This window comes from Bombina bombina, chromosome 6 (genome assembly GCF_027579735.1).
Source record: "Bombina bombina isolate aBomBom1 chromosome 6, aBomBom1.pri, whole genome shotgun sequence".
Taxonomy (NCBI): domain Eukaryota; kingdom Metazoa; phylum Chordata; class Amphibia; order Anura; family Bombinatoridae; genus Bombina; species Bombina bombina.
The window spans coordinates 192,990,986-193,063,074 of record NC_069504.1 but is presented as its reverse complement, the minus strand read 5'-3'; positions in this window follow the sequence as shown (position 1 = coordinate 193,063,074).

The following is a 72,089-nucleotide window of genomic DNA, read 5'->3' as shown; positions in this document are numbered from 1 at the left end:
TTCTGATATCCACAAACATTCCTTCTATTACCCCTCTCTGATTCCTGCCTGTGAATATTCAGATTATTCTCCATAGACTGCTTCACTGCAGAATTTGCCTTAATGGTGTATGGGTGATAATTCCACCACTTCTCAGCTCTAGTGAGCACCATATGTAGGTTTGTGGAGTTTGGATCATACAGCTTTACAAACTCCTGACATTTTCTGGGGAGAGCTTCAAGTACCCTCTGTATGTGAGCTGGTGACCCCCAGACCATTTGGGTCTGTGGCTGGCGCAGCACACACCAGAATAAAACTCTTTTTGCTACTTCAAATGGCCCATCTAGTGGTCTCATGGTAATTTCACTAATCTCTTTTTCTAGACTAGTAAAATTGAAAAAGGTTTTAGCCATCCTGCCAGCCTGATCACATATACTTGAATTAAATCCTAATAACCTGTTGGCATAGGGGCCCATGGCATCTTGAAGCAATTCTGTCCATTCCGGCATGCTCATACCTAATTTTATGGCTTTTTCAGTTCCCTTGTGAAACCAATGTGAAAAGTTATTAAAGCTGTTTGTGGGGATTGTGCCCCACCATTTCTTAAAAATGTCTTTATCTGCTACAGTCATTGGCCTGGTCTGATTTGAAAAACCTGTAGGAACTTTCAGGTTGTTAAAATTCTCAGAAATTATGACAGGGGCAATTGGAACAGAACTTGGGTTTTTAGTGGGGCCCATTTGCATTTTATCTTGTTTTACTACTTGTTTTGGCTCTTTCCTTTGTGGCAGTAAGTTATCACTATCTGCATTGTTCCCAGAAATATCACTAATTATTTTTTCTTTTTGTTCAATTTTCATCTGTAACTCAGTAATTTTGTTTGAGTATTCGTTACTGCTGTGTTCTGTTAATTTTAATTGACGTTGTAATTTACTGATCTGTATGGTGTTAGTTAAAGCAGAAAGCTTAATACAATCTCTGTCAGTCTGTGTGTTATCTAATTTTAATTTAAGGTCTTTATTTTGCTCTGTCAGGTCTCCAATAATGTCCGTTAATCTCTTTATTGTTGAAATCACTGCCTGTGCTATCATACATTTTCTTTTATTATTATTAATCTTTTTAAGAGTTAATACCTGTGTTAGTATATCTAAAACACTTTCACACTTGTTGTTTTTAGCTTCTGGGATGAGGAATGGACCATTGTATTCATGAATGTAATTGTTAAAGTAATCACAGATTTCCTGTGAAATATAGTTTTTTCCAGACATTTTTAACAGATAGCCGTTAGAACTAAAACTAAAAACAAATCTAACTATCTATCTATCTATCTATCTATCTATCTATCTATCTATCTATATATATATATATATATATATATATATATATATATATATATATATACTAGAATAGTGCGTCTCTCACAGCATAGTAGTTTTTTTTTTTTTTTTTTTAAATGTTAACACAGGATGTACAAGATACCATTGAGATGCTAATTTTACACAACAAAGGACATAGCAGTTAAGCCATCTAGAAGGGGTAGTACTAGTAATTAGATCTGTTTATAAGCAGGTCAGCATTCCAGCAGAGGTGGTAATATAGTTAAGTTTTTCTAACCACTGCTCATTATTCTTTATTTTAAATCTGGGGAACAGACTTAGAATAGTGTGTCTCTCACAGCATAGTTTGCCAGACTATTTTACCTGCCCCAAATGCAAGGAATTATCATATCTTTAGGGCAATGAAACACCAGACTAAACAGAAATTAAGCAGAACAAAATTAAAAAATTAAATATTGTTCTCTTTTAAAAGGTGTAAACCATCAATAATACTAACCTAAATAAAATAAATGAACAAAGCAAAGCAAGGAATCCTTTTTACTGATATTTTCCCAAATTGAGGAAAAATTATAAAAATATTTTAAGTACAGGAAGATTCTATAGAACTTCTGAAATGCTAATTTCAACTGTAGTTTTGGTTCCAGGATCTGCTCCAAACACAGGAAATGCAAATTTTTAACTTTGTTACCAAAACAAAGGTTACACCTTTTTTTATTCCATACAAACTTAATTAAAAATCTGAACAAAGAAATGGAAGAAGGAGGGAAAAACAAAATATGCTTTAAACTGCTTATGGCTTAGCATATTCCCAAAATTAAACTGTAATTTCTTAACTTTAAATTCTACACAATTTCCCATACAATTCAGAATGAAATTTATGTATAGGGCAAGATACAGCTCTGGGTGTAACACATTCACAGAAATGAATCCTTTGTAAAAAGAAATAAATGAAAATGTGCAAGAAAATTCCCAATTTACTTCCATCATCAAACTTCTCTTGGTATTCTAAGTTTAAGCCAAACATAGGTAGGCTCATATGATAATTTCTAAGCCTTTTAGGTTTGCCTCTTATCACATGCTTTTTTAAAATCTCTTTTCAACACAAAGAGACAGAAAGTACACATGGGCCATATAGATAACACTGTGGGGGTTATTTAAGATTTAGCAGGCTACAAAACAACAGGCCTGCTGAAACCAACCATTATGTGCTTCCCCCATGTAACTATACAAATGCAAATTTATACAGACCAGAAATACAGGTTTTTAAAACCATGCTTTTCTTGAGAAACATTTAAAAGATATATATATATACTGCAATAATATTCTAAAATTAAATCAACATTTACTGTATTTAGGTCCACTCAGCAACCAACCATCTTCTTTGTAAGAAAACAAGGTACTGTATGGGAACAAGACAACAAGTAAATTTGTCTCTAAAATTCATTAGATTTTTACAGAAAACAAAATTCAAAAATATTTACTCACAAATAAAATGCAGGTCAAATGTAAACTCTAATATCTTATACAACAGGCCTGCTGAAACCAACCATTATGTGCTTAACTCTATGCAAATTTATACAGACCAGAAATACAGGTTTTTTAAAGCCATGCTTTTCTTGAGAAACATACAACAGGCCTTCTGAAACCAACCATTATGTGCGCTTTTTAAATGAAGTACTACATACAAAAACTTTGCTATAAAACACCAAATCTACATTTACTGCAGTTAAATTTAAAATAAATCAACATTCATTTGATTCCTGCAAAACTAAATGGCATATGGATTCGTCTACAACTTCATGGCCGCCAAAATAGTTATCTATTAATTTAAAATATCTTTACTTTCTACTAAATATAATATACTAAATCTCTATGGTGAAACCACTAAAACCAACACAAATAAATTGTGAAATAAACTCTATGAGAGGGCCTCCATTATTTGCCAAACAGTTTATTTAGGAATCAATATATGTTAATAATAAGATAAATATTTACAGGTATATAAATCTATTTTACAGATACAGTCCACATTTTAAGATACAGGGCAACTTTACTACACTAACCCCAATTTGTGCAATACTGCTACACAGAATATTATCCCAGAAATACTTAGCCAGATTCTCTGTGTCCAACATCATCCATCTTTTAGCAGGAGCAGGATAAAAAAGAGACAGAGGTTCTGGTGTTACAGTATTTTATACCCCAATTCAAAAGGAAGTGGCTTATCAAATGCCACTCAAAAAGACCATTGGGTGTGTTTTTAGTTCAGAGAGAAAAGTGTACGTGGGGGAAAGGATTTTAATAACAGCTAGGTAAATAAAATGTCACCACATAAACTGCATTGTTATGCAATTGTTATCAGTTAAAGAGAGGACTGTCCACCAGTATTTAAGATGGTGGTGACCAGTGGGGGGTAAGGGAGGTAAGAGAGCTGTTTTGGAGAGATCGGGTAAGGAAAAGGGGTAGGAGGTGTCAGTTAGGAGGGTAATCTCTACACTGCAGCTAAAATTAACCTTACAATCTTACTGATTAACCCCTTCACTGCCAGGAATTTCAGAAGTGTAGTATGCAGCTGTAATTAGCGGCCTTCTAATTGCCAAAAACAATGGCAAACCAGGCATGTCTGCTGTTTCTGAACAAAGGTGACCCCAGTGAAGCTTTTAAAACCATTTGTTTTATGACTGCAGTAGTTGTGTGTAAATAATTTCAGAGAGAAAGCTGTCAGTACTCAAGATGGTGGCAAATAAGTAGAGGGGGGAAGGTTAGAGAGCTGTATGGGGGGATCACGGAGGTTGGGGGGTAAGGGGGGATCCATTTTATTTGAACACATTTGGTGGTGAAATGGTGGCATGAAATATACCAAAATGGGACTAGATCAATACTTTGGGTTGTCTACTACACTACACTTAAGCTAAAATTTACCCTACAAACTCAATACAACCTACCTAATTAACCCCTTTACTGCTAGGCATAATACAAGTGTGGTGCACAGCGGCATTTAGTGGCCTACTAATTACCAAAAAACAATGCCAAAGCCATATATGTCTGCTATTTCTGAACAAAGGGGATTCCAGAGAAGCATTTACAACCATGTATGCCATAATTGCACAAGCTGTTTGAAAATAATTTCAATGAGAAACCTACAGTTTGTGAATAAGTTAACGTTTTTTTTTTTTTTTTTTATCACATTTGGAAGTGAAATGGTGGCATTAAGTATACCAAAATATGCCTAGGTCAATACTTTGGCCTCTAATTAACAAGGTCTGGCGGACCTGATCCGACAGTGCGGATCAGGTCCGCCAGACCTAGCTGAATACGGAGAGCAATACGCTCTCCGTATTCAGCATTGCACCAGCCGCTCACAATAGCGGCTGGTGCAATGCCGCCCCCTGCAGACTCGCGGACAATGGTCCGCCAGCAGTGGGGTGTCAATCAACCCAATCGTACTCGATCGGGTTGATTTCCGGCGATGTCTGTCCGCCTGCTCAGAGAAGGCGGACAGGTTATGGAGCAGCGGTCTTTGTGACGACTCGCCAGAAACACGGGCCATCAAGCTCCTTTTGGAGCTTGATAGATAGGCCCCTTTGGGTTTTCTACTAAAAAAAATATGTATATGTGAATGGTTATTCAGGGATTCCTGACAGATATCAGGGATACAATGTAACTATCGCTAATTTTGAAAAAAAAATGGTTTGGAAATAGCAAAATGCTTCTTGTACTTATTGCCCTATAACTTGCAAAAATATCAAAGAACATGCAAACATTGTAGATGTGTAACAGATTTTGGGGTCAAAGTTAGAAAAAGTGTGTTTTTCCATTTTTTCGTCATATTTTATCAAAATTGTCATAGTACATTATAAGATATGATGAAAATAATGATATCTTTAGAAAGTCCATTCAATGGCGAGAAAATGGTATATAATATGTGTGGGTACAGTAAATGAGTAAGAGGAAAATTACAGCTAAACACAAACACCGCAGAAATGTAAAAATAGCCCTGGTCCCAAATGGTAAGAAAATTGAAAAATGCTGTGAGCACTAAGGGGTTAAAGGGATACTAAACCAAAAATTTTTCTTTCATGATTCAGATAGAGCATGCAATTTTAAGCAACTTTCTAATTTACTCCTTTTATTAATTTTTCTTTATTATCTTGCTATCTTTATTTGAAAAGCAAGAATGTAAGCTTAGAAGCCGGCCCATTTTTGGTTCAGAACTTGGGTTGTGCTTGCTGATTGGTGGCTAAATGTAGCCAGGCAGGAAAACAGGGCTTAAAGGATGGAGGGAGGTTAGGTATTCAAACCCCTTGATCTCAGATCTAGAAACCCACTGTTTGCTTGCTCTTTCAAATGGTGTATGTCTTGGCGGTATTAAGTAAACGCAAATTATATAAAATGGTATAATAGTGCGCCAAGGCTCAAGATATTATACACCTCACAAAAAACAATTCCTTCTGATTGTTTAGTTAAAATGGCAATAAAATCTGTTCAGTGAGGGCACTATGCAGCTAAAGATATTATAAATCACTTAAAAAATTTCTGTTTAAAACCTAAAATTGCATTTATTAAGCAGCCAAAATATGGTAAAATTGCTTATTTGTAAAATAGGGACGTCTTCCTTTAATATGCCTTGTATACATTGTATACAAGGCATAATAAAGGTAGACGTCCCTATTTTACAAATAAGCAATTTTACCATATTTCGACTGCTAAATAAATGCAATTTTATGTTTAAAAACAGAAATTTCTGAAGTGATTTATGATATCTGTAGCTGTATAGTGCCCTCACCAAACAGATTTTATTGGTATTAAAGGGACACTGAACCCACATTTTTTCTTTTGTGATTCAGATAGAGCATGCAATTTTAAGCAACTTTCTAATTTACTCCTATTATCAAATTTTCTTCATTCTCTTGGTATGTTTATTTGAAAAACAAGAATTTAAGTTTAGATGCCGGCCCATTTTTGGTGAACAACCTGGGTTGTCCTTGCTGATTGGACAGCACCAATAAAAAAGTGCTGTCCATTGCCTGAACCAAAAATTTGCTGGCTCCTTAGCTTATATGCCTTCTTTTTCAAATAAATATAGCAAGAAAAAGAAGAAAAATTGATAATAGCAGTAAATTAGAAAGTTGCTTAAAATCGTCTGCTCTTCTGAATCACGAAAGAAAAAATTTGGGTTCAGTGTCCCTTTAAGTAAACGCACACATTATAAAAAAAAAAATAAAGTTTAAAATACACTTTTTTTAAATTAGGGGATCTCATGGCACTTGTAATAGGTCATCAAAAAAATACATAGACACCCTCAAAACCCTTTGTTTAAAGCTCAGAAGCCCCTCTTTAAAATAAAGCACATATATAATTTTTAATAGTGATCACCTGGGGGTCGATCCGATATAAAGCGTCGCCCGCAAAAGCCGGCGACGCCAATAATTGCACGGATTTGGTATCCTATATACGGCGTAAGCTAGAAGTTACGCGCGTATATTTCTGCCGTCGCTCGCAGTTTTTTGGGCCATAGGCAGGTATACCAAACCCGCGCAGTTTGGTATCCAATATGCAGCGTAAGGACTTACGTGGCGAAAATGGAGAAAACTTACTCCATTTTCACCTCGCCACAAAAAGCAGCCGTAAGAAGCCTTACGCTGACTATTGGAGCCCCGTAACTCCCTAAACTAGCTGCTAAAATAAACCTAACACCTAACGCATGCGCAATGTCTATCTCCCTGTCAACCGCGATCTTCTAAAATAAACCTAACACCTAACGCATGCGCAATGTCTATCTCCCTGTCAACCGCGATCCCCCCCCCCCAAATCCCTAATAAAGTTATTACCCCCTAAAACGCCGCTCCCGGACCCCGCCGCCATCTACATAAACTAACCCCCTACTGTGAGCCCCTAAAACCGCCGCCATCTACCTTATCTATCCCGTAATCTGACCCCTTACACCGCCGCCACCTATATAAAAATTATTAACCCCTAATTTAATCTACCTACCCCGCCGCCAGCTATGTTATCTATATTAACCCTAAGTATATTATAGTTAATATAGTTATTACATTATATATATTAACTATATTAACCCTAATTATATTAGGGTTAATATAGTTAATATAGTTACTATAGTATTTATATTAACTATATTAACTCTATCTAACCCTAACACCCCTAACTAAATTTATATTAAATTAATCTAATTAATTTATAAACTAAAATATTCCTATTTAAATCTAAATACTTACCTATAAAATAAACCCTAAGATAGCTACAATATAATTAATAATTACATTATAGCTATGTTAGGGTTAATATTTATTTTACAGGTAAATAGTTAATTATTTTAACTAGGTATAATAGATATTAAATAGTTATTAACTATTTAATATCTACCTAGTTAAAATAATTACCCAATTACCTGTAAAATAAATCCTAACCTAAGTTACAAATACACCTACACTATCAATAAATTTAATAAACTACAAACATCTATCTAAAAATACAATTAAATTAACTAAACTAAATTACAAAAACAAACAAACACTAAATTACAAAAAATAAAAAAAAGATTACAAGATTTTTAAGCTAATTACACCTATTCTAAGCCCCCTAATAAAATAATAAACCCCCAAAATAACAAAAATTCCCTGCCCTATTCTAAATTAAACAAATTTCAAAGCTCTTTACCTTACCAGCCCTTAAAAGGGCCTTTTGTGGGGCATGCCCCAAAGAATTCAGCTCTTTTGCATTCAACAAATACAATCCCCCCCCCCCCCCCCATTACAACCCACCACCCACATACCCCTATTCTAAACCCACCCAAACCCCCCTTAAAAAATCCTAACACTACCCCCCTGAAGATCTCCCTACCTTGTCTTCACCACACCGGGCCGAACTCCTGATCCGATCCGGGCGATGTCGTCCTCCAAGCGGCAAAGAAGAAATCTTCCTCCGGCGATGTCATCCTCCAAGCGGCAAAGAAGAATTCTTCCTCCGGCGACGTCTTCCTCCAAGCGGCAGCAAAGTCTTCATTCTTCCGGCGGCATCTTCAATCTTCTTTCTTCGCTCCGCCGCCGCGGAGCATCCATCCCGGCCGACTGCTAAACTTGGAATGAGGTACCTTTAAATGACGTCATCCAAGATGGCGTCCGCCGAATTCCGATTGGCTGATAGGATTCTATCAGCCAATCGGAATTAAGTTAAAAAAATCTGATTGGCTGATTGAATCAGCCAATCAGATTCAAGTTCAATCCGATTGGCTGATCCAATCAGCCAATCAGATTGAGCTTGCATTCTATTGGCTGTTCCGATCAGCCAATAGAATGCGAGCTCAATCTGATTGGCTGATTGGATCAGCCAATCGGATTGAACTTGAATCTGATTGGCTGATTCAATCAGCCAATCAGATTTTTTTAACTTAATTCCGATTGGCTGATAGAATCCTATCAGCCAATCGGAATTCGGCGGACGCCATCTTGGATGACGTCATTTAAAGGTACCTCATTCCAAGTTTAGCAGTCGGCCGGGATGGATGCTCCGCGGCGGCGGAGCGAAGAAAGAAGATTGAAGATGCCGCCGGAAGAATGAAGACTTTGCTGCCGCTTGGAGGAAGACGTCGCCGGAGGAAGAATTCTTCTTTGCCGCTTGGAGGATGACATCGCCGGAGGAAGATTTCTTCTTTGCCGCTTGGAGGACGACATCGCCCGGATCGGATCAGGAGTTCGGCCGGTGTGGTGAAGACAAGGTAGGGAGATCTTCAGGGGGGTAGTGTTAGGATTTTTTAAGGGGGGTTTGGGTGGGTTTAGAATAGGGGTATGTGGGTGGTGGGTTGTAATGGGGGGGGGGGGGGATTGTATTTGTTGAATGCAAAAGAGCTGAATTCTTTGGGGCATGCCCCACAAAAGGCCCTTTTAAGGGCTGGTAAGGTAAAGAGCTTTGAAATTTGTTTAATTTAGAATAGGGCAGGGAATTTTTGTTATTTTGGGGGTTTATTATTTTATTAGGGGGCTTAGAATAGGTGTAATTAGCTTAAAAATCTTGTAATCTTTTTTTTATTTTTTGTAATTTAGTGTTTGTTTTTTTTGTAGTTTAGTTTAGTTAATTTAATTGTATTTTTAGATAGATGTTTGTAGTTTATTAAATTTATTGATAGTGTAGGTGTATTTGTAACTTAGGTTAGGATTTATTTTACAGGTAATTGGGTAATTATTTTAACTAGGTAGATATTAAATAGTTAATAACTATTTAATATCTATTATACCTAGTTAAAATAATTAACTATTTACCTGTAAAATAAATATTAACCCTAACATAGCTATAATGTAATTATTAATTATATTGTAGCTATCTTAGGGTTTATTTTATAGGTAAGTATTTAGATTTAAATAGGAATATTTTAGTTTATAAATGAATTAGATTAATTTAATATAAATTTAGTTAGGGGTGTTAGGGTTAGATAGAGTTAATATAGTTAATATAAATACTATAGTAACTATATTAACTATATTAACCCTAATATAATTAGGGTTAATATAGTTAATATATATAATGTAATACCTATATTAACTATAATATACTTAGGGTTAATATAGATAATATAGCTGGCGGCAGGGTAGGTAGATTAAATTAGGGGTTAATCATTTTAATAGAGATGGCGGCGGTGTAAGGGGCTTAGATTAGGGGTTAATAATTTTAATATAGATGGCGGCGGTGTTAGGGGCTCACTTTAGGGGGTTATAGATATAATATAGCTGGCGGCGGGGTACGGGAGCGGCGGTTTAGGGGTTAATAATTTTATTAGGTTGCGGCGGGGTAAAGGAGCGGCGGTTTAGGGGTTAATAGCATTTTTATTGTTAGGCTAGTGAGGGGGGATAGCGGATAGAGGGTTAGACAGTGCGGGCTATGTTAGGGAGGCGTGTTAGACAGTGCGGGCTATGTTAGGGAGGCGTGTTAGACTTGTCGGGCTATGTTAGGGAGGCGTGTTAGACAGTGCGGGTGTTTTAGACTTTAGTCAGGTTTTATAGGCGCCGGCAGATTCTAACGTGCCGCAAGTCACTGGCGACGCCAGAAATTTGTACTTACGCAGATTTCTGGACATCGCTGGTTTGTGAGACTTACGGCACGTTAGCATCTGACGGCGACCTATATGGGATGGCTCGAGTTGCGAGCTGAAACTGCAGGCGACGCCGGTTCCCTCGCTTGCGCCGCAAACTGCGATCGATATCGGATCGCGCCCCTGGTGTAAATAAATGAGCATTTCTTTGAATAGCAGCTTATGGGAGCCTTATGTACAGATAAAAGTTACAGTACATAACTGTAACAAAAGGTCTTTATTTATATGGGGATAACTCCTTTTTACTATAGAGTTTAGGAGAAAAACACACACACACTATTGTTTATAATCTTGTTTATTAAAATATTAATTAAAAATATTTTTTTCCACACTTTTTTTGTTGCAGGTTTCTTACAAGTCATGATAAAAACATAACATAATGTTATAGTTTGAATGTGCTATAGTAAGATATAATTATATGTGTGTTTCTCAATGAAAAATGGCCTACAAATAGCGCTTGACTCATAATGTAACCTAGTATAGGGCCCACTAAAAAGTTGATTAACTGCACTCCACTTGCTATCTAGCCCAAAATACCTATATTTTCTAAATGTTGGATCTTTGCAATTCACCTTCAAGTTTTACAAAATCCATTTCCATCCACTTGAATAAGGCATACAGTATAAATGGCTTCCAGTATCAGCAACTGTGTTATGAGTTTGTGTTACCATTAAAGGGACATGAAACCAAATTTTTTTTTCACCATTCAAATAAATGATACATTTTTAAATTAGTTTTCAATTTACTTTTGTTATCAACTTTGCTTCATTCTCTTGTTGTGTTTTTTTATTTATTTATTTTCTTTTTATTACATTTCAAATAAACAGGAGTTACAACTAAAGTTTTACAGATTCACATATGACCATTAGTCATTGCACATTTGATAATACATGGCGCAAACGCTAATTACTTCTTGTTAAATAACTGTTAGTCCATATCTCATGAATAACCTGTTTCAAAATGTATTTCTTATTTGCTTTTTTACAAAACGACTAAAACAAAAACAGAAACAAAAATTATTCCAGGGAATCTGACAACATGAAAAAAATAGAAGCCAATATTATAATATCACGATGGATTATACTGTTAGTACCCTAAGGGAGATCTGTTTGTCTAGAAATTTAAAGGTTTATTTGACATAAATGAACTGCTCCCACAAAAACAACATGTCATGATAAAAACTAATTTGTCCTGTTTTAAAATAGTGAAATCTTTCTAAGATTAAAGTATTGTTACCTAACGGCTAGATTACGAGTTTTGCGTTAGGAGCTATGCGGTGCTAACGAGCAGTTTTTTTCTTACCGCTCACTTACCTGCAGCGCTGGTATTACGGGTTTTTACAAACCCGGTATTAAAAGGCAAGAAGTGAGCAGAGAGCAAAATTGTGCTCCTTACCGCACTTCAATACCAGCGCTGCTTAAGTCAGCAGTGAGCTGGTCGTATGTGCTCGTGCACGATTTCCCCATAGACATCAATGGGGAGAGCCGGTTTGAGAAAAAGTCTAACACCTGCCAAAAAGCAGCATAAAACTCAGTAACGCAGCCCCATTGATTCCTATGGGGAAACACATTTTATGTTTACACCTAACACCCTAACATGAACCCCGAGTCTAAACACCCCTAATCTTCCACTTATTAACCCCTAATCCTTACCACACTTCAATACCAGCGCTGCTTAAGTCAGCGGTGAGCTGGTTGTATGTGCTCGTGCACGATTTCCCCATAGACATCAATGGGGAGAGCCGGTTTGAGAAAAAGTCTAACACCTGCCAAAAAGCAGCGTAAAACTCAGTAACGCAGCCCCATTGATTCCTATGGGGAAACACATTTTATGTTTACACCTAACACCCTAACATGAACCCTGAGTCTAAACACCCCTAATCTTACACTTATTAACCCCTAATCTGTCGCCCCGACATCGCCGACACCTGCATTATATCTATTAACCCCTAATCTGCCGCTCTGGACATCGCCGCCACCTACATTATACTTATTAACCCCTAATCTGCTCCCCCCAACATCGCCGACACCTACATTATATTTATTAACCCCTAATCCCCCACCCCCAATGTCGTTGCAACCTACCTACACTTATTAACCCCTATTCTGCTGCCCCCAACGTTGCCGCCACTATATTAAATGTATTAACCCCTAAATCTAAGTCTAACCCTAACCCTAACACCCCCTAACTTAAATATAATTTAAATAAATCTAAATAAAATTACTATCATTAACTACATTATTCCTATTTAAAACTAAATAATTACCTATAAAATAAACCCTAAACTAGCTACAATATAACTAATAGTTACATTGTAGCTAGCTTAGGCTTTATAGGCTTTAATTTTATTTTACAGGCAAGTTTGTATTTATTTTAACTAGGTAGAATAGTTATTAAATAGTTATTAACTGTTTAATAACTACCTAGATGAAATAAATACAAATTTACCTGTAAAATAAAACCTAACCTAAGTAACAATAACACCTAACACTACACTATAATTAAATTAATTCCCTAAATTAAATACAATTAAATAAATTAAATTATATGAGTTAAATCACAAAAAAACGAACACTAAATTACAGAAAGAAAAAAAAAAAATGAAAGATCTTTAAACTAATTACACCTAATCTAATAGCCCTATCAAAATAAAAAAAGCCCCCCAAAATAAAAGATAAACCCTAGCCTAAACTAAACTACCAATAGCCCTTAAAAGGGCCTTTTGCGGGGCATTGCCCCAAAGAAATCAGCTCTTTTACCTGTAAAAAAACAATACAAACACTTATTAACTTACCGGGAGAAGTCTTCATCCAAGTGGCAAGATGTCCTCAATGAAGCCGGAAGAAGTGGTCCTCCAGACGGGCAGAAGTCTTCATCCAGACTGCATCTTCCATCTTCATCCTTCCGGCGCGGAGCGGGTCCATCTTCAAGACATCCGACGCGGAGCATCCTCTTCAAACGACGTCTTCTTCGTAATGAATATCACTTTAAGTGACGTCATCCAAGATGGCGTCCCTTAAATTCCGATTGGCTGATAGAATTCTATAAACCAAGGATGCTCCGCGTCGGATGTCTTGAAGATGGACCCGCTCCTCGCCGGAAGGATGAAGATAGAAAATGCCGTCTGGATGAAGACTTCTGCCCGTCTGGAGGAACACTTCTGCCCATCTGGAGGACCCCTTCTGCCGGCTTCATTGAGGACATCTTGCGCTTGGATGAAGACTTCTCCCGTTAAGTGAATCTTCGGGGGTTAGTGTTAGGATTTTTTTAAGGGTGTATTGGGTGGGTTTATTATTAGAATAGGGACTTTGGGCCACAATAGAGCTAAATGCCCTTTTAAGGGCAATGCCCATCCAAATGCCCTTTTCAGGGCAATGGGAAGCTTATGTTTTTTTAGTTAGTATTTTATTTGGGGGGTTGGTTGTGTGGGTGGTGGGTTTTACTGTTGTGGGGTGTTTTTTTTTTTTTTTTAAAAAAAAGCCTTTTAAGGAGGGGATGCAATAGGGAGGGAAACATATGTCACATCTGGTGAGATTGTGATATTCTGCGCCCTTTTTGAGATCAAGTACACAACCAAGCCTGTAAAAAAAAAATGATGTCTGGCCTGGTGATAAAACAGCCAAGAGGTGAATTGAAAGCATCCTTTATCTATTAATGTCTGCGTTTGGGCTATACGTCCTAGTTCTGATAAAGTATATATAAAGAGGTCAGTTATCGATATGGGTTTAGAGACAGAAAGGACCCTTTAACTAGTTTCTAAGTGTAGTTCTTTGTTAAGCAATAGGGTTGTTAGTGAAGAACAAGGTGTTGAAATAAGTTGGTGCTTGTTACGTATGGCTATCCAGTCAGACCAAGTAACCCTAATCTCCCGCCCCCAATGTCGCCGCAACCTACCTACACTTATTAACCCCTAATCTGCCACTCCGGACATCTCCGCCACTATAACAAACATATTAACCCCTAAACCGCCGCACTCCTGCATCACAAACACTAGTTAAATATTATTAACCCCTAATCTGCCGCCCCTAACCTTGCTGCAACCTACATTACAGTTATTAACCCCTAATCTGCAGCCCCCAACGTCACCACCACTATACTAAAGTTATTAATGCCTAAACCTAACCCTAAGTCTAACCCTAACCCTAACACCCCCTAACTTAAATATAATTAAAATAAATCTAAAGAAAACCTACTATTAATAACTAAATAATTCCTTTTTAAAACTAAATACTTACCTGTAAAATAAACCCTAAGCTAGCTACAATATAACTAATAGTTACATTGTAGCTAGCTTAGGTTTTATTTTTATTTTACAGGCAAGTTTGTATTTATTTTAACTAGGTAGAATAGTTACTAAATAGTTATTTACTATTTACTAACTACCTAGCTAAAATAAATACAAATTAACCTATAAAATAAAACCTAACCTTACACTACAATTAAATACATTACCTAAATTAAATACAATTAACTAAGTTAAATACAAATACATAAATTAAAAAAAAAAAAAAACATTAACCCCTGAAGATCCACTTACAGTTTTGAAGACCGGACATTCATTGTCAACGAAGCCGGGAGAAGCCCTCAACGAAGCCGGGAGAAGTCTTCATCCAGATGGGCAGAAGTCTTGATCCAGACGGCATCTTCGGCATCTTCTATCTTCATCTATCCGGCGTGGAGCGGCTCCATCTTCAAGACATCCGGCGTGGAGCATCCTCTTCTTCCAACGACTCCCAACGATTGAAGGTTCCTTTAAGTGACATTATCTAAGATGGCGTCCCTTAGATTCCTATTGGCTGATTGGAACTTCTCCCGGCTTCGTTGAGGACTTCTTGCCGCTTTGTTGAGGACTTCTCCCGGGTTCGTTGATGATGGATGTCCGGTCTTCAAAATTGTAAGTGGATCTTCAGGGGTTAGTGTTAGGTTTTTTTAAGGGTTTATTGGGAGGGTTTTAGTTTTAGATTAGGGATTCGGGCAGTAATTGAGCTAAATGCCCTTTTAAGGACAATGGGGAGCTTAGGTTTTTTTTAGTTAGGGGTTTATTTGGGGGGTTGGTTGTGTGGGTGGTGGGTTTTAGTGTTGGGGGGTTGTTTGTATTTTTTTTTTACATGTAAAAGAGCTGATTTCTTTGGCGCAATGCCCCGCAAAAGGCCCTTTTAAGGGCTATTGGTAGTTTAGTTTAGGCTAGGGTTTTTTTTTTATTTTGGCTGGGCTTTTTTATTTTGATAGGAGTATTAGATTAGGTGTAATTAGTTTAAATATCTTGTAATTTGTTTTTTATTTTGTGTAATTTAGTGTTTGTTTTTTTGTAATATATGTATTTGTATTTAACTTAGTTAATTGTATTTAATTTAGGTAATTTATTTAATTGTAGTGTAAGGTTAGGTGTTAGTGTAAGACACTGTTATATTTTACAGGTAAATTTGTATTTGTTTTAGCTAGGTAGTTAAACTATTAGTTATATTGTAGCTAGCTTAGGGTTTATTTTATAGGTAAGTATTTAGTTTTAAATAGGAATTATTTAGTTATTAATAGTAGGTTTTCTTTAGATTTATTTTAATTATATTTGTTAGGGGGTGCTAGGGTTAGGGTTAGACTTAGGGTTAGGTTTAGCGTTAATAACTTTAGTATAGTGGTGGTGACGTTGGGGGCTGCAGATTAGGGGTTAATAATATTTAACTAGTGTTTGCTATGCGAGAGTGAGGCAGTTTAGGGGTTAATAAATTTAGTATAGTGGTGGCGATGTTGGGGGTGGCAGATTAGGGTTTAATAAATGTAGGTAGGTGGCGGCAATGTTAGGGACGGCAGATTAGGGGTTAATAATATTTAACTAGTGTTTACGATGCGGGAGTGCGGCAGTTTAGGGGTTAATATGTTTATTCTAGTGGTGGCGATATCCAGAGCGGCAGATTAGGGGTTAATAATTTTATTTTAGTTTTTGCGATGCGGGAGGGCCTCAGTTTAGGGGTTAAAAGGTAGTTTATGGGTGTAAGTGTACTTTTTAGCACTTTAGTTATGTGTTTTATGCTACGGCTTTGTAGTGTAAAACTCATAACTACTGACTTTAGAATGCGTTACGAATCTTGCGGGAAAGGCTGTACCGCTCACTTTTTGGCCTTCAAAAAAAAGTTTGTAATATCGGCGTTATGGAAGTCCTATTGAAAAAAGACTTTATGAAAATTGCGTAAGTTAATTTGCGGTACAGCCAAAAAAGTGTGCGGGACAGCTGTACCTACAAGACTCGTAATAGCAGCGGTAGTAAAAAAGCAGCGTTAACCCATAACGCTGCTTTTTTACTCATAACACAAAACTCATAATCTAGCCGATTGTCTTTAGCTTCTCTCTGTGGCACAAAACCAACTTAGTCATGGGGAATTAAATTTGGTAAAAATTGGTTTATTCGATGCGCTATAATTTTTGCATATAATTTCAAATCGACATTTAATAAGGCTATAAGTCTAAAATTTGCCGGAACCTCTGGTGGCCTGCCAGGCTTGGGAAGCACCCGAAATATGAGCATGTCAGGGAAAATGTTTGTTTCTGAAATGTGATTGAACATTATTGTGAGATGTGGGATAAGTAGGGAAGCGAAAGTTTTGTAGTATCGGTTGGAGAACCCGTCTGGGCCTGGTGTCTTGTCCGGTTTCATATCTTTGATTGCCTCTAATATTTCTTTGCTGGTGATAGGGGATTCCACTATCTTAATATCGTTCGAATTTAATTTGGGTAGTGATATATTATTCAAATATGTTTCACAGCATTTATTATGTAAATCTATCGATCTTTATGGAAAAAGATTGTACAGTTTATGGTGAAATGATTGAAAGGATTTACCAATATTTTTTGTGACTTCTATTTTAGTTCCTTGACTTGTATTAAGAGAATGAACATAAGATTTTAATTTTTGTTTTTTTTAAGGCTCTGGCCAGCATTTTGCCTGCTTTGTTTCAGTCTCTATAATATTTTTGTTTTAGGAATAATTATTGTTTTTGGGATTCAATTTATATATACTCATTTAACTTGTTTTGTTTTTCTTTTAGATTAATCACTAGGATGTCGTCTTTCAGATTTGATTTCAGTAAATGATCTGCCTCTGCTACCTCCTGGGATAAAGTTGTATATGTTATTATGGATTGCTTTCGTTTAAAGGCCTTCATTTTTTTTTATTTTTTTTTTTTAAATCAGCTTTATTTGTTATTCAAAACATTACAAAATTGGAGACACAGCTCCTAGTTACCGATACATGCTGATTAATTTTCAACTGTTTAACATATTAAAACCATTGCACAATCCACAACAATATATATTCATTTAAACCTAAACTTGCAGAGTATTCACCTATTCTAGTTTAGTTGCGGTCCTTAGTTGCGTGTAGTATATGCTCCCAAGTTTCCCATCTTTGCCGTGTGTCCTATCCTATGCAATTATTACAATGTCCAAATGTGGTATGGTCATGAGTTATTCAGTGCATCAATGTATTTTTCCCATAGTATTCTGATTTCAGCGTATATATCCACTTGGTCGTGCTTTATGTAATGATATTCTTCTAATTCTAATATCTCAGAAACCTTGTACCGCCACATTGAGATCTCGGGAGTTTCCCTACTATTCCAGTTTTTTGCTATCAGGAATTTTATACTATTTATCATAATAAAGAAGAGCTTTCGTCGGTTTGTGTTTCAGTTTTGGTAGTTTGTTTAAGAGCCAAATTATGGGGTCTAAAAGTAATTGTGTCTCAATGATCTGCTCTATTTCTGTAATAATTTGTCTCCATAGGTTCTGAATAGAAAAGCACCACCACCATAAGTGGGCCATGTCACTTCCCACATGTCCACATCTCCAGCATCTATTTTCCGTTGTTTGAAACAAACAGTGAAGTCTACGGGGTGTATAGTACCACCTGTGCAGTATTTTGAGGTTAAGTTCAGTAAGGATAGAAGATGCTAATGTTTTTAATGTAGTTTGGAATATTTGTGAGCAAGTCTGTGGTAGTATGATAACTCCTAAATCTCTTTTCCAATTTTCCATATATCTATGTACATGTCTCGGTTGAGTGTGAGTCAGTATCTTATAAATTTTTGATATGAGTAAGTATGCAGGGAGGTCTTGCTGCTCTGGCGTTAAGTAGGATAAATCTAATACCCCATTTTTGATCATCGAGGTTAAGGGAGAGGGCCTAGAAGAAATTGAGGGGAATTGCTTAAGAGTTATTTCCCAGTTGTCAATGGTCTCTAGAATTATGGGGTTAGTAGTTTTCAGGACCCTTTGTTTAGTGTTAAATGACCAACAAAGTTCACTGATACGCAAGATCTGAATACAATCTAGCTCTGTTTGTACCCATCTTTTATGGGATGGGCGCGTATACAGATCTAAGATTCTTTGTAGAAATATTGATGTTCTATATGCCTGTAAGTTAGGCATGCCTAATCCACCTTGGGTTTTGTTTAGCATCATTATCTGTCTATTTAATCTAGGGTGTTTTTTGTTCCATGTGAAGTCTGCAAAGTTTTTTTGTAGAGATATGATGTAGTTATTAGGGAGGGTAATAGGGAGAGTTTGTAAAAGGTATAGAATCCTAAGGAATACGTTAATTTTTATTAAGTTGATTCTACCTGTCCACGATATGTTCTTATTTCTCCATCTGGATAGATAATTTATTAGCTTTTCTTTCATGGGTATGTAATTACTGACAAATATATTATCTAAAGTTGGTGTAAGGTTAACTCCCAAATATGTAAGAGATGAAGAGCACCATTTAAAGGGTGTAATTTTTTTAACAAATTTTGACATTTTCTCATCCAGAGATACATTTAGGATTTCTGATTTAGATAAATTGATTGCGATATTTGAGTAATTCTGAAAATACTGCTCTAGATCCACAGCTGCAATTGTTTCTAGGTCTCCCCGTATTCTAATGTTATTGCGGTGGCCCCTGTTCTCCAAGTCGTCAAGTTTATTTTCCATCTGTGAGATCATCTTATCTTGTTGTGAAACTCTCGTATGGAGAAAGACAAGTTAGAGCTAACTAGATCCGAATTTCCTTCTAGCTTTTCAACCCTTTGACCCGCATCAGAAAGTTCTTTTTTAATTTCTGAAATTTCCTCCCGAATACACTGCTTGACTTGGCATATAAGTGTTGAAAAGTCCTTTTTAGATGGTAGGGAGTCTAGTAGGGCTCTGGGAATCAAAATAGCTGTATCAGGATGTTCTTCCTCTGAGGATGGGGAAGAGGCCCTAGAGCGTGTATCTGTGTTGTGGGTCAAAACTTTAGAAGGAGTTTCTAAATTCTTGAAGAAATTATTCACAGAGGGCGTTGAGGGTGATTGTTTCTTTGTTGATTTTTCAGCTCTGCTCCCATGGCGGTTGTGGGTAAATTGTATAGCAAATATGTGGAGTCTACAAGCATAAATTTCTATACCTCTATATATTCCGCAGAGATGGATTTGCTGTCTTGACACTATAGTGTAGGAAATGGGCCTACAAGCATCTGAGGTTTCAACTAGTTTTCTCGTCCCATATGTTGTATGCCTGCAAAGGTTAGTTTGGGGCAGATAAATGATAGTTTCCTGGCTGTACGCCAATTGCACTGTCTGAGGTTTTTGATGAGGCCTTTGTGATTCAAATAGATTTGCAAACTTTATTTTCATATGTTTTAATCCATACGTTATGAGGATATTTTCTTTTAAAGTCAAATCACTGGCATAACAAAGAGATGCGTCCATAAGCTGGATTATGCCAGATTTAAAAGTAGAATATCACCCTCATATTTATGGAGGATGTCTGCCAAACCCAAAGGGTAATAGTAGCCTGGGGTTCTGCTTTGTTAATTTTAAAGCTAGCTGTGTCTCCCGTGATTGAGCCCCCCAAGAGGTCTCTTTCTGAGTAGCTGATGCTATGGCCAAGTGAATGTGCCTTGCTAGACTTGTACCTCATATCCACGGTCTGGAGCTGGCCTCCATCATACTCGCCTCATCCATGTGGCGTGTTCCGGTATCTTACTGAATTGTCCGTAACTGAGGAGGGTTACTGCTTATTGCAGGAGCTGGAAATTATCATGGCAACATCCCGTTACTACCGCCACCTGACTGCAGGATCAGAAAAATTTTAGGTGCTGAGATCGCTGTTTTTTTGCCCTGTTAGGAGTCTGGAGCTCACAGAAGTGCAGCCATCTCCGACAAGTGCTGGCTCCGCCTCCCCTCTTGTTGTGTTTTTTTGAAGAAGCAACATATTTTAACTAAAAGTTTGCAAGCTCACCAGTGTCGTCTTCTATTACTCTATCCCTTACTGGCTGCGCTTTCTGTCAAGTCCGGATTTCGGAAAGCCAAAATCGGGAAAGCCCAACCCCGAAATAGCTGCATACAATAGAAAGAGACAGGCCTCCAATCTGGGTTGCAATCAGCTGTTCCGGGCAGCTTTCAAAAGTAGGCATAGGCTAGGCTTGATAGGTTAAAAACATTGCTTTATTGTCCCATCTTAAAACAAATAGCCCACACCTCTGTGTACAGAGACCAGCTGACGCGTTTTGCGCCTCTGATTGGAGAAGCAGCAATGCACTCCTGGGAGCTAGCTGAACACATTTGTAAGAAAATAAAAATGGGCATACAAGTTCAGCCGCCAATCAACAGCTAGCTCCAAGCTCCTGAGCATATCTAGATATGCTTTTCAACAAAGGATACCAAGAAAATGAAGCAAACTAGATAACTGAAGTAAATTGGAAAGTCATTTAAAATTGCATCCGCTATCAGAATCATGAAAGAAAAATTTTGGGTTTCATGTCCCTTTAGAATGTGCAGTTCATTGTTCTCGTCCATTTTTTATAGTTAATAATTTTAAACCACTGATTCATAATTGAAAGACAAAAAGGACAACTTTTATAATATACAATGCTACAAAAACTTAAAGCATATGAAAAGCATGGTACATATGAAATAATAAATATATAAAAAACGTTTATCATATAACAACATTTACATTGTCATGATCTTTTCAAAATTGCTTTTCATCTTATTGTAAAAACAACTTTAATGTAAAGGTAATAACATTATTGCCTGAGCTCAACAGTAGTGCAAGATTTGTTGTTAGAGAATAACCAGCAATGTTGATTTTAGAGCATAAAATATTGGAATGCTAACAAAACCAAATATCAAGGTTCCAGTTGCTTGTTAAAAAAGGGACATGAAACAAAATTTTTTCTTTCATGAATCAGACAGAGCATGCAATTTTAAACAAATTTTGAATTTAACTCTATTATCAAATTTGTTCTCTTGGTATCCTTTGTTGAATGAGCAGCAATGCTCTACTGGGAGTTAGCTGAACACATTACTTGACAAATAACATGAAACAAATATATGCAGCCACCCATTAGCAGCTAGCTCCCAGTATTTCATTGCTACTCCTGAGCATACCAAGGTATGCAATTTAAATAAGGATTAAAAAATAAGGAAGTAAATTAGAAGATAAATGGAAAGTTGTTTAAATTTGTATGCTCTATCCCAGGGGTCGCCAACCTTTCGGACCCCAGGGACCACTAGACACCTGCATTACACAAATAACCCCTAATCTGCCGCTCCGGACACCGCCGCAACCTACATTATACCTATGTACCCCTAATCTGCTGCCCCTAACATTGCCGACACCTATATTATATTTATTAACCCCTAATCTGCCCCCCCAACATCGCCGCTACCTTACCTACACTTATTAACCCCTAATCTGACGACTGGACCTCGCCGCTACTCTAACAAAGTTATTAACCCCTAAACCGCCGCACTCCCGCCTCACAAACCCTATAATAAATAGTATTAACCCCTAATCTGCCCTCCCTAACATTGCCGCCACCTAACTTCAAGTATTAACCCCTAATCTGCCGACTGGACCTCGACGCTACTCTAATAAATGTATTAACCCCTAAAGCTAAATCTAACCCTAACACTCCCCTAAATTAAATATAATTTTAATCTAACAAAATAAATTAAATCTTATTTACTAAAGTATTCCTATTTAAAACTAAATACTTACCTGTAAAATAAACCCTAATATAGCTACAATATAACGAATAATTATATTGTAGCTATTTTAGGAATTATTTTTATTTTACAGGAAACTTTGTATTTATTTTAACTAGGTACAATAGCTATTAAATAGTTATTTACTATTTAATAGCTACCTAGTTAAAATAATTACAAAATTACCTGTAAAATAAATCCTAACCTAAGTTACAATTAAACCTAACATTACACAATCAATAAATTAACACTAAATTACAAAAAATAAAAAAAGATTACAAAAATGTTAAACTAATTACACCTACTCTAAGCCCCCTAATAAAATAAAAAATCCCCCAAAATAATAAAGGTCCCTACCCTATTCTAAATTAAAAAGTAACCAGCTCTTTTACCAGCCCTTAAAAGGGCTTTTTGCGGGGCATGCCCCAAAGTCAACAGCTCTTTTGCCTGTAAAAAAAAATACAAACCCCCCTCAACATTAAAACCCACCACCCCTACTCTAACCCAAACCCCTCTTAAATAAACCTAACACTACCCCCCTGAAGATCTCCCTACCTTGAGCCGTGTTCACCCAGCCGGCCAATGATGGACCGAAAAGAGGACATCCGGAGCGGCAGAAGTCTTCATCCTATCCGGCGAGGAGCGGCTCCATCTTCAAGACCTCCGGCGCGGAACATCCTCCTTCCCAGACGACTAGACGACGAATGACGGTTCCTTTAAGTGACGTCATCCAAGATGGCGTCCCTCGAATTCCGATTGGCTTATAGGATTCTATCAGCCAATCGGAATTAAGATAGGAAAAATCTGATTGGCTGATTGAATCAGCCAGGCAGATTCAAGTTCAATTCGATTGGCTGATCCAATCAGCCAATCAGATTGAGCTTGCATTCTATTGGCTGATCGGAACAGCCAATAGAATGCAAGCTCAATCTGATTGGCTGATTGGATCAGCCAATCGGATTGAACTTGAATCTGATTGGCTGATTAAATCAGCCAATCAGATTTTTCCTATCTTAATTCCGATTGGCTGATAGAATCCTATCAGCCAATCGGAATTCGAGGGACGCCATCTTGGATGACGTCACTTAAAGGAAACGTCATTCGTCGTCTAGTCGTCTGGGATGTTCCGCGCCGGAGGTCTTGAAGATGGAGCCGCTCCTCGTCGGATGGATGAAGATAGAAGATGCCGCTTGGATGAAGATGTCTGCCAGTCCAGATGTCCTCTTCTGCCCGGATAGGATGAAGACTTCTGCCGCTTCGGATGTCCTCTTTTGGTCCATTGGTGCCCGGCTGGGTGAACACGGCTCAAGGTAGGGAGATCTTCAGGGGGGTAGTGTTAGGTTTATTTAAGGGGGGTTTCAAGACAATACTATACCAACCTCTGCTGGCTTTAGAATGGAAGAATCTTCCTCTGAGCAGCGCACAGGGCAGGAGGAGTTAAAAATACAATCTAGCTATGCAAGTTGCGCAGTACTACGCAACGTGCGTAGAGAGATTGTAATTTAACTCCTCCTCCATCGGTTTTCACTGATGTCCAGCCAGGCACTGTAGGGAGTTGCGGCACAACGGGGGTGACACCATCAGAAGAGATTAATTCCTGCTTGATGGTGTCAAGGACCACCAACATCTTTTCGTGGACCACCAGTGGTCCACGGACCACTGGTTGGCAACCGCTGTTCTATCTGATATTTCATGTTTCCTTTACATTGCTACAAACACTTCTGCCACAAAGTCCTCCAGAGTATACAGTATGCCATCATGGAAAGGAACTAAGTTTCAACAAATGATACCACAAGAAAAATGTAACAGACGAAATTTGGATTTTTTTATATATATTTTTAAATGTGCAGTGTAAATGAATAATGCAAAAGGGGTACCATATTCTGGTAAAGATTAATTGTGAACCTGTCCACATCTTATTGCAAATTGCGGGGCGAATGTGTACCCCATATTTATCATTGCACGAGGGAACACTTGTGCAATGACGCCCTCCTACCCTCACTCAACCAATTCTGTGAGAGTATGGCTTGTCAATCACCCTTTTCTAATTAGGTTTGGTGGAGAGGGTTAATGAAGCCGTGGTTTAAACTGCAGTTTTATAAATATCAGTTGCAGGCTCAAAAAGGAGATCCTGTAACCGATCGGGGCATTCGCCTCATAATAAATCTTGCCTCCTGTATTAATAAACATTATTATTCCTATACCATTGTTACAACTTCTTGTTTGTTTGAGCGACAAGTATTAAAATGACCCCAAAATTTACAAATTTAAAAACTATCGGCTAGATTACGAGTCTTGCGGTAAGCTGAAAAAGCAGCGTTAACAGGTCCTAACACTGCTTTTTCACTACCGCTTCTATTACTAATTATTACTAATTATTATTAGTCTTGCAGGTTTAGGGGCACAGCACACTTTTTTGGCCTTACTGCAAAATGACTTACGTAGATTTCATAAACCCTTTTTTCTATGGGACTTCTATGGCGCTGGTATTACGAGTCTGTCCTGGGAGGCCAAAAAGTGAGCGGTACACCCTCTACCTCCAAGATTCCTAACGCATTCTAAAGTCAGTGGTTATGAGTTTTACACTACAACGCTGTAGCATAAAACATAACAAAAAGTGCTAAAAAGTACACTAACACCCATAAATTACCTATTAACCCCTAAACCGAGGCCTCCCGCATAGCAAACACTATAATAAAATTTTTAACCCCTAATCTGCTGCTCCGGACATCGCCGCCACTAGAATAAACATATTAACCACTAAACCACCACACTCCTGCCTCGCAAACACTAGTTAAATATTATTAACCCCTAATCTGCCGCCCCTAACATCGCTCCAACCTACATTATACTTATTAACCCCTAATCTGCTGCCCCTAACATCGACGCCAATATATTAAATTTATTAACCCCTAAACCTAAGTCTAACCCTAACCCTAACACCCCCTAATTTAAATATAATTTAAATAAATATAAATAAAATTACTATCATTAACTACATTATTCCTATTTAAAACTAAATACTTACCTATAAAATAAACCCTAAGATAGCTACAATATAACTAATAGTTACATTGTAGCTAGCTTAGGGTTTATTTTTATTTTACAGGCAAGTTTGTATTTATTTTAACTAGGTAGAATAGTTATTAAATAGTTATTAACTATTTAATAACTACCTAGCTGAAATAAATACAAATTGACCTGTAAAATAAAACCTAACCTAAGTTACAATAACACCTAACACTACACTACAATGAAATAAATTAACTAAATTAAAAACAATTAAATAAATTAAATTAGCTAAATTACAAAAAAAAAAGCTCCCCATTGACCTGAAAGGGGCATTTGGATGGGCATTGCCCTTAAAAGGGCATTTAGCTCTATTGCAGCCCAAAGCCCTAACCTAAAAAATAAACCCACCCAATACACCCTTAAAAAAATCCCTGAAGATCGACTTACTGTTCTGAAGACCGGACATCCATCCTCTAGGAAGCAGCAGAAGTCTTCATCCAAGGCGACGCGGAGCGGGTCCATCTTCAAGTTCTGATTGGAACAGCCAATAGAATGCGAGCTCAATCCTATCAGCCAATAGGATTTTTTCTACCTTAATTCCGATTGGCTGATAGAATTCTATCAGCCAATCAGAATCTAAGAGACGCCATCTTGGATGATGTCATTTAAAGGACCCGTCATTCAGTAAGAAGACTCCGGATGAAGAGGATGCTCTGCGTCGGATGTCTTGAAGATGGACTCACTCCGCGTCGGATGGATGAAGATAGAAGATGCCGTCTGGATGAAGACTTCTGCCCGTCTGGAGGACCACTTCGCCCGACTTGGATGAAGACTTCTCCTGGCTTTGTTGAGGACTTTGGCCCGGTTGGATGAAGACTTCTGCTGCTTCCTTGAGGATGGATGTCTGGTCTTCAGAACAGTAAGTCGATCTTCAGGGGGTTAGTGTTAGGTTTTTTTAAGGGTGTATTGGGTGGGTTTATTTTTTAGGTTAGGGCTTTGGGCTGCAATAGAGCTAAATACCCTTTTAAGGGCAATGCCCATCCAAATGCCCTTTTCAGGGCAATGGGGAGATTAGGTTTTTTTAGTTATTATTTTATTTGGGGGGGTTGGTTGTGTGGGTGGTGGGTTTTATTGTTTGGGGGTTGTTTGTATTTTTTTTTTTATAGGTAAAAGAGCTGATTACTTTGGGGCAATGCCCTGCAAAAGGCCCTTTTAAGGGATATTGATAGTTTAGTTTAGGCTAGGTTTTTTTTTTTATTTGGGGGGGGGGCTTTTTAATTTTGATAGGGCTATTAGATTAGGTGTAATTAGTTTAAAAATCTTGTATTTTGTTTTTTATTTTGTGTAATTTAGTGTTTGTTTTTTTTGTACTTTAGCTAATTGTATTTAATTTATTTAATTGTATTTAATTTAGGTCAATAGTTAATTGTAGTGTAGTGTTAGGTGTTAGAGTAACTTAGGTTAGGTTTTATTTTACAGGTACTTTTGTATTTATTTTAGCTAGGTAGTTATTAAATAGTTAATAACTATTTAGTAACTATTCTACCTAGTTAAAATAAATACAAACTTGCCTGTAAAATAAAAAATAAACCCTCAGCTAGCTACAATGTAACTATTAGTTATATTGTAGCTAGCTTAGAGTTTATTTTACAGGTATTTACTTTTAAATAGGAATAATTTAATTAATGATAGTAATTTTATTTATATTTATTTAAATTATATTTAAGTTAGGGGGAGTTAGGGTTAGACTTAGATTTAGGGGTTCATACATTTAATATAGTGGTGGCAATGTTGGGGAAGGCAGATTAGGGGTTAATAAATGTAGGTAGGTGGCGGCAATGTTAGGGATGGCAGATTAGGGGTCAATAATATTTAACTAGTGTTTGCAAGGTGGGAGTGCTGCAGTTTATGGGTTAATATGTTTATTATATTGGTGGCAACGTTGGGGGCGGCAAATTAGGATTTAATAAATGTAGGTAGGTGGCGGCGATGTTAGGGATGGCAGATTAGGGGTTAATAATATTTAACTAGTGTTTGCAAGGTGGGAGTGCGGCAGTTTAGGGGTAATATGTTTATTAATATGTTTATTATAGTGTTGGCGACATTGGGGGCGGCAGATTAGGGGTTAATAAATGTAGGTAGGTTGCGGCGACATTGGGGGAGGGAGATAATGTAGGTGTCAGCGATGTTGAGGGCAGCAGATTAGGGGTTAATAAGTGTAAGATTAGGGGTGTTTTGACTTGGGGTTCATGTTAGGGTGTTAGGTATAAACATAAAATGTGTTCCCCATAGGAATCAATGGGGCTGCGTTACTGAGTTTTACGCTGCTTTTTGGCAGGTGTTAGACTTTTTCTCAGCCGGCTCTCCCCGTTGATTCCTATAGGGAAATCGTGCATGAGCACGTGCCACCAGCTCACCTCTGACTTAAGCAGCTCTGGTATTGGAGTGCGGTATGGAGATCAATTTTGCTCAACTCTCACTTCTTGCATTTTAACGCCAGGTTTGTAAAAACCCGTAATACCAGCGCTGCAGGTAAGCGAGCGGTGAGAAAAAAACTGCTCATTAGCACCACATTGCTCCTAACGCAAAACTCGTAATCTGGCCGAATGTTTTCCAACACCTTCTCATCAGTGAGAACTTATATTTTTCCCATTTTGTAAATTAAATGTTTCATAAAATAAACATTAAAGGGATATTAAAGTACTTTGAATAGCTGTATATTTCTGCAATTAAACACTCCATTGCAAAAGATCTGCACACAATTTTTTTTTTTAATAATTTAAACTGTCATTTTGTTAGCAAAATTGTTTTGCAATTTAGGATATCACTCTTGAGAAGTCACTTAAAGTGACACTTAAGCCAATTTTTTTTTTCGTGATTCAGATAGAGCATGAAATTTTTTTTTTATTTTTTTTTAAATATTTTTTATTGAGACAAACAAAGCAGAGTAAAGTGATACAGCTCCACAGGGGTATGTGTATAGGTATTACAAACATATAAGGATATACAATGAATCTTAGATGTTGGTATGATAGAGATAAGCTTGCGCTTTTCACATACGTGGTTTTTTATTTGCTGAAGAACATGGATGTGGAGTTGCTCAGAGAGGAATATAGGGTCTCTTTTTAGTGTTATATAGGATATGATGAATATAAGTTAACAAAGCTATATCCCTGCTTCGTAGTGGGATGGGGCAAGAGAACCACTCCTTGTAGACTGAGGTGGGTTTTAAGGAGTAATTTGGTAAGAGATCTACAAGTCTACTTGTGGTAAAAAATACCTTTATCTAATAGCTGGCGGTCGTTTTTGGAGTAATCTTGGGATCTGTGTCAGTAAGGGGATATAGCTTAACAAGAATATTGTAAGAGGGGGAAAGATTACAGCGGACAAGAGCCGCTTAAAAGGACAGTCAACACCAGAATTGTTATTGTTTAAAAAGATAGATAATCCCTTTATTACCCATTCCCCAGTTTTGCATAACCAACACAGTTATAATAATACACTTTTTACCTCTGTGATTAACTTGTATCTAAGCATCTTCTGACAGTCCCCTGATCACATGACATTTTATTTATTATCTATTGACTTTCATTTTAGCCAATTAGTGCAGTGTCTGCCACAAGCCACGGGCATGCTCACAATGTTATCTATAGGGTTTACCTGAACTAGCTCTCCCCTGCTGTGAAAAGCAAATACAAAGCATGTGATTAGAGGCGGCCTTCAAGGGCTTAGAAATTATCATATGAGCCTTCCTAGGTCTAGCTTTCAACTAAGAATACCAAAAGAACAAAGCAAAATTGCTGATAAAAGTAAATTGGAAAGTTGTTTAAAATTACATGCCCTGTTTGAAACATGAAAGTTTTTTTTGGACTTGACTGTCCCTTTAAGTTAAAGAAAAGTGGGTATAGGACCCAGTATAGAGGGGAGGTGGGGGGGGAGCTATTCTGGAATTCTCTTCATGGAATGTAGCTGGTATATAAAAAAAAATATATATATAAAAGTATAAGAATCTTAAAAATATTAAAAGGGGGAGTGGGGAGGCTGAGCCTGGTAATTACTCTGGATATATGTTTGGAGTCTAAGGGGCAGGGGAGGGAAACTTGCTGGTGCTTAATTAAATATTCTCCAATCTCAACCATGGGGAATTTGTAAGGACTAACAAGATAAGGGGCAGTAGGTGCATTCTGCCACAGTAGCGTCTCTAGGGTGACAGTTATTACTCAGACCAACATTAATTATGTATAGTTATCACATGCAATACAGTCAATTTATCTAGTCTGAACATAGTAGAGCCAAGCTAGAATCAGAAAACTTTTAAATTAAACTCCAATCAGCATGAGTGACAGAAGTGATTTCAGCAGACTGGCAGGTAGTCAGTCTGCGTGTGAGGGAGCAGTTGTCAGTGTCTAGCTTGGCATAACAAAGTGACAGTTCAAATAAAACAAGCTTGGCTACCTCCTGAATTGTTTGACATTTAGGGTTGTTGTGATATAGGGCTAAACAATAGTGTAGACTAACTTCTTATAATCTATAGGTAGCAAGCATGTACTGAAACTTTTTTGAGGAACATAGTTGCATATGATTTAATTGATAGCAGAGGTGCTAGTCAAATCCCATTAATGTGGCCTATACATGACTTTCCTATATTAGCTGAAAGCAGAAGGAGGGGCAATAATGTATAACCCTGACAGAGTGACTTCATATTAAATAAAACAAAACTCTATATCTAAACTTAACTATGCATCTAAAGGGATAGGAACATATAACATGAGAAACAGTCCTTAATGACCTAACCAAAACCTGGAAGGCTATGCAGATAGGCAGTAGCGCTCAGCCCACCCCAGATTTCGAGTGAGCCAAGTAGAATAGCATCAAAATGGAAATGAGATGCCATGTCAATCCCAGATCCTGCGACTGTGTTACTAAGTAGACGACATAGTCCTGGGGAGAACAGTTTAGTGAGCCATGCTCCATCTCTAGCAAAGTCTGAGCTGATTCAGACGCATTCTCTCCCCTTCTGCTGAGGATCATCTCAGATAAGGCAGCCTGTAGGAACCCGGCTTCTGGGCGATTGTGAGAGAATGTCTCGAGTTCTAAGGGTGCCAAGTGCGTCGGAGCATGCTTAGTCTGCGCGGCAGTCAGGTCAGGGTCCCTCACACACTGACTACCAGCTGACTCTGAGATGGTCACCGAGATCTCCTGCTGCGGGGTCGCCTGTGATTCCTGCGGTAGTTGCTTGGCTAGGTCAAGGAGCGCTAGGAAGCTTTGCCGTAGATCAAAGAAGTGGTCATCCAGATGTGACAGCCTCATTTCCTCCTCTTTGTCAGTGAGTTCCATGTCGTCGGGAGGTCAATATAGGTACAGATAGGTATCTGCCGGGAGATGTTGAGAACTCTGTCACCCTCCGTCTTTCCCTGATACAGTGTGGACCAGACACCAGCGGGAAGGGGAAACAGGGGGGTGGGGGTTCAGCCGCTCCTAACTTGAAGCCCAAAGTGCGCTGTTTAATTGAGGCCGTGTTAATAAAACGGGAATGCAGTAGAGGCTAGAGTATAAGTCCAAGTCTTGTGAGTCCACTACTCACTACTAAACAGTGATGCACAGCATTCCGTTTTAGTGAGGGAGTAGAGAAGGCCTAAAATGGTGGATCAGCTTCACAATGGTTCAGAGCTGCGTCATACCGGAGCATAATGTCAGAGCTTCCTTATTTTAGTCTCACGCAAGCTGGCTTATGTTCCACTTGATGATATGTCAGAATAATATATAAGTTAAGTATAGTCCTTAGGAGATAGAGACTTTTAGTGAGTTAATATAGGATTCTTTTGGAGAGCTCAGTGTGGAGACATCTTCTCCTCTTGGCAGTTAGCTCCGCCTCCCCAGAGCATGAAATTTTAAGCTCCTTTCTAATTTACTCCTATTATTCATTCTCTTAGTATCTTTATTTGAAATGCAAGAATGTAAGTTTAGATGCCGTCCCATTTTTGGTGAACAACCTGGGTTGTTCTTGCTGATTGGTGGATAAATTCACCCACCAATAAACAGGTGCTGTCCAAGGTTGTTAATCAATAGAATAGCTTAGATGCCTTCTTTTTCAAATAAAGATAGCAAGAGAACAAAGAAAAATTGATAATAGGAGTATATTAGAAAGTTGCTTAAAATTGCATGCTCTATCTGAATCACAAAATAATTTTTTTTTGCCTTCAGTGCCCCTTTAAGTATTTTTGTTTTACCTCCTGCCCTGATAATAATCATATAATCACAGTGTAGTATGATTTAGTTGCAGATTTCAAGATTTTGCAGGATGAATCATAGGCTCTCTGAGGCAGTAGAAATTACAGGAAAAAACATGCAAAATTGATCATTAAAGTACTCTGCAATAATGAAATGTTTTATGGGAAACAAAATATTGAATTGTTTTCCTCTTTAAAGGGATATACAATGCAAAAATGTGTCTTTCTTGATTCAGATAGAGCATGCAATATTAAACAACTTTCCAATTTACTTTTATGATCTAATTTGCTTTTTTCTCTTGCTATCCTTTGTTGAAACGGATACCTAGGTAGGCTTAGGAGCAGCAAAGCACTACTGGGAGCTAGCTGCTGATTAGTGGCTGCACATATATACTTCTTCTCATTGGCTCACCTGGTATGTTCATTTAGCTCCCAGTAGCGCATTGCTGCTCCTTCAACAACATCTACCAAGAGAACAAAGCAAATGTGATAACAGAAGTAAATTGAAAAGTCGTTTAAAATCATATGCTCTATCTGAATCATGAAAGAAAAAAAAAAGGGTTTCATGTCCCTTTAGGCAACATATTGTTTTTTCTTCATCTCTTTTTCCAGGTCGTCTTCTTTACTGTAATATTACTCCATATTATCCTTAAAGGGACACTGAAGCCAAATTTTTTCTTTTGTGATTCAGATAGGGCATGCAATTTTAAGCAACCTTCTAATTTACTTATATTATCAATTTTTCTTCGTTCTCTTGCTATCTTTATTTGAAAAAGAAGGTATCTAAGCTTTTTTTTGGGGTTCAGCACTCTGGACAGCACTTTTTTATTGGTGGATGAATTTATCCACCAATCAGCAAGGACAACCCAGGTTGTTCACTAAAAATGGGCCGGTATCTAAACTTACATTCTTGCATTTCAAATAAAGATACCAAGAGAATGAAGAAAATTTAATAATAGGAGTAAATTAGAAAGTTGCTTAAAATGTCATGCTCTATCTGAATCACAAAAGAAAAAATTTGGGTACAGTGTCCCTTTAATTTGAGTGTTACATTCTTCAGACTTTTCATAACTAAGCCCTAATTGCTTGAGTTTCATAACTGTAAAGCATTCGTTCTGCTAATTATGAAACCTCAAGATTTCCCTTATGACAGCAGAACAAATTGTTTGTTCTGTACTTTTCTTTCATATTATGCTTTTCTTAGCTTGTGCTTTCAAATTTGCAACGTTAGTAAATACACACTAACTAATACACTAACAATAAAATATGTAACTTAAACTTTCAAATTCCTGAACTTGCATTTTTATTTGTAGGTTTCTGTGGTCTTTAAATGTTCCGCATACTGAAATGGAAGTGCCCCTACCCTATTATATCAAATCAATGCAAAATACTATGTGCTGTTCCAGGAGAGTGACATCGGCACCAGGTAACTAGACAACTAAAGCAGACACTATACCAGGTTATCATACTAAATGCTTTTAAAACAAAGATATAGCAGTTAAACAAGAATGTTAATAAAACAAAAAAAGCTTCACTTAAGGATACATTTTGCGGGGTATTTAAATAATTTATTACTGTTCTTGTCTTTTGAAATGAGGATGTTATATTCTAAATAAAAACATATGCTTGTCAACTAAATGAGCAGTGCACCCTAAGGCCTGGTTTCTCAACAGCCGGGCCATGGCCCAGTACCGGGCCGTGATAGCCCTGCTGGTGGGCCCCGACCTATCATGCACCCACTGCACACTCTTACCCCACTGCACACCAGGGGCAGACTGAGACCAATCAAAGCCCCAAGAACACTGTCTCACACTGACCAAAATGTATTAAATTTTATGCAAATAAACATGGTAGCCTCCCTGACCTGCCCCCAACAGGCCGCTCAACCTCCAGAGCCAGGTCCCCCAACATTAAGGTCCAGAGAAAGGGCACCCAACCTCCAGGGCCAGACCCCACACTCTATGGCCCTCACAGCGACAGACCCCTGCCAGGGCCCCCACTAAACCCACACTTATTTGCTTAGTTACTGATAGGGCAACTGAAAACTCCAGCTTAAGGAATGCACCAGGATCCGTGGAGATGCCATTTGTGGGCCCCCCTACTTGCTGGTAGCTCAGCCCAGGTCCTATTTGCCTGGCTGATCACCCCGGCCCTGCTGCTCACATATATATATATATATATATATATATAAATAAAACTACCGGGCCCTGGACATGTCTAGCTAAAATTTACCGGGCCTTGAACTCACTTTGGTTGAGAACCACTGCCCTAAGGGGCCTATCTATCAAGCTCCGAATGGAGCTTGATGCCCCGTGTTTCTGGCGAGCCTGCAGGCTCGCCAGAAACAGCAGTTATTAAGCAGCGATCACAAAGACTGCTGCTCCATAACCTGTCCGCCTGCTCTGAGCAGGCGGACAGACATCGCCGGAAATCAACTCGATCGAGTATGATCGGGTTGATTGACACCCCCCTGCTGGCGGCCCATTGGCCGCGAGTCTGCAGGGTGCGGCGTTGCACCAGCAGCTCTTGTGAGCTGCTGGTGCAATGCTGAATACGGAGAGCGTATTGCTCTCCGTATTCAGCGAGGTCTGGCGGACCTGATCCGCACTGTCGGATCAGGTCCGCCAGACCTTGTTAAATATAGGCCTAAGGATCTATCAGACAGTAGAAGTGATTCAGTAAAACCACCTATGTTAACAGCTCTGAGATTGCATTGTTGACAGTGACATAAAAAAAAGTGTATTTTTTCACTGAGCTGTTTTTTGTTTTTTTTTTAAGTTTTTTGAGACAGCACAGACAATCAAATGCTGTGTATTGTAAAATTACACAGCATAGCCATGTGATTATTATTACTATGACAACCACTTTACTGTTCTACTTTCATGGTACCTCTTTTTGAATTGTGGGACCTCTGTCTTTCACATTAGAGGTCTTACATATTTTTATGGTGAGGGTATAATAAATGTTTTGTGAAAAAAAAAATGCAGTTAGATATTTGTCATTGTTCTGGCAATTAGCTGGCAGGTGGATCATGGATACAGGACAACTCATTTGAAACATGGAGATTGGGGTCTCAAGTTTGTCACCTGCTTTATTGTAGTGTTTATTTTGTAGTACTACAGTCTCTTTTAAAGTCCAGAGCTCTGTAAAAGTCACTTTAGTTGGGGCATGATATCCCTCTTTTGAAAATAGGTTATTCCCTCTTTCATGTGATGGGTATTGGGTGTACTGTTCTTAGAGGTGCTGTCCCCCATACAGTAAGTGCATCAGGTAGGTGATTGCCATTTGCATACTAATAATCTACTAATAAGAGGGATTTAATACCCCCATCAGAAAGAGAGGTCTACAAATGGGGTTTTATTCCTTTTTCTTTTGAGGGGATAGGGGCTTTATTCGAATGCATGGTCACAATAACCACAGTAATCCCTTGAAAATTAGGAGGTGGGACCCTTAATTTAAAAGAGAGAAATACCCTCTTTTACATAAGGGGGTCTTGAAGTCCTCTTATATAAATCAGCTGGAGAGCTAGATGATTTATGATATCCCCCAGCATTAGAAACCTGGATTATATTGTGGCAGGCGATCATCATTTTTAATGATGATCAGTTTCATCCTATCAAGATAATAAATTTTAAAGAGGCAAGTCTGCTCTTTCAAATGAGGGTTCACTTGCCTCCTAGCACACACGTTGGAGATTTAAGGAGTCCTCAGTCTAGCAATGCTTTGTTGCTTGGTCAAAGAGTTTCTTGGTTGATCAAAATGCAAAGTCGATTTGTTTGTTAAAAGCCCACAGCTGGGAACACCTTTTCAAGAAAAAGCTGCCTTTTTAAAAAGATTTCATAATTGCTCTATGTATGGTTTGTATATATGACATAGGCTAGCAGACCACTCTATGGGGTGGTCATGTGATTAGTTATGCCCAAGTGGGCTGATGATTTTGATGGATGGTAGCTGTAATTGGTAGGCAGGTTGGATTCATGCCTAAATAGGCTATAAAGCCTGTCTTTGAATAGATTCAACACTCCTATTTTGGAGGGTTATGGTGAATACGATAATGGTGCTTTTGATAAGTAATATCTAAAGTGATCAACTCCACACTTTAAGGTAACTCATTGATCAACACATGGTTTGGTTCTGGGGTCTGTCAACCATGCTGGTTCCTCTGCATCTGCACGTAGAACATATGCTTATTCTTTGTTGTAGTTATTTATTAGCACGCTGGGATGTGTTGTGTTTAGGGGATGGTGTACGCCTCAAGGGGGCTGATGAGTTGAAACGGCTGCTATTGGTGGATAGGAAGTTGTAGGTACGCCCACATGGAAATGACAGCTCTTGAATGTGGCACCCCGTCTAAATTGACATCACAAAGGTACTATTAAGGGGCCTTGGGGAATAGATTTTCACACCATTATACACTTCACTAATGACAGCACGGCTTAATAACTCACCCAATTATTGGTTGGATCTATACCCTCATGCCCTGGGTGTAAGACTGTGGTGGATTTTCTAATATTTGTGTGATCATGTGATCGTGTTGGCTCAGGGATGTATGCTGGGGAGTTTTTGAGCGACCGAGACTGTATGATAAATCTATGATGTGTTGACACTATCATTAGGTATAATGATATGCCGGGATTGGTAGTGTCGATGGCGATGCGGATCTGTTGGCTTTTACAATCACTTGACTGAAGACGTGGATGAGTGAGTGATATCTATTTGTGCAGGGATATTGAACTGATCGGGGCAGTTATGGAATAAATGTTGATGATATTAGCACCTCTGATGTTCCACATTGTGTTGTAAATAATAGGCTCATATTCACCAATGAGGCTTCTGGGTGTTGCACATGAAAGGGTGTGTTTCTATATACTCTAGAGGATTGGTTAAATGGACACTGCGGTTATCAAAAGGAGAATTGTTGCTTCTGTATCAACATTTCAACACTGGAATGTAGTGAAAGAAAGATTTCAACATGGCGGCACCCATGACTAGAGGGAGGCATGGAATAACATCAGTGTTTTAAGGGAGAGTCTACTTTAAAAATGTTATTGTTTAAAAAGATATATAATACCTTTATTACCCATTGACCAGTTTTGCATAGCCAACACTGTTATAATAATATACCTTTTACTTTGTATCTAAGCCTTTGCAGACTTCCCCTTATCTCAGTACTTTTGACAGGCTGGAACTTTAGCCAATTGGTGCCGACTCATAAATAACTCCACAGGAGTGAGCGCAATGTTATCTATATGACAAACATGAAATAGAAATGTCTAACTTAAAAAACTGTCAATAAGAGGTGGTTTTAATGGCTTAAAAATTAGCATATGAGCCTACCTAGATTTAGCTTTCAACTTGCCTGTTTTTTTCAGTAATTTTGATGGCAGATTCTTAGGACCTGCTTTCTGGCTGCACTTTCCCAAATCATCAAACATCAGTGTGACTACTGTTTTTTTTAAAAAAAAATTGTTATTTAAAGGGACAGTCTACACCAGAATTGTTATTGTTTGAAAAGATAGATAATCCCTTTATTACCCATTCCCCAGTTTGCATAACCAACACAGTTATAATAATATACCTTTAACCTCTGTGATTATCTTTTATCTAAGCCTCTGCAAACTGCCCCTTTTTTTAGTTCTTTTGACAGACTTGCAGTCTAGCCAATCAGTGCCTGCTCCCAGATTACTTCACGTGCATGAGCACAGTGTTATCTATATGAAATACGTGAACTAACACCCTCTAGTGGTGAAAAACTGTTAAAATGAAATCTGAAAAGAGGTGGGCTTCAAGGTCTAAGAAATTAGCATATGCACCTCCTAGGTTAAGATTTCAACTAAGAATACCAAGAGAACAAAGCAAAATTGGTGATAAAAGTAAATTGGAAAATTGTTTAAAATTACATACTCTATCTGAATCATGAAAGTTTATTTTGGCCTAGACTGTCCCTTTAAAGCTAGATAAACACTTATATACTTATCTTTCTAAGCAAGAGCACAATAGGTGCATGTATATTTAATAGATTAGATGGAACAGCATTTTGGGATTTTTAATATGCTGTGTTGAGTACAAATTTGCCATCATGAGGTACAAGGAGCTTGTCACTGGGGCAGTAGCCTTAAAAGGCCAAATTTTCCCCAATTTTAAGGGTAAATTATGGTAACATAGCACTGAGATCCAATTTAGTCACCAAAGTTACATATTTGCCTTTGAAAGTTACAATCTGCAAGGGTACCAATATGTTCCCATGTTAAAGGGTGCATTGGGTGTTCCTTTGAGGATACTGCCCCAGTGACAAGCTGTTTTACCCCTAAAGGTACAGTTTTTGCACACTTTTTCTGACAGTGTGCAGCAGTCTTAGGCCTAGATTTAGAGTTGGGCGGTAGCCGTCAAAATCAGCGTTAGAGGCTCCTAACGCTGGTTTTTACCGCCCTCTGGTATTTGGAGTCAGTCAGGAAAGGGTCTAACGCTCACTTTGCAGCCGCGACTTTTCCATACCGCAGATCCCCTTACGTCAATTGCGTATCCTATCTTTTCAATGGGATCTTTCTAACTCCGGTATTTAGAGTCGTGGCTGAAGTGAGCGTTAGAAATCTAACGACAAAACTCCAGCCGCAGAAAAAAGTCAGTAGTTAAGAGCTTTCTGGGCTAACGCCGGTTTATAAAACTATTAACTACTGTGCTCTAAAGTACACTAACACCCATAAACTACCTATGTACCCCTAAACCGATTCTCCCCCACATCGCCACCACTCTATAAAAAATTTTTAACCCCTAATCTTCTGCTCCGTACACTGCCGCCAACTACGTTATCCCTATGTACCCCTAATCTGCTGCCCCTAACACCGCCGACCCCTATATTATATTTATTAACCCTTAATCTGCCCCCCACAACGTCGCCTCCACCTGCCTACACTTATTAACCCCTAATCTGCCGACCGGACCGCACCGCTATTATAATAAAGTTATTAACCCCTAATCCGCCTCACTCCCGCCTCAATAACCCTATAATAAATAGTATTAACCCCTAATCTGCCCTCCCTAACATCGCCGACACCTAACGTCAAGTATTAACCCCTAATCTGCCGATCGGAGCTCACCGCTACTCTAATAAATTTTTTAACCCCTAAAGCTAATTTTAACCCTAACACCCCCCTAAGTTAAATATAATTTTATTCTAACGAAATAAATTAACTCTTATTATATAAATTATTCCTATTTAAATCTAAATACTTACCTGTAAAATAAATCCTAATATAGCTACAATATAAATTATAATTATATTATAGCTATTTTAGGATTAATATTTATTTTACCCGCAACTTTGTAATTATTTTAACCAGGTACAATAGCTATTTAATAGCTAAAATAGTTAAAATAATTACAAAATTACCTGTAAAATAAATCCTAACCTAAGTTACAATTAAACCTAACACTACACTATCAATAAATTAATTAAATACAATATCTACAATTATCTACAATTAACCCCTTAATGACCAGACCATTTTTCAATTTTCTTACCCTTAATGACAATGGCTATTTTTACATTTCTGCAGTGTTTGCGTTTAGCTGTAATTTTCCTCTTACTCGTTTACTGTACCCACACATATTATATACCGTTTTTCTCGTCATTGAATGGACTTTCTAAAGATACCATTATTTTCATCATATCTTATAATTTACTAAAAAAAAAAAGATAAAATATGAGGAAAAAATGGAAAAAAACACACTTTTTCTAACTTTGACCCCCAAAATCTGTTACATATCTACAATCACCAAAAAACACCCATGCTAAATAGTTTATAAATTTTGTCCTGAGTTTAGAAATACCCAATGTTTACATGTTCTTTGGTTTTTTTGCAATTTATGGGGCAATAAATACAAGTAGCACTTTGCTATTTCCAAACCACTTTTTTTCAAAATGGGCGCTAGTTACTTTGGAACCCTGATATCTGTCAGGAATACCTGAATATCCCTTGACATGTATATATTTTGTTTTAGAAGACATCCCAAAGTATTGATCTAGGCCCATTTTGGTATATTTCATGCCACCATTTCACCGCCAAATGCGATAAAAAAAAAAAAAAAGTTCACTTTTTCACAAATTTTGTCAAAAACTTTAGGTTTCCCACTGAAATTATTTACAAACAGCTTCTGCAATTATGGCACAAATGGTTGTAAATGCTTCTCTGGGATCCCCTTTTTCAGAAATAACAGACTCATATGGCTTTGTGGTTGCTTTTTGGTAATTAGAAGGCCGCTAAATGCCGCTGCGCACCACACATGTTTTATGCCCAGGAGTGAATGGGGTTAATTAGGGAGCTTGTAGGGAGCTTGTAGGGTTAATTTTAGCTTTAGTGTAGTGTAGTAGACAACCCCAAATATTGATCTAGGCCCATTTTGGTATATTTTATGCCACCATTTCACCACCAAATGCGAGCAAATAAAAAAAAAAACTTTACATTTTTCACAATTTTAGGTTTCTCACTGAAATTATTTACAAACAGCTTGTGCTATTATGGCAGACATTGTTTTAAAAGCTTCTCTGGGATCCCCTTTGTTCAGAAATAGCAGACTTATATGGCTTTGGCGTTGCTTTTTGGTAATTAGAAGGCCGCTAAATGCTGCTGCGCACCACACGTGAATTATGCCCAGCATTGAAGGGGTTAAATTAGGTAGCTTGTAGGGAGCTTGCAGGGTTAATTTTAGAGATCAGCCTCCCACCTGACACATCCCACCCCCTGATCCCTCCCAAACAGCTCTCTTCCCTCCCCCACCCCACAATTGTTACCGCCATCTTAAGTACTGGCAGAAAGTCTGCCAGTACTAAAAAAAAGTTTTTTGTTTTTTTTTAAATAAAAATTATAAAATATTTTAGTTGTGATGGACCCCTGCCTTAGCACCAACCTCCCTGATCCCCCCCTCCAGCTCTCTAACCCTCTCCCCTACCTAATTACCGCCAGTACCCAGTTTGGCCCCACAAACCAAACTATTTAAATTTTATTTATAACTTTTATTTGTATATTTAATTATTTCTGTAGTGTAGCAGCCCCCCCCACAATACCCCCACCCCCTCCCCCTCCTCCTCCCAGATCCTTTTATATGTAAAAAAAAAAAAAAAAACTTTTTTTTTAACTTTTTTTTTTCCCCCTTCCTTCATTGGTGTCAGTGTGGCTAATGCGCGCACGTGCATGCGCACCAACGTGCACGTGCGCTTGCATCGTGCACGCGCGTGCACACGCTCCCTCCTCCCACCGGACAAAGGCACCATCGGCACCATCACTACCGGTGCAGAGAGGGCCACAGAGTGGCTCTCTCTGCATCGGAGGCTTGTAAAGGGGTATTGCAGGATGCCTCCATATCGAGGCATCACTGCAATACCCTCAGAGCTGCTGGAAGTGATTGTGATCACTTCCAGCACTCTGTTAGACAACTGACGTACCAGGTACGTCCATTGTCATTAACTGCTTGTTAATGCATGACGTACCTGGTACCTCAGTTGTCATTAAGGGGTTAAACCTAACACTACACTATCAATAAATTAATTAAATACAATACCTACTGTAACGGTACCAACAGGATACCAAGGGTTAACACCAGGGAACAATGTCCTGCATAGGGAATCAGCAATTCACAACCCAGCCAGTTTTCAGGTTTAAAACAGAATGACATTTATTAAAAGGCTATGCCTAGTATTTATGCAGGTCTGACCCCACAGATGGGAGGGGGGGTTGAAAGAATGTTGAACATTAGATGGAGGGCCCACACCCTTGGACAGACCACAATAGAATCACATTACTTTACTAGGTAGATAACAACTTAAACACAAAACACATTTGGCTTGTCTTATCACCTAGCGTCTGCTCTCTGAGGGTGATTAAACAATGGACTGTTTATCACTAACTTTAATGACAGTACACAATAGCTTCTTAAAGTGGAACACAGTTAACTCCTTCAGTACTGGCAGAAGGGTCTGTCACATCTACATAGCACACAATACAGCCTATAGACAACCTTTCTTACATTATAGTCCAGAAGTGGCTAGGTTTGCCACACCTACAATTATCTACAATTAAACCTAACACTACACTATCAATAAATTAATTAAATACAATATCTACAAATAAATACAATGTAATAAACTAACTAAAGTACAAAAAATAAAAAAGAACTAAGTTACAAAAAATAAAAAAATATTTACAAACATTAGAAAAATATTACAACAATTTTAAACTAATTACACCTACTCTAAGCCCCCTAATAAAATAACAAAGCCCCCCAAAATAAAAAAATGCCCTACCCTATTCTAAATTTAAAAAGTTCAAAGCTCTTTTACCTTACCAGCCCTGAACAGGGCCCTTTGCGGGGCATGCCCCAAAGAATTCAGCTCTTTTGCCTGTAAAAAAACACATACAATACCCCCCCCCAACATTACAACCCACCACCCACATACCCCTAATCTAACCCAAACCCCCCTTAAATAAACCTAACACTAAGCCCCTGAAGATCTTCCTACCTTATCTTCACCATACCAGGTTCACCAATCGGTCCTCGGAAGTGTTGATCCAAGCCCAAGCGGGGGGCTCAGCCAATCAGATTCAAGTTCAATCCGATTGGCTGATTGGATCAGCCAATCAGATTGAGCTCGCATTCTATTGGCTGTTCCGATTAGCCAATAGAATGCGAGCTCAATCTGATTGGCAGATTGGATCAGCCAATCGGATTGAACTTGAATCTGATTGGCTGATTCCATCAGCCAATCAGAATATTCCTACCTTAATTCCGATTGGCTGATAGAATCCTATCAGCCAATCGGAATTCGAGGGACGCCATCTTGGATGACGTCATATAAAGGAATCGTCATTCGGCGAGTAGGCGTCGCTTGAAGAGGATGTTCCGCGTCGGCTTGGAAGAAGATGGCTCCGCTCCGCTCCAGAAGAAAGAAGATTGAAGATGTGGCTTGATAGAAGACTTCATCCCGATGATGGACTTCCGACTTCAGCCCGATGATGGATTTCTTCAGCCGCCGCTTGGATCCAGACTTCAGCCCGAGGATGGACGTCACTCTTCAGCCCCCCACTTCGGCTTGGATAAACACTTCAGAGGACCTATCGGTGTACCTGGTATGGTGAAGATAAGGTAGGAAGATCTTCAGGGGCTTAGTGTTAGGTTTATTTAAGGGGGGTTTGGGTTAGATTAGGGGTATGTGGGTGGTGGGTTGTAATGTTGGGGGGGGGGTATTGTATGTGTTTTTTTTACAGTCAAAAGAGCTGAATTCTTTGGGGCATGCCCCGCAAAGGGCCCTGTTCAGGGCTGGTAAGGTAAAAGAGCTTTGAACTTTTTTAATTTAGAATAGGGTAGGGCATTTTTTTATTTTGGGGGGCTTTGTTATTTTATTAGGGGGCTTAGAGTAGGTGTAATTAGTTTAAAATTGTTGTAATATTTTTCTAATGTTTGTAAATATTTTTTTATTTTTTGTAACTTAGTTCTTTTTTATTTTTTGTACTTTAGTTAGTTTATTTCATTGCATTTATTTGTAGATATTTTATTTAAATAATTTATTGATAGTGTAGTGTTAGGTTTAATTGTAGATAATTGTAGAAATTGTATTTAAATAATTTATTGATAGTGTAGTGTTAGGTTTAATTGTAGATAATTGTTGGTATTTTATTTAATTAATTTATTGATAGTGTAGTGTTAGGTTTAATTGTAACTTAGGTTAGGATTTATTTTACAGGTAATTTTGTAATTATTTTAACTATTTTAGCTATTAAATAGTTCTTAACTATTTAATAGCTATTGTACCTGGTTAAAATAAATAAAAAGTTGCCTGTAAAATAAATATTAATCCTAAAATAGCTATAATATAATTATAATTTATGTTGTAGCTATATTAGGGTTTATTTTACAGGTAAGTATTTAGATTTAAATAGGAATAATTTATTTAATAAAAGTTAATTTATTTAGTTAGATTTAAATTATATTTAATTTAGGGGGGTGTTAGTGTTAGGGTTAGACTTAGCTTTAGGGGTTAATACATTCATTAGAATAGCGGTGAGCTCCAATCGGCAGATTAGGGGTTAATGTTTGAAGTTTGGTGTCGGCGATGTTAGGGAGGGCAGATTAGGGGTTAATACTATTTATTATAGGGTTATTGAGGCGGGAGTGAGGCGGATTAAGGATTAAAAACTTTATTAAAATATCGGTGCGGTCCGGTCGGCAGATTAGGGGTTAATAAGTGTAGGCAGGTGGAGGCGACGTTGTGGGGGGCAGATTAGGGGTTAATAAACATAATATAGGGGTCGGCGGTGTTAGGGGCAGCAGATTAGGGGTACATATGGATAATGTAAGTAGCGGCGGTTTACGGAGCGGCAGATTAGGGGTTAATAATAATATGCAGGGGTCAGCGATAGCGGGGGTGGCAGAATAGGGGTTAATAAGTGTAAGGTTAGGGGTGTTTAGACTCGGGGTACATGTTAGAGTGTTAGGTGCAGACGTAGGAAGTGTTTCCCCATAGCAAACAATGGGGCTGCGTTAGGAGCTGAACGCGGCTTTTTTGCAGGTGTTAGGTTTTTTTTCAGCTCAAACAGCCCCATTGTTTTCTATGGGGGAATTGTGCACGAGCACGTTTTTGAAGCTGGCCGTGTCCGTAAGCACCGCTGGTATCGAGAGTTGAAGTTACGTTAAATATGCTCTACCCTCCTTTTTTGGAGCCTAACGCAGCCATTCTGTGAACTCTCAATACCAGCGGTATTTAAAAGGTGCGGACAGAAAAAAGCATGCATAGCTAACGCACCCCTTTGGCCGCAGAACTCTAAATCTAGGCGTTAGTGAATAGCTAAGCATCAGTTTTCTTCCTTTTCCAGTACAGTGGTACAGTTCCTGTTATTCTGTTACTTACTTGGGAGGATGAGCACCCTAGACACCAGGATAATTTGGGGATAATTCTCCTACGGCTAGATTTAGAGTTCTGCGGCCAAAGGGGTGGGTTAGCTACGCTGGCTTTTTTTCTCCCGCACCTTTTAAATACCGCTGGTATTTAGAGTTCACAGAAGGGCTGCGTTAGGCTCCAAAAAGGAAGCATAGAGCATATTTACCGCCACTGCAACTCTCGATACCAGCGGTGCTTACAGACGCGGCCAGCTTCAAAAATGTGCTCGTGCATGATTCCCCCATAGGAAACAATGGGGCTGTTTGAGCTGAAAAAAAACACTATGCAAAAAAGCAGCGTTCAGCTCCTAACGCAGCTACATTGTTTCCTATGGGGAAACACTTCCTATGTCTGCACCTAACACTCTAACATGTACCCAGAGTCTAAACACCCCTAACCTTACACTTATTAACCCCTAATCTGCCGCCCCCGCTATCGCTGATACCTGCATATTATTATTAACCCCTAATCTGCCGCTCCGTACACCGCCGCAACATACATTATAGTTATGTACCCCTAATCTGCTGCCCCTAACACCGCTGACCCCTATATTATATTTATTAACCCCTAATCTGCCCCCCACAACGTCGCCGCCAGCTACCTACAATAATTAACCCCTAATCTGCCGACCGGAGCTCACCGCTACTATAATAAATGTATTAACCCCTAAAGCTAAGTCTAACCCTAACACTAACACCCCCTAATTTAAATATAATTTAAATCTAACGAAATAAATTAACTCTTATTAAATAAATTATTCCTATTTAAAGCTAAATACTTACCTGTAAAATAAATCCTAATATAGCTACAATATAAATTATAATTATATTGTAGCTATTTTAGGATTAATATTTATTTTACAGGCAACTTTGTATTTATTTTAACCAGGTACAATAGCTATTAAATAGTTAATCACTATTTAATAGTTACCTAGTTAAAATAATTACAAAATTACCTGTAAAATAAATCCTAACCTAAGTTACAATTAAACCTAACACACTGATCGGATCAGCCAATCGGATTGAACTTAATTCCGATTGGCTGATAGAATCCTATCAGCCAATCGGAATTCGAGGGACGCCATCTTGGATGACGTCCCTTAAAGGAACAGTCATTCGTCAGGAAGTCGTCGGTGAAGATGGATGTTCCGTGTCGGCGGGATGAACATGGATCCGGAAGATTGAAGATGCCTGTAAAATTACAAAGTTGCCTGTAAAATAAATATAAATCCTAAAATAGCTACAATATAATTATAATTTATATTGTAGCTATATTAGGGTTTATTTTACAGGTAAGTATTTAGCTTTAAATAGGAATAAGTTATTTAATAAGAGTTAATTTATTTCGTTAGATTTAAATTATATTTAACTTAGGGGGGTGTTAGGGTTAGGGTTAGACTTAGTTTTAGGGGTTAATACATTTATTAGAGTAGCGGTGATATCCGGTCGGCAGATTAGGGGTTAATAATTGTAGGTAGGTGGAGGCGACGTTGGGGGCGGCAGATTAGGGGTTAATAAATATAATATAGGGGTCGGCGGTGTTAGGGGCAGCAGATTAGGGGTACATAGGGATAATGTAGGTTGCGTCGGTGTACGGAGTGGAAGATTATGGGTTAATAATAATATGCAGGTGTCAGCGATAGCGGGGGCGGCAGATTAGGGGTTAATAAATATAACATAGTGGTCGGCGATGTTAGGGGCAGCAGATTAGGGGTACATAGGGATAACGTAGCTGGCGGCGGTGTACGGAGCGGCAGATTAGGGGTTAAAAATTTTTTATAGAGTGGCGGCGATGTGTGGGGACCTCGGTTTACGGGTACATAGGTAGTTTATGGGTGTTAGTGTACTTTAGAGCACAGTAGTTAAGAGCTTTATAAACCGGCGTTAGCCCAGAAAGCTCTTAACTCCTGTTTTTTTTCTGCGGCTGGAGTTTTGTCGTTAGATTTCTAACGCTCACTTCAGCCACGACTCTAACTACCGGCGTTAGAAAGATCACATTGAAAAGATAGGATACGCAAATGGCGTAGGGGGATCTGCGGTATGGAAAAGTCGCGGCTGCAAAGTGAGCGTTAGACCCTTTCCTGACTGACTCCAAATTCCAGCGGGCGGTAAAAACCAGCGTTAGGACCCTCTAACGCTGGTTTTGACGGCTACCGCCCAACTCTAAATCTAGGCCATAATGTTTAATTTTACTATTTCTACTCTATTTAATTATATTGCTCACGTTATATAATCCTAATTTATATTCTGTTAATGGGCCTTAGATACTCCTTTTAAGTTCCATTTCTATATTTTATTGTAGAAATACATTACACTATGGTTTCCTTATTAAACTGTAAAAATGTACAGTTTATTTCTGTGTGTTTTTGCTGTGTGCTCGTCCTCTTATTGTTCTGTCTGACACAAAATCTAATATGTCTGTTACAACAGAATCATTTCAGATCCATTAGAGGGGAGATCTTCAGATCATAACTTTTCAATCATGTGTCTCTTTTGCAAGACTATACAAAGTGTCCTCTAACATAGTTGTGCAGTACCTTTGTACCTCAGTTAATGCACTCTGGTAAGTCTGTTCCAAGGTTTCTCTCAAAGGGTATGTACCCTAATCCTGTGTAATTTTCTCACAGTGTTTCAATGTTTTTTTTTCGCCATAATTTAAAACAATATTTATGCCCTTTGCTTACTGAGGTTTTGGCAACTATGCAGCCATCAAGTAAGAGTATAACAAATGCATAGTTTTTGAGGTCTGCTAGTAGTTTACAATTTCTCTAGCTCTTAATCAGCATAGAGAGATACCAAATATCTTGCAGGATTACTCATTTAACTAGTCAGAATCTTAATAAGAAGATTCTGAAACATTTGGGATTTTCAGACTGAAACTCTGCTGAGGAATAATTCAACTTTCTGCAAAGCCTCCAAGGGTTTTTTTCTTATTCCGGAATTAGTCCCTGACTTTTTTTTCCAATGAATGGCATAATCCTGATATTCTGTTTTCTCCATCCTCTAGGTTTAAGAGGATGTATCCTCTACTTGCTAAAAATATGAAGCTTTGGTAGTGTATTCCAAAGTTTGATGGTACATTATCCTCTTTGGACTAACATTCCTTCCTCTTATTAGAGGACAGTACTTCCTTCATGGATTACATGGATTGCAAGTTCTTGATGCAGGAAGTTGTTATTGCAATAATGTCTTTCTCCATTTTATTAAAATGGGCTTTATGGCTCAAACCTTGGTCATGGTTTGCAAAAACAGATTTTTGACTTTTTTCTTTTTAGGGAAAGTGCTCTTTGGGTAAGATTTGGTTTCCAATCAACAGATTTCAACAGATCAACAGATTTTGTTTATTCAGTCTTTCAGGATTCAGGAATCCTCTACTTTTGAGAAGTATGTCTCTTCTAGGTCATCTTGGAAGCCTGGTGTATTCTGGTCAAAATCTTAACAGAACAAAGAACTCTAAATCGGCATAATTGTACGGTTCCCAATTCAGATTCTGGTTGGGGGCAATCTGAACCATTTTCAGGAGCCTTGGGGTCTAATCAGGTTTAAGATTCCTAAGTTTTCAGAATCCTATCTCAGAGATACAGAATAGGTTTCTTTTGAATCATGTAAAAAAACAATCTTTGAATACGGATGCCTTTCTACAATGTTTTCAGGTTTTAGAGTTGATGGGGGTGATGTAACCTGTACTGTCTCAGAACAGGGTCAGGGTTTTTGTCCTAATCTGGGGTTGTTTTTTTGTTGTGTTCCTCAGAAGGAACAAACTTTCAGGCCTATCCTGGCTTTAAAAAATTTAAACAGGTCTTGGAGGTTTACCATTTTCAAAATGGAATTCTTCCATACCATCTTACATTAATTTTATTGGGTCTGTTTATGACCTCTATAGATCTGAAGGATGCATACCTTCATATCCCCATTCACAGATACCTCTATCAATTTCTTAAGTTTGATTTTCAGGACAAGCAATTACAATTTGTTGCCTTCCTCTAGGGTTAGTCACTGCCCACAGAATATTCACAAAGCTCTTTGAAGTTCTGTTGGCTGCTCCAGACCTCAATGAATTTTGTTTGCTCCTTACCTGGACAGTATCTCATTCAGGACTTTTCTCTACATTTGGCAATTTCTATTCTCATCAGCTTCTGTAATGGCAGGCTATATATTGAAAACTTGAAGTTTTGTTTCAGCTCAATACTTAAGCTAGCCCTTTAAATTGGTGGATGTTACATAAGAGAAACGTAATGAATGAGAAGTTAATGTTTCTCTGATGTTTTAATGTTTGCCAAAGTTAGAGGCAGCTCAGGAACTGCTGAAGCTGTATTCGTTTCTTTAGGCAGTTTAAATTATTGAATAAGAATTTTACTTGTAGGTTGTATTGAAAGTCAAATAGAATATTGTGTATTGTAGATACAGATCAATTATAGCATAATAAGACAAAGTATTTTTAGGCAAATGTAAGTCTGACCTGAATCCAGTGTTTGATAAAGCTTCTCCCTGCTTGCTGTGAGTTTCAGCGTGTCTCTGTGTGAGAGCTGCTTGTAGGCTGTAGCTGATGACGTAGCTGCTGCAGGTGAACACAGCCGTTTGTACCTGTAGACCCTGGTTAACTGAAGAAAGCAGCAAGAAATTGTTAATACAGCAGGTTAGTTTGTATCAGGTAGAAATAGAATCCACATGCGGTGAGCAAGTATAATTGAAAGTCCAAAATTGTAACAGGATCTTTTCAGTTGCAAAGGAAAAATCACAGCAGGTATCAATCCTACTGAAATCTGAGCGGTAATTGTAACTCAATAAACCAGCAATGAGAGCTGGAGGAGGTGCTTTCTTATAGGGAAGGTCTTAAAGGGACAGAGACAACAAGAATGTTAACCTTAACCCTTACAGAGCCCCCCAAAAAAGAACCACTTCGAGGTTCATGGCCTCGGACAATCAGGATTATGTCTGTGGAAGAGAGAAACAAGTCACGGAGCAGAAATATTCGAAGCAGGCTCCCAGGAATCATCCTCATGTCTGAAACCCTTCCAGTGTACCAGATAAAAAAGATTCCCATGACGGAGTCTAGAATCTAAGATGCTATGCACCTCATACTCAACTTTAGATGCAAGAGTAGGTATGGAGTCATCTGGAACAGTACTAGATACAGGTACATTACATGGTTTTCAGAGACACATGAAAGGTAGGATATATCTTGAAGGTGGGTGGTAATTGTAATGTGACGGTATTAATGCCATTGACACGGATGATAGGGTAAGGTCCTAAAAAGAGTTTACCTAATTTTTTGCATGGATATGGTATCCTGAGGTTTCTTGTAGAGAGCCACACAAGTTGTCCTACAGAGTATTTTGGGCTAGGTCGATGGCGGAGGTCATAGTACCTACGTTGCGAAGCTTGTGCCTGTAATATATGTTCACGAATGGAAGAGAAATTAGCAGAGATATCATTGACAAGATCGTTAACTTGTGGACAAGGAGTTTCAACTTTCGGAAGAAGAGTGAAGTTGGGATGTAGACCGTAATTTACATAGAATGGAGATGTGCCAGTGGAGGAACTTTTGTTGTTATTATATGCAAATTCCGCTAAGGGTAGATAGGTGGCCCAGGAATCCTGTTGATGAGAGCAGAAACAGCGTAGATACTGTTCGAGCCACTGATTCACCCTCTCCGTTTGCCCATTTGTTTGAGGATGGTAGGCAGTGGTGAGTTTTTGCTCGATATGCAAGGCTGTACATAAAGACCTCCAAAATCTGGATGTGAATTGGGTACCACGGTCGCTGAGGATGGTTTTGGGTATGCCATGTAACCGTGCTACATTTTGAATGAACAACTCACAAGTGGTCTTTGAAGTGGGTAGGGAAGAGATAGGAGTAAAGTGAGCCATTTTTGAAAATAAATCTGTGACAACCATGATGGTAGTGTAATTACTAGAAACAAATCAACAATAAAATCTATAGAGACTGCCTCCCACGGAATTTGTGGTACCGGTAGAGGTTGTAAGAGCCCCATAGGAAGTTGTCTTGAGGGTTTGGATGTTGCACAGACAATACACTTGGAAAGGCAATCCTTAAGATCATAATTAAGAGATGGCCACCAAAAAGATTGTTTCAACAAATCAGAAGTTTTATCTCTTCCCATGTGTCCAGCAAGAGGAGATTCATGCACTGACTTTAGAATTGAGAGTCTAAGTGTTGGAGGAATATACAGCTTTCCTTCCTTGTATAGTAAGCCATCAGAGTTGCAAATGAGATCTGTATGAGGTACTGATGGGTCGATAGTGATTGCATCTTTGAGTAAAGTTGTTAGATCTGCCAAAATTCCAATGATACAATCTTTTGGGACAATAGTGGAAGGTATGTTAGGAATTGAGGGTTTAGATGCTTGTCTGGAAAGGGCGTCTGCCTTGCCATTCTTCGTCCCTGGCCTGTACGTAATGACATAGTTGAAACGGGAAAAATAAAGACTCCAACGTAATTGTCTGGAGGACAATGTTCGATTGGATTGCAGGTATTGCAGATTTTTGTGGTCAGTATATATGACCATTGGTTGAGTAGCCCCCTCCAGCAGGTGTCTCCAATGGTCAAAGGAACACTTTATTGCAAGTAATTCCTTCTCGCCTACAGGGTAATTTAATTCTGCAGGTTGCATCATCCTAGAGAAGAAGGCAACTGGATGTAATGGTTCTTTAAAGGATCTTCTTTGCGAAAGGATTGCCCCAATGGCGAATTCGGAAGCGTCAACCTCCAGTGTAAACTGTTTATCCAAATCAGGGTACTGCAGAATGGGAGCGGTTGTGAATTTGGTTTTTAGGAAGATTCCTAAGTTTTCAGAATCCTATCTCAGAGATACAGAATAGGTTTCTTTTGTATCATGTAAAAAAACAATCTTTGAATACGGATGCCTTTCTACAATGTTTTCAGGTTTTAGAGTTGATGGGGGTGATGTAACCTGTACTGTCTCAGAACAGGGTCAGGGTTTTTGTCCTAATCTGGGGTTGTTTTTTTGTTGTGTTCCTCAGAAGGAACAAACTTTCAGGCCTATCCTGGCTTTAAAAAATTTAAACAGGTCTTGGAGGTTTACCATTTTCAAAATGGAATTCTTCCATACCATCTTACATTAATTTTATTGGGTCTGTTTATGACCTCTATAGATCTGAAGGATGCATACCTTCATATCCCCATTCACAGATACCTCTATCAATTTCTTAAGTTTGATTTTCAGGACAAGCAATTACAATTTGTTGCCTTCCTCTAGGGTTAGTCACTGCCCACAGAATATTCACAAAGCTCTTTGAAGTTCTGTTGGCTGCTCCAGACCTCAATGAATTTTGTTTGCTCCTTACCTGGACAGTATCTCATTCAGGACTTTTCTCTACATTTGGCAATTTCTATTCTCATCAGCTTCTGTAATGGCAGGCTATATATTGAAAACTTGAAGTTTTGTTTCAGCTCAATACTTAAGCTAGCCCTTTAAATTGGTGGATGTTACATAAGAGAAACGTAATGAATGAGAAGTTAATGTTTCTCTGATGTTTTAATGTTTGCCAAAGTTAGAGGCAGCTCAGGAACTGCTGAAGCTGTATTCGTTTCTTTAGGCAGTTTAAATTATTGAATAAGAATTTTACTTGTAGGTTGTATTGAAAGTCAAATAGAATATTGTGTATTGTAGATACAGATCAATTATAGCATAATAAGACAAAGTATTTTTAGGCAAATGTAAGTCTGACCTGAATCCAGTGTTTGATAAAGCTTCTCCCTGCTTGCTGTGAGTTTCAGCGTGTCTCTGTGTGAGAGCTGCTTGTAGGCTGTAGCTGATGACGTAGCTGCTGCAGGTGAACACAGCCGTTTGTACCTGTAGACCCTGGTTAACTGAAGAAAGCAGCAAGAAATTGTTAATACAGCAGGTTAGTTTGTATCAGGTAGAAATAGAATCCACATGCGGTGAGCAAGTATAATTGAAAGTCCAAAATTGTAACAGGATCTTTTCAGTTGCAAAGGAAAAATCACAGCAGGTATCAATCCTACTGAAATCTGAGCGGTAATTGTAACTCAATAAACCAGCAATGAGAGCTGGAGGAGGTGCTTTCTTATAGGGAAGGTCTTAAAGGGACAGAGACAACAAGAATGTTAACCTTAACCCTTACAGAGCCCCCCAAAAAAGAACCACTTCGAGGTTCATGGCCTCGGACAATCAGGATTACGTCTGTGGAAGAGAGAAACAAGTCACGGAGCAGAAATATTCGAAGCAGGCTCCCAGGAATCATCCTCATGTCTGAAACCCTTCCAGTGTACCAGATAAAAAAGATTCCCATGACGGAGTCTAGAATCTAAGATGCTATGCACCTCATACTCAACTTTAGATGCAAGAGTAGGTATGGAGTCATCTGGAACAGTACTAGATACAGGTACATTACATGGTTTTCAGAGACACATGAAAGGTAGGATATATCTTGAAGGTGGGTGGTAATTGTAATGTGACGGTATTAATGCCATTGACACGGATGATAGGGTAAGGTCCTAAAAAGAGTTTACCTAATTTTTTGCATGGATATGGTATCCTGAGGTTTCTTGTAGAGAGCCACACAAGTTGTCCTACAGAGTATTTTGGGCTAGGTCGATGGCGGAGGTCATAGTACCTACGTTGCGAAGCTTGTGCCTGTAATATATGTTCACGAATGGAAGAGAAATTAGCAGAGATATCATTGACAAGATCGTTAACTTGTGGACAAGGAGTTTCAACTTTCGGAAGAAGAGTGAAGTTGGGATGTAGACCGTAATTTACATAGAATGGAGATGTGCCAGTGGAGGAACTTTTGTTGTTATTATATGCAAATTCCGCTAAGGGTAGATAGGTGGCCCAGGAATCCTGTTGATGAGAGCAGAAACAGCGTAGATACTGTTTGAGCCACTGATTCACCCTCTCCGTTTGCCCATTTGTTTGAGGATGGTAGGCAGTGGTGAGTTTTTGCTCGATATGCAAGGCTGTACCTAAAGACCTCCAAAATCTGGATGTGAATTGGGTACCACGGTCGCTGAGGATGGTTTTGGGTATGCCATGTAACCGTGCTACATTTTGAATGAACAACTCACAAGTGGTCTTTGAAGTGGGTAGGGAAGAGATAGGAGTAAAGTGAGCCATTTTTGAAAATAAATCTGTGACAACCATGATGGTAGTGTAATTACTAGAAACAAATCAACAATAAAATCTATAGAGACTGCCTCCCACGGAATTTGTGGTACCGGTAGAGGTTGTAAGAGCCCCATAGGAAGTTGTCTTGAGGGTTTGGATGTTGCACAGACAATACACTTGGAAAGGCAATCCTTAAGATCATAATTAAGAGATGGCCACCAAAAAGATTGTTTCAACAAATCAGAAGTTTTATCTCTTCCCATGTGTCCAGCAAGAGGAGATTCATGCACTGACTTTAGAATTGAGAGTCTAAGTGTTGGAGGAATATACAGCTTTCCTTCCTTGTATAGTAAGCCATCAGAGTTGCAAATGAGATCTGTATGAGGTACTGATGGGTCGATAGTGATTGCATCTTTGAGTAAAGTTGTTAGATCTGCCAAAATTCCAATGATACAATCTTTTGGGACAATAGTGGAAGGTATGTTAGGAATTGAGGGTTTAGATGCTTGTCTGGAAAGGGCGTCTGCCTTGCCATTCTTCGTCCCTGGCCTGTACGTAATGACATAGTTGAAACGGGAAAAATAAAGACTCCAACGTAATTGTCTGGAGGACAATGTTCGATTGGATTGCAGGTATTGCAGATTTTTGTGGTCAGTATATATGACCATTGGTTGAGTAGCCCCCTCCAGCAGGTGTCTCCAATGGTCAAAGGAACACTTTATTGCAAGTAATTCCTTCTCGCCTACAGGGTAATTTAATTCTGCAGGTTGCATCATCCTAGAGAAGAAGGCAACTGGATGTAATGGTTCTTTAAAGGATCTTCTTTGCGAAAGGATTGCCCCAATGGCGAATTCGGAAGCGCCAACCTCCAGTGTAAACTGTTTATCCAAATCAGGGTACTGCAGAATGGGAGCGGTTGTGAATTTGGTTTTTAGGAAGTTAAAAACCGATTGAGTTTGACTTGTCCACCTAAAAGGGAGATTCAGTTTAGTCAATTCTGTTAGGGGTTTGGTGATGGCTGCGAATCCTGGAATAAATTTTCTATAGTAATTAGAAAAGCCCAGGAATCATTGGACACCTTTTTTTGATTGAGGAACTGGCCAATCCTGGATCGCCTTTTCGTCTTGCATCTTGATTCCCATTGGGGAGATGTCATAACCCAAAAAGGATATGTTGTTAGACTCAAATATACATTTTTCTAATTTAGCATATCAGTTATTCTTACGTAATCTAGAAAGTACCTCCCTGACATGGACTCTGTGTTGATCAATATCTTGTGAATAAATCAAAATGTCGTCTAAATAAACAACAATGTATACATCCAAGATATCTCTAAAAAGATCATTGATTAGACATTGGAATGTTGCTGGGGTATTGCATAGACCGAATGGCATCACCGTATATTCGAATAGCCCTTACCTAGTCTGAAAAGCAGTGAGCCATTCGTCGCCAGCTCTCATTCGTATAAGATTATAGGCACCTCAAAGATCCAATTTAGTGAAAATTGAGGCCCCCATTAATCTTTCAATTAACTCAGGGATAAGAGGGAGGGGGTACCTGTTTTTTCTGGTACGCCTATTCAACTCCCTGTAATCAATAATGGGTCTTAACGTACCATCTTTATTGGTGACAAAAAATATTCCTGCACCTGCAGGAGAGGTGCTGGGTCTAATAAAACCCTTTCTAAGATTTTCGTCAATATAATTTTTAAGATGTTCTTATTCTGGCTTAGAAAGGGGATAAATATGTCCATAAGGGATTGACACTCCTGGGAGTAGATCAATGGGACAGTCGTAATCCCTATGGGGAGGTAAACTCTCTGCTTCTTTTTTATTGAAGACATGCGAAAAGTCAGCATAATGCATAGGTAACTTATTGTCATCAACCTGCAATAACACTAAATTAGAAGGTGTTACGTTATCTTGAGTGAGATAAGGAAAAGATAGACTAAGATCATTCCAATTGATATTAGGTTTATGGTTGCGTAACCAATTAATACCAAGTATTACATCAAACATTGGAGATGATATTGCATCAAAAATGAGTGTTTCTGTGATATGTGTGCAAGATGTTACCTGTAATGGTGTAGTCTGATGCGTAACTGGACCAGATTTAAGCAATGAGCCATCAATGACCTTCACAGAGACCGGAGTAAGCTTACACACTAAAGGTATTTTATTACGTTTCACAAAAGAAAGATCAACAAAATTTCTGCTAGACCCAGTGTCCAAAATTGCATCAGTTGTTATCCGGACTTGATCCCACTGTAAAACAATAGGAATAGTTAGATAAGAGGGTTTGACAATCTTCATTACAAGAGATTCTGTTAAACTAGGTAACCCACCCTTCTTATTCTTTACGAAGACAGGGCAGTCCTTTACTTCATGAGCGGGGCTAGCACAGTACATGCACAAACTGTGCAACTTCCTCCTAGTTTTCTCTTGAGGGGTGAGTGGTCCCTTGATGAATCCTATATCCATGGGTTGAGGGGTATCCTTATTTTGATAGACAGCTGTAGATGGTAAATTCCTTGAACCAGTAGCCTTTTCAGAGCGACGTTCCCTAAGGCGTCTATCTATGTTAATTGTAAGAGTGAAAAAATCCTCTAAGGATTCTGGAATGCCTGCGCGTGAAAGTTCATCTTTTATTTCCTCAGATAACCCCAAGCGAAACTGTGTTTTGAGTGAAACCTCATTCCATTCAGAATCTTTGGCAGAAATCTTGAATTGCGTTATATAAGTTTCCAAAGGATTCTTCCTCTGTTTTAGAGCCCTGAGTGTGGTTTCAGCTGTGACCTGTTTAAAAGGGTCATCATATAGTGCTGAGATTTGATTGAAGAAGGCATTTAAAGATCCCAGAATTGAATCAACACATTCATAAAAAGTGTCAGCCCAGGCCCTGGGCTCCCCCTCAAATTAGAAATTACAGTGAGCACTCTTGACCTTTCTGATGGATAAGTGTGAGGTTTCATTTCAAATAGAAGCATGCAAGAGTTCCTAAACTCTCTAAAACGTGACCGGTCTCCAGAAAACTTTTCTGGGGGGGGGGGGGGAGACCATGGGTTCTGGCGTAGAATCAACTGTGGAGGGTTTAGGTGCAAGAGTCTCCCTTAAGCAGGCCTTTAAAGCCTGATTCTCCAATTGTAGTTCATAAAAAGAACCAGATAGGGCTTCCAATCTATCTGAGAGGATTTGCACCCTATCACTTAAAGGGTCAGGTTCCATGTTTAGTATTTTGTAAAGCTGATTAAATTCTAATGGTTAGGATATGTTAGTGTACACAAACACAAAATCCTAATACTTTTATGGCTGGTTTATTCTGTAATGGCAGGCTATATATTGAAAACTTGAAGTTTTGTTTCAGCTCAATACTTAAGCTAGCCCTTTAAATTGGTGGATGTTACATAAGAGAAACGTAATGAATGAGAAGTTAATGTTTCTCTGATGTTTTAATGTTTGCCAAAGTTAGAGGCATCTCAGGAACTGCTGAAGCTGTATTCGTTTCTTTAGGCAGTTTAAATTATTGAATAAGAATTTTACTTGTAGGTTGTATTGAAAGTCAAATAGAATATTGTGTATTGTAGATACAGATCAATTATAGCATAATAAGACAAAGTATTTTTAGGCAAATGTAAGTCTGACCTGAATCCAGTGTTTGATAAAGCTTCTCCCTGCTTGCTGTGAGTTTCAGCGTGTCTCTGTGTGAGAGCTGCTTGTAGGCTGTAGCTGATGACGTGGCTGCTGCAGGTGAACACAGTTGTTTGTAACTGTAGAGCCTGGTTAACTGAAGAAAGCAGCAAGCAATTGTTAATACAGCAGGTTAGTTTGTATCAGGTAGAAATAGAAACTGGTATCCACATGCGGTGAGCAAGTATAATTGAAAGTCCAAAATTGTAACAGGATCTTTTCAGTTGCAAAGGAAAAATCACAGCAGGTATCAATCCTACTGAAATCTGAGCTGTAATTGTAACTCAATAAACCAGCAATGAGAGCTGAAGGAGGTGCTTTCTTATAGGGAAGGTCTTAAAGGGACAGAGACAACAAGAATGTTAACCTTAACCCTTACAGCTTCTGTCCATTCTTTTATGTCCTCTTCAGCTTTGTTTGCTAAGGCAGTGGATGAAGAGTTACCATCAGTCAGATCAAAGGATTGCTTTAGATTCCATCATAAGACAATTTCTTTCCTGGTGGATAGGCAATCTCTCAGTCCATTTCGGGCCTTTGGGGCTACAGTTGGCAATTGTTTTTAGGGATTCGGAGAGCGCAAGGAGTTTGGTCTCCCGAGAAGGAGAAGTTTCCGATGAACATCTTAGTCGTGGTCCCTCCTGAAACAAGACAGTTTCTTTGTTTCACCCAGTCAATATCATAGCTGTGGCATATTTCAATCATCAGGGATGGAAAAGAAGTCATTTGGCAAGGAAATTCAGATGGGGCCTTCCGGGGATAGACCTGATTACTACATCTAAATTTCAAACTTTACAGATACTGTGCAAGATTCAGGGACCTTCGAGCAGAATTGATGCATGCTCTGGTGAGTCCGTGGTCAATTTACCTAGCTTATATTTTCCTTCCATTTGTTTCTTTTATCAAGAATTGTGTCTCGTATCAGACAAGAGAATGCCTCAGTCATTCTGATAACTCCAGCCTAAACCCAAGGGACCTGATATGCAGATCTGATTCAATGTCCAGTCCACTCATAGGCTCCTTCCTTAACGCAAGGACCTATTACATTAAGCTTCTATATTTTACAAAGATCTAAAATCTCATCATTTGATGGCTTGGAGGTTTTAAGCACAGTTTCTTATTTTTGGATGCTACAGTTGCTACTCTTCTTCAAAGAAAAAAACAGTGGGTTTAAGGTGCGCAAATCTACCCCTGCACTACACACTAATCTGCTCCCATAAAGCAGATAATCAAAGAATAGGTACAAAGAGTAAAGGGGTGTGTGTATGCGCTAAACAGCTGCGGGGAAAAAAGTATGGCAGTAGTATAGTATTCCTTATAAATAAGTGTGTTAGGGATGTGTTATACAGAACTAATAAGTTGGAATCTAAATATTCTTATATAGACGTATCATATAATATGGCTATTCATCTAAGAATGAATCCAGTAATAAAAAGCAAGTTTAGCAAGCATAAAATTTATTAATCCCAGATTTAAAAAGATATATTAATCTGGATAAAACATACATATAAACATATATGATTGAATGTTAATATGACCGGTCATACGTTAGTACAAATCATCAATAAAAATAGCAATAAAATCCTGACGATATTAACTATTAAAATATAAGTGCAACTAAATCTAGAGAATTGTAGGGTAGTTGCTACACATATGAATAAATCCACCTTTGTAGTACTGACACAAAAAGGGAGTGCAGTAAAAATATAAGTTCCAATGTGTTGGTATAAAAAGTTCTGTTTTTGCAATATGTTGGTATAAAAAGTTCAGTTTTTGCAATATGTTTGTTTTAAGTATATTGCAAAGTTCCATTATGGCAAAAAACAACTGGTGTTAAAGTTCCGTTATAGGGAACTAACTGGTGTTAGAAACAACATGTAGAGATAATGTTGTATTAGTTCCGTTAAAGTTCCGTTCTGGTATTCCAATGGTTCATACAAAGGGTGTAAAATAAAGTGTTATACTTAAAAGTTTAAAAGTTACCTCTGACTTCCACGCTGTGGTGCCCTTACACCTCTATAGTGCCTACCTGCCCTTGTCTCGAGCTGAATCCTCCGTCTGGGTACGACACAGGTGTCCAAAGCGGCTTCCAGCAGGGAGAGTGTTCCAGAGGGTAGGTGCTGCACGACAGAAGTCCTGCAGTCTAGCATGAGAAGAGGTGATAGCTGCGGATGCAAGGAGCAGGTCATTGTTGGATCTTAGTGGACGGGCTGGAGTATACTTGTGTATTAGAGAGGATAGGTAGAGGGGAGCAGCGTTGGTGAGAGCTTTGTATGTAAGGGTGAGAATTTTGAATTTAATTCTGTTGTGAATGGGGAGCCAATAAAGGGGCTCGCAGAGAGGTGCAGCAGATGCAGATCGACGGGAAAGGTGGATCAGCCTGGCGGAGGCATTTAGGATGGATTGAAGGGGGGAGAGGCGGGAAAGAGGAAGGTCAGCGAGTAGGTTATTGCAGTAGTCAAGTCGGGAGATAACAAGGGAGTGGATTATTTGCTTTGTGGTGTCAGCGCTCAGAAAAGGGTGAATTTTGGAAATATTGCGTAGATGGTTGCGGCAGGATATAGAAAGCGATTAGATATGGGGGACGAAGGATAGATTTGAGTCAAGTGTGACTCCGAGGCAGCGGACTTGGTGCGATGGGGAAATGTTGATGCCGTCAACAGGGATAGAGAAGTCAGAAGTCGGCGTAGAACTTGAGGAGGGGCTAAGAAGGAGCTCAGTCTTGGACATGTTAATCTTTAGGTGGTGAGAGGCCATCCAGGAAGAAATACCAGATAAGCAGTCGCTGACATGAGAAAGGACAGAGGGAGAGAGAGCAGGGGTGGAGAGGTAGATCTGGGTGTCATCAGCATAGAGGTGATATATGAAGCCATAACTGTTGATAAGTTTACCCAGCGAAGAAGTATATATGGAGAAGAGTAGAGGACCCAGAACAGATCCTTGAGGTACTCCAACAGACAGAGGCATAGGAGAGGAGGAGTCGCCGGCAAATGACACAGAAAAAGACCTGTGGGAAAGATAGGAGTGAATCCAGGAAAGAGCAGTGTCACAGAGGCCAAAAGAGCTAAGGGTTTGTAGGAGGAGGGGGTGGTCAACTGTGTCAAAGGCAGCTGAGAGGTCGAGTAAGATGAGTATAGAGTAGTGGCCAATAATTTTTGCAGAGAGAAGATCGTTTGTAACCTTGGTAAAGGCAGTCTCAGTTGAATGTTTTGGGCAGAATCCAGATTGCAGTGGGTCAAGCAAGGAGTTGGTGGACAGGAGTTGGGTTAGGAGATTGTAAACTAGTTTTTCAAGGAGTTTTGATGTTAGTGGAAGCAGTGATATGGGGCGGTAGCTTTCGGGAGAATTAGGGTTGAGGGAGGGTTTTTTGAGTATGGGAGTCACTTTTGCGTGTTTGATAGAAGATGGGAATGAGCCGGTAGAGAGAGATAGGTTGAAGATGTGGGTAAGAGCAGGAGTGAGGGTGGAAGATAGGGAGGGTATTAGATGGGAAGGGATAGGGTCGAGTGGGCAGATAGTGAGGGGTGAGGAAGATAGTAAGGAAGAAACTTCATTCTCAGAGGCTGGGTGGAAGATAGAGAGGGTGGCAGAGGGAGTAATTGGGCCTGTTAGAATATTGCAGGTTGGTGTTGAGATGTTGCTTCGGATAGTACGTGTTTTGTTTAAAAAGTAGTCTGCCAGGGCTTACGCACTAAAGACAGACGGGGGTGGTGGAGCAGGTGGGTAGAGGAGAGAGTTAAAGGTGGAAAAGAGTCGTTTAGGGTTTGAGGAAAGAGTAGATATGAGAGAAGAGAAGTAGGTTTGCTTGGCTAAGTGAAGGGCAGAAGTGTATGAGTGAAGAATAAACTTATAGTGTATGAAATCAGGTTCAGAGTGAGTTTTCCTCCAGACATGCTTAGTAGTACGAGAGCATTTTTGCAAATAGCGTGTATGCTGAGCATGCCAGGGCTGTAACTGACTGCGTGGTGTTTTGCGCAGCTGGGGAGGGGCAAGTGTGTCTAGTGCAGAGGAGAGAGTTTTGTTATAGTGGGCTGTAGCGAGATCAGGGCAGGTTATAGTGGAAGTGTAAGGGAGGAGATTTTGAATGATTTTTGAAAATTGGAGCGGGTTCACAGCATGTGTATTTCTGCAGGTGCGGGGGCGGGATGGAGAAGTGGGTTTAGCTTTTGCATTAATATTATAGGTGACCAGGTGATGGTCTGAAATGGGAAAAGGGTGACAGGTGGTGTCAGATATAGAGCAGAGGTAGGAAAATACCAGGTTGATGGAGTGTCCATCACGGTGAGTCGGGAGTAAGGTGGATTTTGAGAGACCAAAGGAGGATGTGAGTGAAAGAAGTTTAGAGGCGGTGGGGCCAGATGGGTTGTCAATGGGAATGTTGAAGTCCCCAAGAATTAGGGTTGGTATATTTGAAGAGAGAAAGTGAGAAAGCCAGGCGGCAAAGTTGTCAAAGAATTGGGAGTTTGGTCCAGGAGAGCGATAGATGACTGCCACTTTGAGGGAGAGGGGAGAACAGGCGAATACAGTGGACTTCAAAGGAGGAGAATAAGAGCGATGGGATTGGAGGTAGGTATTGATAAGTGCAGGAGGGGGAGAGCAAGATGCCAACACTGCTGCCCCGTTTCTCACCTGGCCTAGGGGTATGGCTAAAGTGAAGGCCACCATGTGTGAGAGCAGCAATGGAAACAATGTCAGAGGGAGATAACCAGGTTTCTGTAACTGCTAAAAGGTGAAAGCATTTGATATAAACAGGTCATGAATGGCTGTAAGTTTGTTGCAGACAGAGCGAGAGTTCCATAGTGCGCAGGTGAAAGGAGTGTGTGCGTGTGGGATGCGTGTGTGTTGCTTTTATTAAAGTTTCTATAAGGAGTGCGTGATTGGGTAATGGTGGGAATGAGGGTGGTCCCAGGATTTAGAGAGATGTTGCCTGATGCTAATAGCATGAAGATGGAAAGTAAGAGTAGGTGAGAATGAGATTTATAGCAGTGGGGGTATTTCTGGGAGGTGGTGCAGTTTGTTGATATAGATTTTAAAATAGAAATTAGTTCATGAGAGCTAAGGTATGGAGAAGAAAGGAGAGAGGGGCCTATAAAAACTGTGTGTGGAGAAGGGTACGGTATGAGCATATTGTGGAATAGACATGAGACTGTTAAAAGGAAAAGCAGTCCTGAAAACATGGCAGAATGTTAAGTGCAAAAGATTTTTGAATGAAAATATTTAGCTTGCCTCAAATCTTCCTCAAATCTTGTTCAATTCTTGTCTAATTCTCAGCCTTGCCACTTAAAGATGGTCACTTAGACAGATGGTAGCTTAGAGAAATCTTAAATTTATCCCATTGAGAAAGGTGACCCATTTAATACAAGCAATATGTTTCTGTTTCTAGCCAGAAATGTATCTAAACCATTTTTAAATATATCTAAGGTATTGGCATTTACTACCTCCTTAGGTAATGAGTTCCACAATTTGATTGCTCTTACAGTGAAAAAACGTTTACGTTGCTGAAGAATATATTTCCTTTCCTCCAGCCTTAAATTTTGACCTCTTGTCACAAACAATTTTCTTGGAACAAACAGAGCTAACACCATCTCTGTATATGGGCCTTGAATATATTTAAAGTAATCATGTCACCTTTCAAGTGCCTTTTTTTTAGAGAAAACAGACCCAGTTTAACTAACCTCTCCCCATAGCTTAAATTCTCAATTCCCCTTATTAGTTTTGTGATATAAATTGTGATCTTAATGATAAATTGTGTTTTCTGGGTCCCTATGATTGGAATAATTGGAGAGAAAGGTGGGCCCTTATTCCAACAGCTATAAAGCTGTCCAATTGCAGCCCTGAGAGTTTAAAGGGAGCCTGAATTATGCCTATCAGACTCTTATCCAGCCCGGAGGGCTGGTGTGTTAACAGGACTTTGTTTCTGTAAATGATTTCTAAAAAAAGGACTCTGTTGCTGTGAATAATTTGTAAAAAGGATATTATTCTACAAAGTGCTGTGAAATTCTGTGATGTGCTGCAGAGAATGGATTTTCCATCCTGAATGTCAAACTGCCTGCCTGTTTTGCTGTTTCAATAAAACCCTTAAAACTAGTGGACTGTCCTGTGCTGCATTTGTTACAATATATATGTGTGTATATATATATATATATATATATATATATATATATATATATATATATATAGTGTATATATAAATATATATTATACACCTTGGAGTCCTTTTTTCTATTTGTAAATTGCTATTCCTATATATATATATTTATTTTTATATATATATATATATATATATATATATATATATATATATATAACTTGTATATATACGTATATCACTATATATGCAGAATTGTTTTGCCTTCCTACAACAAAACAATTCTGCATATTCATTTTGAGGATAGCACTCAGGCTGTGGCTACACTATTGTGGATGGAGTGCTGGGCCACCGGCTATATATATATATATATATATATATATATATATATATATATATATATTGTCCGAAAAGGAGCACTATCACCTAGTAGGCACTAGGCAGGTTAAATATACAAGATATATGAAGGCACTCACTGGTCTTTTCAATGTGTATTTAATGAAAAAAGCGTGACGTTTTGGGCACACACTGAGGAAGGGGAGTGTCCCCCTGAAACTTCACGCTTTTTTCATTAAATACACCTTGAAAAGACCAGTAAGTGCCTTCAAATATCTTTTATATATATATAATGTGAAAAACATTGGAATATTAAATATGCGCAACAGGCTTCGGGTTTCGTGCTGTAGGTCTATTACTGTGTCTGGTTACTGCTTATGAAGAATTAGCTATCTTAAGGCATGTTATGTAAATATTAAAAATCAAATATTGAAACAAAAAAGATAATTATTGTTACTGTAAAACATACGTATATATTTAATACATTTTTAAGAATTTTCAAGAACATTTGTAAATATAATTAAAATTTTTCAATATTTTAAATGTAATATATACTGTATATATATATATATATATATATATATATATATATATAACACGCATTAAGATAACTAATTCTTCATGTGCACTATCCTGAAAGCATGTTAGACCTACAGTGTGAAACCCAAAGCCTATTTTACATTCCAATGTTCTTTACTATGTGTGTGTGTGTATATGTATATATATATATATATATATATATATATATTTCTATAATGTTAATGTAAAATATATATCTATACCTCCACAGAATATTTTGCCAGCCGGGTGGCATTTTGATAATGATAATTTGTGCAATAAAAATGTAACATTTTTAATACTGGCTAATTTTAGCTTAATATTGGCTACAATTTTAGCTGGTTGGTCAGTAAAATCAGCCTGGTGGTGTGCCCACTTAAAAATTCCTGGGGAGAACACTGTTTCTATATGAATATATACAGGTATAGATATATATATAGAAATAAATGGAAATATATATTTAAAAATACAAAGTACATTTATCCCTGACTGAAAAACATTGGAATGTGAAATATTAATAACTCCTGTCTGGTATAGCGCTGCGTGTTTAATATGGTGTTGGGTTAGCACGCTCCATTGAAGTCTATGGGGAGAATAAGTTAAAGTGGTCATGATTTTCAAAGTCTTTTATTTAACTTGCATCAACTTTTCCTTGCGCGCAAAAGTTTTACTTTCAACTTGTAATATCTGAGCTAACCTGCACGTGTGAAAACTTTACTTCTGGTGGTGTTAACGCTTGAGAGAAAGCGCTAAATATGGCTCCACTTGTAATTTGGCCCAAAGACAGGGATGTCAGCATATTGTTAATAATGTACTTTATTGAACTCCTTTTATATTAAAATATCCAAGGTACAAAGTGTAGATCACACAGATGAAAATTGCTTAACATTTTTAAAAAACACAAAAAAGATGGCAAGGTTACTAAGCATTGAAAGCAGTATAATTGCAACTAGATCATAACACAAGTTTTTAAGACTTGCAACACCTTAAAGGGACAGTCTACACCAGAATTTTTATTGTTTTAAAAGATAGATAATCCCTTTATTACCCATTCCCCAGTTTTGTATAACCAACACAGTTATAATAATATACTTTTAACCTCTGTGATTATCTTGTATCCAAGCCTCTGCAAACTGCCCCTTTATTTCAGTTCTTTTGACAGACTTGCAGTCTAGCCAATCAGTGCCTGCTCCCAGATAACTTCACGTGCACGAGCACAGTGTTATCTATATGAAATATGTGAACTAACACCCTCTAGTGGTGAAAAACTGTTAAAATGCATTCTGAAAAGAGGTGGCCTTCAAGTTCTAAGAAATTAGCATATGAACCTCCTAGGTTAAGCTTTCAACTAAGAGAACAAAGCAAAATTGGTGATAAAAGTAAATTGGAAAATTGTTTAAAATTACATGCTCTATCTGAATCATGAAAGTTTATTTTGGCCTAGACTGTCCCTTTAACCGGAGGTATTATTATTATCAGGTATTTGTAGAGCACCAACAGATTCCGCAGCGAGGTGACTGAACAACCGGCAGAAATCGGGATATAGCATATAGGGATCTCTTACACAAATATCACCAAGAGATGTCATTGGCAATGTCTCAAAATATGTCAACACCAGATCTTTTCCTTGAGAGGTTGCAAAAAAAAAAACCAAAAAACTTTTCTTTTCATTAAAGGTTATTTGCATCCTTTTTTCTGAATATCAGAGCACATCCAGCCAATTTAAACCTCAAGTTGCAAAAGTGATATAGTGAGAAAGCACTGTATAATAGAGTTCCTTCCATATATTAGGCTGTGCAAATATTAACCTTTTTACACCGCAGAATGTCCATTCATGTGTACAATAAATATTCACAATCCTTTTTTTTTCCCTTAGTAATGCAGAGACATCTAGAGAAAGAAGCCTTTGATCAGAACCAAGGGAACACCGTCTTATATTCTAGTACCATGAGCAGTTATCCTAAGAAATTTGGACTTAAAAGGAGAATAGCCTATGGAAAGACTGTGCAAACATATGCTGGAGAAATGAAAGGTAATTTACCTGTGATCTTGTAAACGTAGAAGAAGGGAAGTGATGGGAAAACAACTATTAAAGGGATATTTTAATGGAAAAACATTTTGGTTTAATTTTGTTAACTTATGTCATTTTAGAATTACTGACCCTCAAAAAAAAAAAATAGTTTAAATCATAGGTAATGTCTTATTCATGAGCTGCAAGCAATGCATCTCTTAAGCAGAAAATGGATGTTGATTGGTGGCTATATATACGATTGCTGCTCCCAGTTGCCTATGCCATAAATTTTACCTATGTACTTAACCCCTTTGCCAGGGTTAAAAACATAAACTAGACTCAGTAATGTAAAAATTACATGGCAATATGGATCATACCATGGGGGGAATATGGCTATCAAGACTATCATTTAACCTTACCTCCGTCTAATTTGCACCAAACTCTACTCTTTACCTATCTCCTGATATATTGCTAAACAATGAACTTGCCACGGAAACATTATACAGTAAGATGTGTTGGGGAAAACAGATGTATGCTACAAATTCAAGGTATATTAATTTTGTCCTAAACATAAGTGAAGTTTTGGCATAAGGCAAGGTAAATATAAAACCATAGAGAGGATCATTATAGTATGCATTGTGGTGTGAGTGTGTAAATACTGAACAGGGAATAAACATACTGTCCTTAGATCAACTACAATTTTTTCCCTTAGCCAAAGAGTATTGTTCCAACTAGCTAATGCTTTGTTTAATAAGTTGTCAGTTAATGGATAAATCAAACCAAGCTGCAAAGGGGGGCTTTTATTAACAATATGAATAACTTGTGATAGCACACTTAAATGACCATTAAATACAGTAGAAATGTCGGGTAAGTGCACATGAAGAACTAGTTATCATTAAATTGCCAAAGCTATGGCACTGATATGAACCATCAACAGGAAAAATTACTACAACAATAAAGTACTGTAAGATAAGCTGCAAGGACTATAGAGCTAATAATAAGACAAACATTTTAAAAAATATATATCAGAAGTGGGCTCCCATTTCAACAATATATCCCACTTTAAACATATTGGGAAATCTGTAGGTAAGGTGGTATTATCACTTAATTATACACAACTAAGGGCCAGATTAAGAGGGGAGTGCTAAATATAGTTTTTGATAAAGCAATATTAGTACTACACTAAGTAGCTAATGTGTGCTGGTATTACAAGTTGAGCGCAATACAAAGGCGACCAAGTGTTCCCATTGCTAGGAAGCATTGCGTTCACGAGAGCGCGTTTCCATAGGCTCCAATGGGAGCCCCGTTCTCATGACGTCAGACACGGCATGAGAACTCTTGCAGCGCAGGGGGTAAGTAGCGCAGCGATGGCAGCAAAGTGTAAATATATATGTATATGCTTATATACATATATACAGTATGTATGTGTTAATATTTATATATACACATATTAACACAAATATATAGGTATATAATCATATACATATATTTTAACAGGGAACACATAGTTCCCATAGACAGCAATGTAAAGGCACTTTTTCAGTGCCGTTTTTTTTTTTCTAACACCTAACACCCATTCCCTTTAGACCCCAAAAACTGCCAATTGCAGTTATTTTATTAAAATATAAAGATTCTACTATCTTATTTTTTAAATAAAATATTACTTCATTTTGGGGGCATTTTGTGGACATTTATAAAATTAACCAGAGATATGATCTCTGGTTAATTTTATAGGTGCTTATTACTACCGTGAGCTTGAGGTATCAATAAGCAGACACTTGTAATGGCTGGTTCTTTGTTAAGAGCCGGCAAACGGGCAAATTTGCGATAAATAGGCGCTACACTTGTAATCTAGCCCTAAATTGTTTATCTAAATGTAGATTAAAGGATCTAAAGGGCTACACAGTTTACTAGCATGTTAATTTAACAAGGATAACAGGAAACACTCTTGGCAAAGTATAATGAATATCGTCAATAAGCATTATGGGCCAGATTACCAGTGAGCGATATCTGATTTATTGCTCCTGTTTGCACGCATTGAAAGTAGTGTGCATAATACAAGTTAAAAATATAGCTGCAAGCAGCAATAGAGGTGACCAGCGCATCATTTTTCCAATGCATATAAGTAGTTATGTCACAAAATAAAGCTATACAACAACTCTTTACAGTTCTAACATAAGCATTTGGAAAAAAAACACATTTTCAAAATGTTTGCGTTTTTTAAAATGGCTGCCACACCATATGACCTATACTTTCAACATGAACAAATGTAACTCTAGGTGACAATATATGGTTATACAGCAAATTTCACAGCTTTAACATAAGCGGTTGGAAAGAAAACACAGTTTCACAATTTTCACGTAAACCAATATGGCTGCCATAGCTTGTGACCAATTCCTTCAACATGAACAACTGTGACTCTAGGTCACAATATAAGACTGTACAGCAAATTTCACAGTTCTTACATAAGCGGTTGCAGAGAAAATAGACTTTTGAAATTTTCGCGTAAACCAAGATGGCTGCCCGATCATAAGATATACAGCCTCCATATTACGCACAATAGTGCTCACTATAGATGTCAATAAACATGACAAAAATAAAGCATTTTTGTAAAACAGTTTTTGTTTTATTATTAATTTAAATATATTGTTAAGCAATTTTGAAAAATTCAAAATGGCTGCCAAACCACATGACGTATCAACTTCTCTTGAACAAATCTGAATGTTAGTCATAAGATAACTCTATAAACAAAATTTCAAGTCTGTCCCATAAGCGGTTTCGGAGAAGAAGATTTTTATCGTTTTTAAAAGTGCCGCATACGAAACAAAATGGTCGCCAAGCTTTGCAATGTATGGCTTTCAAATTGCACATACTAATGCTCACTATAGACCTCTACAATTTGCAGAAGTTTCATGAAAATTTGCAAATGTTTTATTTCACGAAGGCGACTGCGTAATGCGAATTTTAACTGCAATATTGTCTTTAAGGGTTATGACTATGTGTAATCATGTGTCTATTACACTGTAATATTGTTAAATATTGTAAAACTAATGTATAAAGTGCAAAATTACGCAATTAAATGGCGATAAAAAGGTTAATGTCTCACAGTAGCCATGTTGATTATGGAAAAATCGCAATTTTAACAATTTTGTTAGAGGACCTTGCAAGAAGCATACGTGCAAGATTGCGCTTTATTGCACTAAGCGGTTTAAGAGAAGAAGATATTTAATGATTTTCACAAAATGCAAGATGGTTGCTACATTATGTGACCAAGTCAGTTCTGTTGAGCAATGGCAAATCTAGGTCATAGCAGCACTAAGCACAGCAAGTTTCAAAGTTGCAACATAAGCAGTTCCAGAGCTAAAGATTATTAAGCAGTTCTCGAAATTTGTCGCGAAAAACAATATGGCTGCATAACCTTATGACCTATGAATTCAATATTGCAAGAGATGTAGTATTGCAATAGGCTGTACCAGCATACCTGATTTCAAGAGTTTAGCATAAGTAATTTGTGTTTTTTGAGCAATTGACTCAAAAGAGGAAGTATTGAATTACAAATAATTACGATAATCATAAAACAGATATTGCTGCGCATCATGTGACTGATTCTCTCCTAATGAGCAATTATGAATCTAGGTCACATTATAAGACTGTACAGCAAATTTCACAGTTCTTACATAAGCGGTTGCAGAGAAAATAGACTTTCGAAATTTTCGCGTAAACCAAGATGGCTGCCCGATTGTAAGATATACAGCCTCCATATTACGCACAATAGTGCTCATTATAGATGTCAATAAACATGGCAAAAATAAAGCATTTTTGTAAAACGGTTTTTATTGTATTATTAATTTAAATATATCGTTAAGCAATTTTGAACAATTCAAAATGGCTGCCAAACCACATGACGTATCAACTTCTCTTGAACAAATCTGAATGTTAGTCATAAGATAACTCTATAAACAAAATTTCAGGTCTGTCCCATAAGCGGTTTCGGAGAAGAAGATTTTTATAGTTTTTAAAAATGGCGCATACGAAACAAAATGGCCGCCAAGCTATGCAATATATGGCTTTCAAATTGCACATACTAATGCTCACTATAGACCTCTACAATTTGCAGAAATTTCATGAAAATTTGCAAATGTTTTATTTCACGAAGGCGATTGCGCAATGCGAATTTTAACTGCAATATTGTCTTTAAGGGTTATCACTATGTGTAATCATGTGTCTATTACACTGTAATAGTGTTAAATATTGTAAAACTAATGTATAAAGTGCAAAATTACGCAATTAAATGGCGATAAAAAGGTTAATGTCTCACAGCAGCCATGTTGATTATGGAAAAATCGCAGTTTGAACAAACTTGGTAGAGGACCTTGCAAGGAGTATATGTGCAAAATTGCGCGTCATTGCAGTAAGCGGTTTAAGAGAAGAAGATGTTTGAATATTTTTTGCACTAAGCGGTTTAAGAGAAGAAGATGTTTGATTATTTTTGCAAAATGCAAGATGGCTACCACATCATGTGACCAAGGCACTTCTCTTGAGCAATAGCAATTTTTGGTCATAGTAGCACTAAGCACAGCGAGTTTCAAAGTTGTAACATAAGCAGTTCCAGAGCTAAAGATTTTTAAACGTTTGTCGAAATTTGGTGCAAAAAGCAATATGGCTGCCAGAGCATGTGACCTATGAGTTCAATTTTGCATGAGATGTAGCACAGCAATAGGCTTTACCAGCATACCTGATTTTAAGAGCTTTGCAAAAACAGTTAAGCAGTTATGGGCAATTAGAACAGAAATAAAGTGAAAGCGCTATATGTTAAAGAACCGTATCACCAGTATAAAACCCCTAAGATAAAGGAGTTATTTGTAAAAAATATTAATTAATTGATTGACTAACTAAAAAATAACCCCTGAAAAAATCCTAAAAATGATATAAATGCATAAATATTTAAAAAATAATTTGATAAAATGTACAAAAAATTACATAAAATTACATGAACATTTCATAAAAGTTTAAAAAAACAATTCAATTCAACAAGGGTATAATAGATAATGTCACTTATTCGTAGTTTAAAAAACAATTCAATTTAAACAACAAGAGTGTAATGGATAATGTCACTTTCTCACACAGTACCTCTTGTTGGCCTCAAAAGGGTTCCAATGAAATGATAAAAAGTTCAGAAAGAAGGGGAGAATACCCCTTTAAAAATCAAATGACACTTGTAGTTTCCCAAAAACACGAGTACCTCTCTTGCACAGCTCTAATCAAACCTGGCGAATCCAAGCCTCGGTTGAAATGACAATAATATGTAAAAGAAGAAGAGAGAGAGCGCACAAGAACAACTCAAGTGTAAATCTTTATTAAACACAATGCACACACTTTATATGTTGCACTTACTAGATAGAGATTAAAAATCAGCATTCAGGATAAAACGTTCAATCCTCAGCGTTTTCTGCCACCTTGCACTGCCGCCTAGGATAGCAGTGTTTTTCCGATGTTCCGACACAAAAGAAAACAAGGTCTTTATACAGGACTCTTCTGAATGCCCTGGTGAGCTTCTTTTATGCCTGGATGTGGAGGACAGATAGTGCTTCAGTTTGAGCGTCGGACCTGTCAGCCGGTACCTAACGCCTTTCCCCCGGTCTACGGCCGGGCTTTCTCAAAGGTATATTGCAGATATTTTCCTTTTTGCCGCCCTTGG